At 43.5% G+C, this 56,144-nt stretch overlaps 1 protein-coding gene across 2 annotated transcripts; it reads right to left on the bottom strand.

Annotated features, from left to right (window-relative positions):
- Nucleotides 1-21,728: 21,728 nt before the first annotated feature.
- IFNAR1 (interferon alpha and beta receptor subunit 1) lies at nt 21,729-49,249 on the bottom strand. Of its 2 annotated transcripts, XM_082654541.1 has the most exons (11): nt 48,875-49,249; nt 43,493-43,616; nt 37,858-38,039; nt 34,381-34,538; nt 34,126-34,267; nt 33,123-33,237; nt 29,722-29,921; nt 29,455-29,612; nt 26,849-26,999; nt 26,212-26,357; nt 21,729-24,984 (listed from the first exon to the last, which is right to left on the bottom strand). In XM_082654541.1, exons 1-11 carry the CDS (start codon nt 48,945-48,947, stop codon nt 24,748-24,750), a joined length of 1,686 nt encoding a protein of 561 aa, XP_082510667.1. In that variant the 5' UTR covers nt 48,948-49,249; the 3' UTR covers nt 21,729-24,747. The 2 variants fall into 2 exon arrangements, with proteins under 2 accessions (XP_082510667.1, XP_082510668.1); XM_082654542.1 differs by lacking the exon at nt 48,875-49,249 and having other exon boundaries at nt 37,858-38,034; nt 43,493-43,578.
- Between the last annotated feature and the right edge of the window lie 6,895 nt (nt 49,250-56,144).

The following is a 56,144-nucleotide window of genomic DNA, read 5'->3' as shown; positions in this document are numbered from 1 at the left end:
GCCGCAACGAAGATCCTGCGTGCCACAACTAAGACCTGGTGCAGCCAAAAATAAATAAATAAATAACATTTAAAAAAAGAAAAGAAAAATGGAGAAAGTCAATGAACCCAAAAGTTGGTTCTTTGAGAGATCAATTAGAAAACAAAAACCAAAGAAACAGCTAAAAAAAAAAAACCCAAAGTGTGCACGTTACAACGTGGATTAGCTATGAAAACCTTGTGCCAAATGAGAGGAACCAGTCAGAGGTCACATGTATGATTCTCTTTATATGAAATGTACAAGATAAGGAAATCCATGGACAGAATATAGATTAACGGATGCCAGGGGATGGGAGGAGGGGGATGGGGAGGGACAGTTGCAGGGTACAGAAGGTCAACTCGGGGGGTCACACATTCTACCAGTGTGCCTCCCAGAGTCATGCTGTGTAACCTCTGCGGGGCCCATTATCCATGGGCTCTGTTTATGCTTCAAGACCAGCGCTTTGTGAAGGAGTCTCTGACGCATGGAGGTGATGGGGAGGGAGGACAACACAGCCCAGATGCTCTCGACGCTCTCAGTCTCTTTTGCTCAAATGTGGGTTTTCTGTGTCACAGAGCTGAGTTTTGCCCTGAAGTTGTGGTTTCCTGTCTCTTGCCAAGCTTCTGTTTGCCATCCTTTCGTGTGAGTTAGAACAAGTCATAACTGGGGGTGTGGGAGGCCAAGAGACGGCCCAGCTCAGTGCTCTCAGTTCTGGCTGCACTTTAGAAATACCTGGGTCTGTGTAAACACTAGCAACGCCCAGGATTGTACCCAAAGTCTCTTGAGTCAGTTGCGGTGGGTGGTGAACACCCACACCTTGACTGTACAGCCAGGATGAGAACCCCTCTTCTGCAGAAAATATTACAGAATAGATCAAAGTGCATGCAGGCAAAACAGAGTGAGAAAGTATTCCAGAGATGTCTCAGGCAGTGAATTAATACAAATACTGTGTTATTTTCCTAGGTTTTGTGATGTCCAAGATATTTGATTCCTTTTTGAGATTTGTAAATTGTCATTTTATTTTCTCATTCTACACAGCTGTTCACTTTTGCACCAAATTTTGTATTCTTTTTCTCAAAAAGGGACTCCCAAGATTCTATGAGTTTTATGCCCCAAAACATTTGGGGTCTGCTTCTCGTCTAAAGGCTCACTTAGGTTCAAGTTTAACATTTTGGCAAGAATATTTCACACATATATCACATTAGTGCTCCCATAATGTCTGTGTGTCTCAATTTTAATGACCACTCAGTTAAGGCATGACAAGCCAGATCTGTCCACTGTAAAGACCCATTTGTGCCGTTGCAATTAGCAAGCAGTCAGTGGAGGAGTATGTTGTCACTGTGCAAATATTCCACTCCCCAACTTTTCACTGAATGGTTTTAACAAGCATTGGTGTTCCTTTCTTGAGTCAGTTACACCACTGGGAGTTGCAAAATGCTAATTGTATGATTCTTTCACTCATTTTGCCTTTATTGTCTGGAATTCTCCTATGAAGAAAGCTTTCCCTTGTTGTTTCACAGATGACTTTTTTTTTTTTTTTTTGCGGTACGCGGGCCTCTCACTGTTGTGGCCTCTGCTGCCGCGGGGCACAGGCTCCGGACGCGCAGGCTCAGCGGCCATGGCTGACGGGGCCCAGCCGCTCCGCGGCATGTGGGATCTTCCCGGACCGGGGCACGAACCCGCGTCCCCTGCATCGGCAGGCGGACTCTCAACCACTGCGTCACCAGGGAAGCCCTCACAGATGATTTTGATGTCAACCAACCGTCGTTTAGAAGCAGCGATTCAGTCCAATAGCCGCATTTACAGAGAAGAAATACCGAGGTTCAGGTAGGTATAAAGATTTGCTCAAAATCACACAGTAACTGGCAATCAAAGGCTCCTTTTTTTTTTATATACCAAAAGAAAAACCTTTCCCTTGAAACAATTCCAAAACACCAGAGCAGTGCGTACCAAACTGTTGTTCTTTTAGAACTCCTGTCAACATGTCCCAGAACAGGACCTGGCTTGGAAAATACTACCAGCTTTTGGGAAACATTAGGAGGCTTTTCATTTCATCCAGGAATGGAATTAGCTCCCCACTCTCTCATGGCCATTATTTATCATGGTTCTGAAGGTTCTGGCTAAGAAAGTAAGATAAAAACTAAAAAAGACGTATAATTGCTAGAAATAAGAATACAAAATCACCACTATTTGCGTGTAGTATAATACTTTTTCTAGAACAGCAGTTCTCCTTTTGGCCTCAGAACCCCTTTACCTTCTTAACATTTACCCTCTTAAAAATTACAAAATGGCTTTTGAAAAATGTGATATATATATATATTTACCATATTAGAAATTAAGACTGAGAAAAAACCTTTAAAATATTTACTTATCCATTCAGAAGTAAAAAAAACCAATTACGTGTTAATGCAACGAATTCTTAAGAAGAATGATTATATTTTCCCAAACAAAAAGCATCTGGTAAGAAGAGTGCTACTCTTTTGTAGAGTCACAGATCTCTTTAACCTCAGGCCTGCTGGAAGGCAGCTGGGTCCTTATGTCTGCTCTGCACTCAGTAGGTGCACTGTCATGCGTAATGCAGTCAGTGGGAAATTCCACTTCACACCCATGAGAGAATGAGTGAAAAAAGCAAATAACCTCTTGGTTATTATTATGAAAATAGTTTTGACCTTGCGGACCTCCTGAAAGTGTTTCTGGGACTATACTTTGAGAACAGCTGTTCTGGAACACTCAAGAGACTCAGTTAAAAGCTTTACTAGTATCTATTAGCTTGCTGAAGTGGCTGGATAAATGATAAATATATGAAGACAAATCACTTTCCCATATACCAGCATCTCTGGAATGTCCCAGGCTCAACACAGTGTGTGTTGTGTGTGTGTGTGTGTCCATTGTGTCACCTTTATAGCAAATCTGGAATCTTAACAATCCATGGCTCATGTTGCTGGGAGTCTAGGCTTTTCAAGTGTTCCTTTTCCCTAGCCATTCCTTCTAGGGCTCCTGGATGGGGCAAAAAGGGCAGACAAGATGCGGAGGCAGAGAGTGAGGGCTCACATATATCATCAGAGCTGTGCCTGCTGTGAGGAGCCCTACTGTGTGCTGTTGGCCCTCCCTCCAAGTCCTCCCCCACACTGTACTGCTGACATCCGCCGGCCAGGCCTTGCAGAGAGGATCCCATGCTTCTCTTGGTGCTGCCTTGATCTTCCCATGGCTCCTGGGCACTGAGGGGAGCAGGTGATTGAGAGGTTGGCCCAAGGAGTGGTCAGGAAGGCACCTCACAATCTCTGGGATCTGCCACCCTCTCTGGCACTCTGGCCCACCAGCCAGACCTCTGCATTCATGGAGCATGTCTCAAAGGGGCAGTGCTTTCTCTTCCTCCAGTTCATCTCCCTTCCAGGAGCTGCCATCTGGGAGTGAAGTTTGTACAGGTGGGTCCCTGAGCCTCATGTGAATCAGTAGGTGTGACTGGGTATCTGTGTCTGTGTCCTCACATAGTCCAGGGCCCCTCAGAAGGTCAGTTGAGCAGGCAGTGGCCTTGGTCAATTGAGTCTCATTTGACACATGTCAAAAGGCTGGGAAGACACAGTCGTGCCGTGAGGGTGGGAAATTTCAGTAGGATGGAAAAAAAAAAAAGAAAGAAAACAAGGGGCCAGGTGAGCAATAGTGTCCGAGTCTTCTGGAAGGTTTTGCCAGAGGAGACAGGAAGGAAGCTCCTTCCTCCAGACACTGCTGGGAGCCCAGTGTGAATGTCCTTCTAGCATGAAGGGAGACCCAACCTCTTCCAGGAGACCCATGACTTCTTTGTGGTTAAATCCAAAAGATGCTTTTTAGTCCCCTTATCCCAAAGCAGTGGACATTTTCAGTGTCATACAAATTTATAACAAAAAAAACTTGTTTCCTTTGTAAACAGAAAAATACTTTTTTTTTAAATGATTATTTTCTATGCCTGTCAGAATTTTCTTCATGGTACTATATTTCAAGTGTCCCCAGACTTTATCTTAATTATGTTGAAATACTATGGAATCTAGTTTTGTTGCAGCCTTGGAATTCTCTTGTTTGGATGTTTTCTCATGAAATAGAAATGCTTTATGACTAACAGTTCATTTATTGCCCAGTTAATTTTTAAAAAAATAGGTTTTAAGGTATAATTTATATGCCATAAAACATCCATCTTAAGTGTATAATTCAATAATTCTTAGTAATTATATAGAGTTGTACAACCACTACTGCAGTCCAGAATATTTGCTCATTTTTGTTTAACTCTTAAAAACACCTTAAGTACAATTAGTGTTAGAGAAAATATGGATATCTATTTTTTAAAAACCCAGAAATTTGAAAGTCTTTTAAAGTAGTGTTTTTGCTTTCAGTGACAATAGCTTAAACTAAGCCAACTGAACTCATTTTAATGAATCAATCAACTATTCAAAATTTTATCAAGCATAACATAGTGGCTCATTCTATGGGTCAACCTGGCTTGGCTATGACACCCAGATATCTGGTCAAACATTATTCTAGATGTTTCTGTGAAGATAGTTTTTAGATGTGTCCTAATCTCTTCTTCTCATAAATACAGCAGTCCTATGGGATTAAGGTCTACCCTAATGACCTTATTTTACCAGAATTACCTCTTCAAAGGCTCTGTCTCCAAATACAGTCACATTCTGAGGTACTTGGTGTTAGGGCCTCAACATCTAAATTTTTAGGGGACGGAGAGAGACACAATTCAGCCCGTAGCAGATAAAAAGCTAGGCTACTTGGCTAAGTTCCTTTGAATTTCTTTTATCATTTTTCCTCTTGAGACATTCACTTGAAAAAAAGAGTTTCACCCAGTGTCTTAGTCAGTTTGGGCTGATATACCCAAAACACCATAGACTGGGTAGCTTATAAACAGAAATTTATTTCTCACAGTTCTGGAGGCTGGAAGTCTGAGATCAGGATGTAAGCAGGGTTGAGTTTTGGTGGAAGCCCTCTTCCGGGTCGCACACTGCCGACTTCTTCTTGTGTCCTTACCCGGAGGAGAGCAAAGAGGGGAAGCAAGCTCTCTGGTGACCTTTATAGGGGCACCAATCCCATTCGTGAGAGCTCCACCCTCGTGACCTCATCTAATCCTAATCACCTCCCCAAACATCCACCTCCTAATACCATCCTGAGGGGTAAGGTTTCAATGCATGAATTTTGGGGAGACACAAATACTCAGTCCACAGCACCCAGATTGGAAAGTCAAATTTTAATTTTTAATCATGTGAGCTCATTAAGGGTTTGACTTAACATTGTCAAAGTGATGATGTCTGGAGAATGACTGTGGCCATGGCTGCCTGTGTTTGCTTGAGTTTTCAAAGGCGTGGAGTAAACTGAAATCTCTGTAAAGAAGATTTTATTTCTCCCTGTCTGATTTCCCCTCCTACGCGTCCCTCCAAGTAAAGTCAACAAATAGGGCTTAACACTTTTAGCTTCTCTTAACACTTTGTAATTTAGTGAATAGATCATTCATCTGTTCATTCATCACTTAACCATAAATTATTAGTAAGCATCCACTGTGTAGATGTGCCAGGTAATTTCTAAGATCGGGGATACAACAGTGATCAAAAGAGAGTAAAAGAAAAAACCCAAAATTCTATCCCACTTACATTCTAGTGGGGGAGACAGAAAATATTTAAGAGATATAAGATAATTTTTTTTTTCCTAAAGAGAAAAATAAATCAGGGAAGGGGGTTAGGAAATGTGTGTGTGTGTGGGCGGGGGTGCAATTTAAAGTAGATGGAGCAGAACAGGCCTCCCTGAAAAAATAACATTTAAGTCAGAACCTGAAGTGAAGGGCTTCCCTGGTGGCACAGTACTTAAGAATCCGCCTGCCAACGCAGGGGACACAGGTTCAAGCCCTGGTCCGGGAAGATCCCACATGCCACGGAGCAACTAAGCCCATGTGCCACAACTCCTGAGCCTGCGGGCCACAACTACTGAAGCCCGTGCGCCTAGAGCCCGTGCTCTGCAAAAGGAGAAGCCACCACAATGAGAAGCCCGGGCACTGCAATGAAGAGTAGCCCTCCGCTCGCTGCAACTAGAGAAGGCTGGTGCGCAGCAATGAAGACCCAATGCAGCCAAAAGTCAAAAAATAAATAAATAAAATTTATTTTTTTAAAAAAAAAGCCTGAAGTGAACGTGTGAGCCATGGGGATAAGCATGGGAGAAGTGCACGCTAGGCAGAGCAATTGGCAAGTGCAAAGGTCCTGAGGCAGGAACATGCCCAGTGTGCCTGAGGAGCAGTGGAGGCCAATGTGGCTGGAGAGAAGGGAGCAAAGGGGGAGATGAAGCCACAGGGGTGATGAGGTGCCCCATAGATCACTGGAAGGATTTGGGACTTTGCTTTAAGAAGGGAGCCATGGGAGGGTTTGGAGTCCATGGGTAGTGTGGTTGGCTTACAATGCTGAATGGTCACCTAAAATCATTGAATAGGGGAAAGGGCTGAAGGAGGAAGGAAGGTCAACTAGGAAGCAATGCAATTATCTACCAGGAGATAATGGTGGCTTAGACCAGGTGGTAGCCGCGGAGTGGGTAAAAGTAGTCAGACTGAGATGTTTTGGTGGGATTTCCCAACAGATAGAATGTGAGACAGGAGTCAAGAGTGGCACAAGCTTTTTGGCTTCAAAAAAATGAAAGAAGGGAGTTGCCATTTACTGTGAAGGGGAAGACTGAGGGGGCAGGAAGTCTGATTTGGTTTCAAATCAGCATAAGCATATCTTATTTTATAACAAGACTTTTTAATTTTTTTTGGCAGCATCGTGTGGCATGTGGGATCTTAGCTCCCTGACCGGGGATCGAACCCGAGCCCCCCTGCAGCGGAAGCATGGAGTCTTAACCCCTGGACTGCCGGAGAATTCCCAGAAGACTTTTTAAGAAAGAGATACTGTGTCTGAGGCACATGATTCCAGGATCTTCTAGATGATCCTGCAACCCATAAATTGTCCTAAAAACTGTACATTAGCTCAGTAACTGCTTATCTTAGCACATCCATGTGACATGGTGTCACCTGCCAAGTTTCTGTTTATTACTGTCTGATGTGTTATGTTACACCTGTGTTGTAATTAACGATCGCTCATACATACTGAGCACTTCTGGTGTTTCAGGCAGAGGTGAAGCTGTTTGCCCAAGTTCATCCAGCCAGTAGGTGGGATCTGAACCAGTTTGCTGAACCCTGAAGCTCTTATCCGTCTGACACACAATTTGGTGCCTAATTGCAAAACTGAATGTTGTGCCCCGTCGGAAAGAAGTGCTTGAGAGTAATTCTGAATTATCCATTCCCACGCTCGAGAACAGCGAACTCAGTAAGTTATTTGTTCTTAGGGCATTTGAGTTTTTGCCTGAGATCCACACTTGAAAAAATAAGCTTCCCTGCGTTAGAGGAAGTGTAGCTAGATAACTGCATGCTTAGTCAAGGGGAAATTTTCAAAATAAAAGACAGTATACATTTGAGGAAGTGGGTTAACAGGCCATTGCCCAAGAGGCCAAAAAAGAATCAGAGAAATTCACACTTCTCCATAATAATTGTTTAAAACTGAATGGACAACTCCAAAGCAGTATACATCTTAATTTGTAATCAGTCTAAGTCGATGATCCCTGAACATGGTAATGAAGAGACCTGCACGGTGAGGGGGCATACAGTACACAATCGAGGTTTGTGGGATGAATGAATGTTCTTGGCTTTCTTTTTTTTCAACTTCCTTTCCCTGAAATGACAGACAGCAACAGAACTAGGAAGACCCAGTCTTCAGCTGACGTATTTATTCTTTTTTTTTTTTCTTTTTGCGGTACGTGGGCCTCTCACCGTTGTGGCCTCTCTCGTTGCAGAGCACAGGCTCTGGATGCGCAGGCTCAGCGGCCATGGCTCACGGGCCCAGCCGCCCCGCGGCATGTGGGATCTTCCCGGACCGGGACACGAACCTGTGTCCCCTGTATCGGCAGGCAGACTCTCAACCACTGCGCCACCAGGGAAGCCCAGCTGACGTATTTATTCTTGATGGTTATCGTCATCAAGATGTAAGTTACAGGAGGCAGATACCAGCTAGTACAGGGCCAGTTACAGAAGAAAGCTTTTGGGTACACCCTCAGTATAGTTTCCAAGGAAAACAAATATGCAAGATAAATGCTTCATCTTACCAAATCCTCTTTCTTAAAAAAAAAAAAATCAAAATACATCTATTATTTTCCATATGGTTATGATTTTAATAAAATCAAATGAACACGTCTCATTCAGGGTAAATATGTACTCAAATCCTTTAAGTCATTGGTCATTTAAGATGAATTCTCCCAATGTCTAAGCCTGCAGGTTTGTTGACCACAGCAAGTAGGCATGGCCAAGTGCTCTGCTCAACATATAATAAGGTAGAAATCAAGGTGTTGGCTGGACTGAGTTCTCGTCTGGAGGCTCTGGGGGAGAAAACCCTCCGTGAAGCCTGTTCTTCTTGTTGGCAGAATTCCAGTCCTCGAGCTGTAGGACTGAGAACTTGGACCGTATTTCCATGCTGACTGCCAGCCAATGGCTACAGGCCCCCTGTATTCCTTGCCATGGGGCTCTTTCCCTCCAGCAACAGGGTGTTGAATCTCTGTGCTTCAAATTTCTGACTTCCTCTTCTGCTATGATGAGCCAGAGAAAACGCTCTGCTTTTAAAGGTCTCATAAGTCACGCCCACCAGGATAATCTCCCTATCTCAATGTCAACTGTGCTCTATAATACAACCTAACCATAGGAGTAAAATCCATTATCCTCACAGGGCTGGGGATCATACAGGGTGTTTACACCAGGTGTGGGGATCTTGGGAACGATCTCTGAATTCTGCCCACCCCATCCAGCTTCAGGAAATCATGGCCAAAGTTGTTTCCTCTTGTTGCAGAATCAGCTCCCTGGGAAGCAGGTGCTGGCTGAGATGAAGGTTAGCTTGCAGGAGGCTTAGTGAGAGCGCTCTCAGGATCAGCGCTATGCAAGGGAGGAGACTGAGATAGGGCTGCGAAGAGGGAGGCAGAAGCTGGGATGGTCCTTCAGAGGTGTCTCAAGGTGAGGCAGCCCTGCATGGGCAAGACCCTAGATGTGGGCTGCCCCAGGCAGGGGTTGTCTGAGGGCAAGGCAGCAGTCCGCAGCAAGGTTCTCCCTGAAAATGCTGACAGTAGGAGGTAAGGGAATAAACTTTTCATTTCTGATTGATACATTACAGTGATTGCATTGCACTGCCTTTCTACTCCCCTCTCACTCCCATTCATCCAGTAATATTTTGAATTAAATCCAAGATATCATATAACTTCATCTATAAACATTTCAGTCTGTCTTCGAAATACAGGAAACCATGATATCCTTATCTCATCCAAACTAAATTAGTAATTCATATTATAAAAATGCAGTTAGTGCTAATTTTTTATTTAAATTGTCTCATAAGTGTCATGATTCTCCCCCCCGCCATTTCTCTCAAGTTTGCTTGTTTAAGTCAAAATTGAAAATAGATGAACTCTCTCTTTTTCCTTGCACTTGATTTATTAATGACACCAGACAACTTGTCTTGGAGATTTGATCAGAGTCTGGGGTTTGCTAATTGCATCTGTATATAGGAAGTTTCTTTGTCCCCTATACTTCCTATAAGTTAGTAATTGGACCTAAGGCTGGATTAGATGAAGATTTATTTTTTTGGCTAGAGTAGTCCACAGATAGTCACGTGCTCCTCCAGCAGGAGGTGCATCATATGTAAATATTCAATACATTTTCTTTATCCATCCATTCATCAATGGACATCTGGGTTGCTTCTGTCTCTTGGCTGTTGTGAATAATGCTGCAGTGAACATGGTTGTGCTAATCTCTCTCCAAGATCCTGCTTTCAGTTCTTCTGGATATATACACAGAAGTGGGATTATTGGATCATATGGTAGTTCTATTTTTTATTTTTTGAGGAACATCCATACTGTTTTCCATAGCAGCTGCACCAATTTACATTCCCAAAAATAGTGCACAGATTTCCAATTTCTCCACGTTCTCACCAACGCTTGCTATTTTCTGGTTTTGTTTGTTTCTTGTTGCTTTTTCATAGTGGCCATCCTAATGGCTGTGAGGTGATATCACGTTGTGGGTTTTTTAAAAATTTATTTATTTTATTGATTTATTTTTTTGGCTGTGTTGGGTCTTCGTTGCTGTGCACGGGCTTTCTCTAGTTGCGGTGAATGGGGCTACTCCTCGTTGCGGTGCTCGGGCTTCTCATTGCGGTGGATTCTCTTGTTGCAGAGTACGGGCTCTAGGTGCGCAGGCTTCAGTAGTTGCGGCACACAGGCTCAGTAGTTGTGGCGCACGGGTTTAGTTGCTGTGCGGCATGTGAGATCTTCCCAGACCAGGGCTCAAACCCCTATCCCCTGCATTGACAGGTGGATTCTTAACCACTGCGCCACCAGGGAAGCCCTCACATTGTGGTTTTGATTTGCATTTCCCTAATGATCGGTGATGTTGTGCACCTTTCTTTTTTTTAATTAATTAATTTATTTATTTTTGGCTTTGTTGCTGTACACAGGCTTTTTCTAGTTGCAGCAAGCGGGGGCTACTCTTTGTTGCAGTATGCAGGCTTCTCATTGCGGTGGCTTCTCTTGTTGTGGAGCACGGGCTCTAGGTGTGTGGCCTTCAGTAGTTGTGGTGCACGGACTTAGTTGCTCCACAGCATGTGGGATCTTCTTGGACCAGGGCTCAAACCTGTGTCCCCTGCATTGGCAGGCAGATTCTTAACCACTGCACCACCAGGGAAGCCCTGCACATCTTTCATATGCTTATTGGTCATTTGTACATCTTTGTTGAAGTATCTAATACTTTGTCTTATTTATTTTTAATTTTATTTTATTTTTGACCATGCTGTGTGGCATGCAGAATCTTAGTTCCCCAGCTGTTGCAGGAAGGGGGACCCCTTCAGGACCTGAGAGTGGGCTCTTGTCTAACACTCAGAAATTAATTGTCCGAAGAGACACACGTGCTGACAAAGCAGGAGATTTTACTGGGAAGGGGCCCCCGGGTGGAGAGCAGCAGGGTAAGGGAGCCCAGAACTGCTCTGCCACGTGGCTCGCAGTCTCAGGTTTTACAGTAACAGGGTTAGTTTCCAGGTTGTCTCTGGCCAATCATTCTGACTCAGGATCCTTCCTGGTGGCGTGCGCATCACTCAGCCAAGATGGATTCCAGTGAGAAGAATTCTGGGAGGTTGGCGGGACATATGGACTGGCGTCTCCTCTATCTTTTTGACCTTTCCTGAATTCTTCCAGTTGGTAGTAGCTTGTTAGTTCTGCATTCCTTACCAGGACCTCCTGTTGTAAGAACTCATGCAAGTGGTTACTATCTTGCCTGGCCAGAGCAGGGGGTTTCAGTCAGCGGTTCCCCTAACACAACCAGGGATTGGACCCATGCCGCCTGCAGTGGAAGTGTGGAGTCTTAACCACTGAACCACCAGGGAAGTCCCTTCTTTGTCCATTTTAAATCAGGTTATTTGATTTTTTTGTTGTTGAGTTGTAGGAGTTCCTTATATGTTCTGGACATTAGCCCCTTAACAGATATGTGATTTGCAAATATTTTCTTCTTTCTGTAGGCTGCCTTTTCACTCTGTTAATTTTCTTCTTTAATATGCAGCCATTTTAAAGTTTTACGTTACCTGCGTTGTCTATTTTTGTTTTGGTTGCTTGTGCTTTTGGTGTCACATCCACCCCCCCAAAAAAAGAAATCATTGACAAATTCAATGTCATGAAGCTTTTCCCTTATGTTTTCTTCTAGGAGTTTTATAGTTTTAGGTCTTACAATTAGGTCTTTAATATATTTTGAGTTAGTAGAGAGTATAAGGTAAGTGTCCAACTTCATTTGTTTGCATGTGGATATCCAATTTTCCCAATACCATTTGTTGAAGAGGCTGCTGTCCTTTCCCCATTGCATGGTCTTGGTACCCTTGTCAAAGATCATTTGAGCATATGTATACTCAAAATTTTTATTGGGTTCAGTAGACAAAGAAGGAAGGAGTGATACCAAACTCTGTCCCCAAACTGCACTCTACCCATAACCTCAAAGTTGTACCTGGCATGGTCTGGCCTCTCCCTGGGGTGATGGGGCAGGAGAAGCAACAGTGTTAGCTATCTGTCTTGGGTAATAGCTCCAACTGTTCTGTACCACCCCTGTCTTCAGTAGCTTGTTCAAGAGGTGAAAGAGGATGAGTCAGAATCAACTCAGTCAGAAGAGTGTGCAGGAGGGGCCAGGGCCATCTCCTTTCAGGTCCAACTCAGCTTTGAAGCAGGGCCTACTTCTTCCCATCCTCTCTAAGGGTATTTCTACGGATGTGGGGCTTCCTTCTCAATGATTCATTTACTACAAAGTCCTACTTATTAAAAGGCAAAGGTGGTTGTAGTAAGGGAGGTGGTGGCTACGTACTTGCTCAATTGCTTTATCTTGCTTAGTAAAACCAACAACCAAACCATTTCTGGGGCAAGTTGTGGTGACCAGCACAAGATTCTTACTTTTTCTTTCCTTTCCTCCTTGTTCAAGATGAGGCATTCACAAATAGAAGAACTTCACAAAGCTCCCTGTGTAACCATACTTTGAGGAACTATCTTCTGAGGGTAATAGTGCCAAAGGATTCCCATGAAGCCCTTTAGAAAGGATTGAGGCACACCATTTAAGAAAAGTTTTAAGCCAGTGTTTTTTAAATTACAGGTTTATTTGTAGGGTATCCTAGTTCGCTTCCAGAAATTTAAGAATTTGCCTTCACTTTGGTGGTAATCTTTAAAAAACCAATATAAGCATATTCTGGAATCATCAGAATAAACCTATTGTTTAGGGTCTCCTTGAGATGTACGAGCACTATTTTGATCATTTCCAGATAATGGGACCTAAACAGAGACAGACTTAATATGTTCTATTCCAGCCAAATGTAATCAAATGGTATTAACCATACTGTACAATCAGAGAGTCATGGTAGTTTGATCTTAAAAAAAAGCAATGGCTAAATTGGTTAATTATAGGGTGCATGGGAGACAAGCCATGCTGAACTCAGAAGAACCTTCTCTCTGACCAGATTCATTCTGACAGTGGCAATTTAACTTGATCAAAATAACATTATTTTAAATACTGAATTAATGTTTTTCCTTTACCTTTATTGTTTTTCAGTTTTGATTAGAATTCATTTATAAATTTGATTTGGTTTTGTGGTTGTATGAGAGCTATAAACTGAAGATTATATTTGGTTTTAAATTCACACATATTTAAGGAATATTATAATTTAAAAATTGTCAATATTAGGAGATGCCAAAGAAGGCAATTACAATCCAACTTCCCACAAAGAAAAGCTCAAATCAGCATGGTTTCACTGTTGAATTTTGCAAAACATTTAAAGAAAAATGAACACTAATCCTTCATAAGCTCTTCCAAAAAATAGAAGAGAAGGAAACCTTTCCCAACTCATTCCATGAGGCCAGCATTACCCTGATACCAAAACCAGACAATGGCATCAGAAGAAAACTACAAGTCAATATCCTTTATGAATATAAATGCAAAAATCCTCAACAAAATACTAGCAAACTGAATCCAGCAACATGTAAAAAGGATTATACACCACGATCAAGTGAGATTTATCCCAGGATTGCAGGTTGGTTTAACACAAAAAAACTTATCAATGTGATGTGCCATTTTAACAGTATAAAGGAAAAAAAAAAAGATGATCTCAGCAGACACAGAAGAAGCATTTGACAAAAACGTAACACCTGTTCATGATAAAAACACAAAGCAAACTAGGAATAGAAGGGAACTTCTTCAATCTGATAAAGGGCATCTATAAAAAACCCCACAGCTAACATCATAGTTAATGGTAAAAGACCATAAGCTTTCTCACTAAGGTCAGGAACAGGACATTCTTTCACTTCTATTCAACATTGTATTAGAGGTTCTAGTTGGGGCAATTAGGCAAGAAAAACAAATAAAAGGCATCCAGATTAGAAAGGAAGAAGTAAAACTATCTCTATTTACAGATGATGTAATCTTGAATATAGAAAATCCTAAGGAATCCACAAAAAAACCCCACCCATCCAAACAAACGAAAAACTTGCTGAACAAAGAGCTAATAAATTCAGTGAAGTTACAGGATACAAGATAAATATAAAAATAATTTTGTTTCTATACACTAGCAATGAACAATTTGACAATTAAATTAAGAAAACAATTCAATTTACAATAGCATCAAAAAGAATAAAACAATTAGGAATAAATGTAACCAAAGAAGTACAAGGCTTTCACACTGAAAACTAAAAAATATTAAAAGAAATTAAAAGTGACTTAAATAAACAGAAAACTATCCCATATTCATGGATTGGAAGATTTAATATTGTCAATATGGCACTATTCCCCTAAACTGGTCTAGAGACTCAATGCAATTCCTATCAAATTCAGCTGGCTGTTTTGCAGAAATTGAAAAGCTGATCCCAAAATTTATTCTTCACTGTCCTGTGCATTGTAGGATATTTAGCAGCATCTCTGGCCTCTGCCTGCTTGATGTCAACTCTCATCAATCCTCAGGTAAAATGTGCTTTGGAAGTTCCCTCAGGCTTGGAAACATTAAATGCAAAGGAGATATGGGGAGGCACCAGTAGCATCTGCTATAATTAACCCTTATACCATCAGAACAATTTTTGCCCCACATTAACTCACTTCATACTGTAACTGGTTCTTCCAGGTGATGGCTGGTCACGATTAAAAAAGAATTTTAAAAATCATCATAATAGGGAGATTAGAGGGACAGCTACAGTCCCTATTTCTGAAGATGTTCTTAAGGCCATAATAGACACTATCTTCTCCCTCTTCTCCCACCGATTTGAGATTCTCCTCACTCTAAGCCAGCACTTCTGATCTGGGTTGCTTGCCTGATGTGATGACCCAGACCTTTATCCCTGAGTGATCTGTACCCCCATGACTGTGCCCTTATCAGGCCATTACTTTAATTGTCCATTCCCAGTCATGACTTGGCATGGAAGCATGAAGACATGCCTCAGGGAATTCCCTGTGTTTCAGAACCACTCCTTCTTGTCCCATTATGTAGTTTTATCACCTCATAATAATTGGGGTGAATTACGCTTGCCTTTACAGCATCTCCTTTTTCTGTCTTCTGGTCTATTGGCATGAGGAGCTCAAAATAACTAAGTTTTAGCCACAGACTCAGGTTTAGTGGAGTCCTATGTCCTTTTGCAAAACACCCCCTTACCCCCATCAGGAAACTGAGACCTCTAGTCCAGCCAAACCTAAAGTGCAGATTCCCCAGGGGAACCCTGGGAGTGATGGTGAGAGATGCCACTAGACTTCCATCCCTTGGTTCCCAGACCTTTGAATTCTACCTATCAGAAACCAAACCCTCAATCCCTCAGCAATCACCTGCCAGCTGGTGCCTTAGCTGTGGTGTTTCAGACCATCCCAACATTTTATCAGACTCGTAGCTTCTAGGTGATGTTCCATACAGTAGGATCACTGGATTCCAGGATCATGTGCCCATTGTTGTACATGCTTTGAAATAAAATGGAACCCTTGGTCTGAGGCAATGTGTCAGGATTCAACCAGAGAAGCAGAACCACCCTGAATGACGTGGAATATCGTATTGTTGTAGGCAGAATAATGCCCCCCACAAAAGATGTCCATGTCCCAATTCCTGGAACCTGTGAATGCATTAGTTTAGGTGGCAAAGGGGGAATTAGGGTAGCAAATGGAATTGAGGTTGCTTATCAGCTGACCTTAAAATTGGATTATCTGGGTAGACCCAATGTAGTCACGAGGGTCCTTAAATGTGGAAGGGGGAGGCAGAAGAGGAGGTCAAGCAATGCCAAGTGAGAACTTGACCTGTTGTTACTGACTTTGAAGATGGAAGAAGGGACCACAAGCCAAGGAATATGGGTGACTTCTAGAAGCTGGAAAAGTCAAGGAAATGATTCTCCCTTACACCTTTCAGAAAGGAACACAGCTCTGGTGACACCTTGATTTCAGCCCAGTGAGACCCATTTTGGACTTCTGAGTCACAGAACTTACAAATCAGTCATGTAATAAATTTGGGCTCTTTTTTAAAAAATAAATTTATTGATTTATTTATATTTATTTTTTTCTGTGCTGGGTCTTCATTGCTGCACGCAGGCTTTCTGTAGTTGTGGCGAGGGAGGCTACTCTTTGTTGCGAAGCACGAGCTCTAGGCTCATGGGCTTCAGTAGTTGTGGCACATGGGCTCAGTAGTTGTGGCTCGTGGGCTCTAGAGCACAGGTTCAGTAGCTGTGGCGCATGGGCTTTGTTGCTCTGTGGCATGTGGGATCTTCCTGGACCAGGGATCAAACCCGTGTCCCCTGCATTGGCAGGCAGATTCTTAGCCACTGCGCCACCAGGGAAGTCCCTAAATTTGTGTTCTTTTCAGCCACTGTTTGTGGTAATTTGTTAGAGTAGCAACGGACAACTAATACTGATATTTATTATAGGGATTAGACCCTTGGCAGTTATGCTGTCAGGAAGGAAAGCTGAACGTGAACTGACCAGCTGCTGTCCCACACCAGCAAGGCAAGCAAGCGAGTCAGCAACCATCTGCCCAGCTGCCCAATGCCATGATGGATGCTTGCCTCTGTCTTAAACATCTTCGGCAAATTGCTTCCCAGGGGGCTCCTAACCTGCAACAATACAGAGAAGGAAATTCTGGGAAATGTAGCTTCTGCATAGCTATTTTGACACTAAAATGCCACCCAGTCTTTTGACCTTTGGATGGTGATGGGGACTAAGGCATTGCCGGGCATGTAAGAAATAGCATTAATCCCAGTAAAGTGAATTGCTAGCCCTCCAGGTGGAAGTGGTCAGATGCTTGGAGCGTGGGTGGATGAAGGCTATGACTGTGTAGGATTCAGCATCCCTCTAGGCTGATGTGGGGTTGAACGACCAGCCTTGGTGACAGGGAGCCCAGGCTGTTGGGCCCGTGCATAGCTTCTTTCATGGCTGCTCTAGTCCTGGGCACACTGTGTGAACACCATGGGGGCTGAAGATGGAGACTGGTTGACCTCTATAGGATGAGTGGGCCTCTCCACCCAGTGGCCCAGGGCTCCCCCATGGTGGAAGCTCTCTGGTGAGCACTGGTAACAGACACCCAGACCTGCCCCTTCCCCAGACCTGTTTGTCCATGATTTTCTAATTTCTTTTATTCCAGGCCATTTGGTCGATTCATGAGTACAAGTAAAGGCATGTAATTTATTCGCTCATTTAAAAACATGTATTAAGCTCCACCCTGTACCAGGTGTGATGCTGAGCACTGGGGTCACCGTAGTGAGCAAGTGTCACTGTCCCCGCCTCCAGGGAGCTGGCAGTCTAATAGGGGAAAGGTCATTATACGAGTTCTTTCTAGGGTGATGTGGAAGTACGGAGTGCTGAGGGGCCTGTAACAGAAGGACATAGCCTAGTCAGAGGGTAACAGCTCAAGGAACAAGAGTAAGGCCGGGAAGGTCGGGCTGGAAAAAGGAGCCACATTAGGCGAGGAAAGGATTCAGGGCTTAACCTAAGAGCAATGGGAAAGCATCTGATAGGTCCCAAATATTGTCTTTAAAGGGCCACTCTCTCCTGTGAGGAGAATGACTTGGAGAAGGACAAGAGAGGAGCAGGACCGGTTAGGAGGTGGTGTGTGGGGACCAGATGGTGGCGTAGACTAGGGCAGGGGTGACGGACACAGAAGCGGAAGGATTCAAGAGCAGCTGAGAAGGTGGAAGGAATGGGACTTGGGGAAGGATTGGATAAGGAGTGAGGAGGAAGGAAGGGTCAAGGACACCTTGTGGGTTTCCAGTCTGAGCAAAAGGATGGATCCATTTCCTGAGCGGGCACAGAGTGCATTGGAGGGGAGCCTGGAGGTTCATTTCTTCATCTACGTTTACTGATTCCTTAGGAAGAGGTCAGTACATGGAGGTGCTGAAAAGAGTAGAGTAAAAGGCTGTCCCTGCCCTGAAGGAAGGCAGTCTAGTGGGCAAGAAAGAAAGGCAGACCAATACATGGAAGGTAGTAATTCAGCTGGCAAAAATATTCTTTTATTTTTTTTTTTTTGCTACGCTGTGTGGCATGTGGGATCTTAGTTCCCCGACCAGGGATCGAACCCATGCCCCCTACATTGGTAGGGTGGAGTCTTTTTTTTTTTTTTAACATCTTTATTGGAGTATAATTGCTTTACAATGGTGTGTTAGTTTCTGCTGTATAACAAAGTGAATCAGCTATACGTATACATATATCCCCATATCCCCTCCCTCTCGCCTCCCTCCCACCCTCCCTATCCCACCCCTCTAGGTGGTCACAAAGCACCGCGCTGATCTCCCTGTGCTATGTGGCTGCTTCCCACTAGCTATCTATTTTGCATCTGGTAGTGTATATATGTCCATGCCACTCTCTCACTTCGTCCCAGCTTAGGTAGGGTGGAGTCTTGACCGCTGGACAACCAGGGAAGTCCTATTCTGGCTTTTTGACCAAGTAATCCTACTCTTGGAGAGTGATATGAAAGAAATAACTCTAAATGAAACAGTGAATTCATTTCAATTCAACAGATCCCTTTTTTGAGCAACTACTCACGGTATGTTGGGCACTATTTGGCCTGAGGAATCAAAGACAAATGAATATAGCCCTTCACCTCATGTTGCTCACAGTCCGGCAGGAAAGACAAGCATGTGAGTAACTGTGATGTGAAAGAACATGTGAACAGAGCCAGCTGAGAAGTGAGTGGAAGGTGGTAGCTGGCCAGATTCTTCAGGAGGTCCCCACCCCACAGAGCTGCCTCCCTCAACGCCTTCATATTGGGACAGAATTAGATTAGCATTCATTTTTCCGGCTTGCAATGCTTGCAATGTTGACTGTCTTAAACATTGTTTATTTATTTAGGCTGCGTTTGGTTTTTGTTGCTGCGTGCTGATTTTCTCTAGTTGCAGCTAGTGGGGGCTACTCTTCGTTGCAGTGTGCGGGCTTCTCATTGTGGTGGCTTCTCTTGTTGCAGAGCACGGGCTCTAGGCGCGCAGGCTTCAGTAGCTGCTACACGCGGGCTCAGTAGTCGTGGCTCGCAGGCTCCAGAGCGCAGGCTCGGTAGTTGTGGCACACGGACTTAGTTGCTCCACAGCATGTGGGATCTTCCTGGACCAGGGATCGAACCCATGTCCCCTGCATTGGCATGCAGATTCATAACCACTGTGCCACCAGGGAAGTCCCTTAAACATTGTTTTAAATTGTGAATAAAACATGTTATGCGTGATGAAGCTAGTATACATTTCTGTATGAAACATTTATATTGGTTTGGGAGGTGTTGGAAGGGCTAGTAGTATTTTTGAAACTTAACATCCTCAGCATTGCCCGATAAAGCTACACAATTAAAATTATGCTTTCACATAAGCAGATGAATAATGTTTTAGTGTATGTCCCAAATATTGCATGGGACATTACTAAAAAAATTTTGTTGTTGTACAATGCTTTGAATACTCTAGCATTTTACATAGAGATGATTATGAATTTTTTAGTATAAAACAAGTTTTGAAATCTTCTAAATGAATTCTGTCACATAGACATGTAGAAGTCATCTTTGTGGCCCATCTGTAATTTCAGACAAATAACAAAAAACTTTTCAGTTTATGTTCCATGCAATATTGGGGACAGACTTATACTAAAAAATTATGTATTGTTTACCTGAAATTAAAATTCAATTTAAATTTAACTGGGTGTCCTGTATTTTTGTTAAATCTAGCAACTCTAAACGGTATACACCGTCTTCAGCAACACATTGCTTTCTTTGTGTTTCCTCATGACACAGCGGTTTAGGAATCTAAACCGCTAGCTGTGAACCTAAATAGGATGACTTATCTTCCCCTAGTGGCGAGTCCAGTCAATGTATGTAATTCAATGCCCACTTAATCACTTACTAAACACTTACCAAGTGTCAGCTACAAAGTTAAAAAAAAAATAAAGCTAGTCCTTGCTTTCATGGAGCGTGTTATCTAGCAGAAGGGGATACATATGTTGGCAAGTGCTATAAAGTCTCTCCTAGGGCAATGTCTCTGCTGGACAGACATGAAGGTAAGATGGGCACAAAGGCGACTTCTACATGTGTACATGGTGGAGGTCTTCTAGGAAGATTTCAGAGTGGATGGTGCACTTTTATTCTGAAACACTCATAATCATCTTTTTTTAAAAAAATTTTACTTTCTTTACTTATTTATTTTTGGCTGCATCGGGTCTTTGTTGCTGCGTGCAGGCTTTCTCTAGTTGTGGTGAGCGGGGGCTACTCTTCGTTGCGGTGCGCGGGCTTCTCACTGCAGTGGCTTCTCTTGTTGTGGAGCACGGGCTCTAGGCGCGTGGGCTTCAGTAGTTATGGCACGCGGGCTCAGTAGTTGTGGTTTGCGGGCTGCAGAGCGCAGGCTCAGTAGTAGTGCACAGGCTTAGTTGCTCCGTGGCATGTGGGATCTTCCCGGACCAGGGCTCGAACCCATGTCCCCTGCACTGGCAGGCGGATTCTTAACCACTGGGCCACCAGGGAAGCCCAATCATCATTTTTTTTTTTTTTTTCCAGCCGTGCTGTTCGGCTTGCGGGATCTTGGTTCTCCGACCAGGCTTCGAACCCTGCCCACTGCAGTCAAAGAGCCAAGTTCTAACCACTGGACCGCCAGGGAATTCGCCAGCTCTTTTTAAAAGTTAAATTCCAGGGTATTAAAGCCTTATAAAATCTGGGAACAGACAATAGTACACAAAATGCACTCTGCTATCTGTTATGCAGTTAAGGACTAATTCCAGTCTTTTGGAAAAAATGGACCATCTTTCTACTGGAGAGATAGGAAAATGCTTTTCTTCTTCAGTCATTCCCTTTCCCCTCAACTCCTCCTCTCTGATGGATGCAGGAACTTTGGGGATGGAGGACCAGGAGTGGCCAGTCACCGTGAGGAGAAATGTTTAATTTCAACCTGCTCCTGAGAGAATTTTTCCATTTCCTCCCTCTTCCCAAGACCTTTTTCTAAGCCAGCATATCGACTCTGCCCACTTTTTCTTTTCTTGGTCTGCATCAATTACTACTTCTTCGCCCAGAAGGTATCTTCTGCTACAACATGAGTTCTAGTGGGGACAGAACGTGGGAAGGGAAGGTATATCCTTTCCATGAAAGACGTATCAAATTCTCTCTTCTTGCCTTTTTTTCACTCAGGTGAAAAAACTGGATGTTACTGGTATTTGTCATTACTGTTAAGTAACAAGGCGTTTCCCGGGCGTCAGAGATGAATTTACTCACATTTACTTCCCTCTACAGTTTGAAAAAAATTTGCGGAAGCTTACTAAAAACACACGAAGGGTTCCCAGCCTGAATGTCAGTGGTGTTTAACTTCAGATTCAAACGTGTCTAGAAGGCAGATCAATTTACATGTGGGACTAGGGAGTCTCCTTAAAGAGCTTATCCTGAGAAGAAATGTTGGTAAAAGGAAGCAGTGTAGTTCGACGGAGCAGAGTCTGCACCACACTGCAGACTCACTGGGTCAAGGGTGTGCTCCGGCCAAGTCTAAAGTTGAGGCTGTGAAAATGCAAAGGGCAAGCAAGAGAGCTCCCTGTCCAGGAGCTCCGTGGGGCGGTGACGGCAGTGGGGCCCCCCTCAGGATACCAACGCCGGGCATGCGCACACCGGGTACAGGGACCAGCCCCCTCGGTTGTGAATACCTTGTGAAGACAGCAGTTGCCACTCCTGTGATGCATGTTTAATCAGTTCAAGCAGAACCACCATAAAACCCAAGACTTTTGGCCTCAGTGCTTATTACAGAAAACTGTTTAACAAACTGTTTAAAAAACAGCAATGGGGGTTAAGACAAAGTACAAATGAAATAAGATACAAAGCTCACTGCATGGAAACATTGGAGACATGGTTGTGTCCTTCCACAACTCAACAAGACACACAAACAGTGTCAGAAACACCCATTTGGTTCAAATTTTAGATTTCAGTCATTTGACAATTATTTCCTGCGCACTTTTTCCGTGTGAGGCACCGCACTGTGGTAGGTGCTGGGGATACAGTAATAAGTGAAAGTAAATTCCTGCTCTCACAGAGCTTCCGGTTCCCTGGGGGGCAGACAGACACCACGAAACAAACATGTCAGGTAGTCAAAGGGTTACGGGGAGGAGCGGGCAGGTAGGCAAAGTTTCTGTACACTCTCCAAATTCTTAGGAGCCATCAGAGGCTGCTTTGAAGGTCACAGGTTGGGGAAAAGATACAAACTCTCAATTATATTTTCGAAATAACTTTTTTATAGGTTGCAAATTTCTGGTCAGACTGTTTAGTTCATGGTTCTCGAGCAGCATTTATACTTTTCTAACTAGAAGCTATGCTAAGTCTTTATGGCTGTACTACCGGAGTATGGCCCACATCATGCATGTGCACGTGTAGTATGCACGTATGTTTACAGACGTGTGTCACCACTTACGTATATGTTAATCTACATTACGTATGAATACATTATTTCTGGCTGTAATGATACAAATCTTTTACATAAATGCATAGGTTGTATCCAGCTTCTCCAAGAACTATCGATATTGTATTTCTGAGGCAATTTATTGGTGCTCCCAAGTATATGGTATTTCCAAGTAAACTATGCTTCAGAGAAAATACTTGTCACTTTACAAGCACATCCTGATGAAGCAACATGTGGACCACAAAGAAGAAGGGGATGGAATTGCATTTTTAGGTCAGAAGACAAGGCAAAAATCGAGGGTTTTTTGTTCGCTGCTGCTCAGATGCTTGTTCGCTGAAAACCACAGGGGGTCCTAAACCCCAAAGACACACAGACTCCCACATCCAGGGACCTGGCGACTTGTGTGGTGTCTTTTCATCCTAATGCCCGAGTTTTCCCTCTTCCACATCCCATGAAGGAAGTGCTGCTTCCCTTTGGGATGTCCATTCTGAAGCAGCCTTCTTCCTGTGGTAAACCCCGGGCCCGCGTGCTGACCAGGCCCGTCGCGCTGACACAGCGTGGAAGCCCGGGCTGACAGGGTCCTGGCATGTTCCTCACTTCCTCGCTACAGAGGCAAATTCCCACTGACAGGGCCTTTACAAGCGAAGGGCCAACCCAGATTTGCTTTGAACCAAAGGCCTCCGGTCGGCAGGATCAAAGGTGTGCGTGGGTCCCCGTAGGGATTCTGCAGCAGAGAACTGCCTCGGCGGGGATCCCTGGCCCATACTGTATGCTCCCCTAGGAGCCGGACCGAGGTCCAGGGAAGCACACGGTGTGCTCTGCAGAGGACGTGCTGAGCGTCACGGCCCTTCCCAGGGCAGCTGCTTTCAACCTTTTCTTCCACCCAGAAGACCACAGCGGACCACTGTGTAAATAAGACTGGCCTGCCGTGATGCTCTGGGTAGCTCCATCTCCCTTCCCTTTCACTGGTCCTTCTGCAACGACTGAAGCTGAGAACCCGGCCTCAGAGGCCACCAGAATTCCTCCACTTCCCTCCTCTGCAGGATCTCCATGAATAATCCCAAATAGCGAATCATTTAAAAATAAGCTATAGATGCCTTTGAAAGGCATTACATATTTTAAAAATTGTTTTCTTCCCAGGTACATTTCCTCCCACACCTTGATAATAAACAATTTGCATTTTCTTGAGTGCATGCAGGCTGAGCAGAAGGGGTACCTGAATACTTCCGGACGGCGTAGAGAAGCTGGCCTGGCGTTAGAAACGATGCAGATACGCCACAAAAACAAACCACCCTCAGGAAGTTAGTCATCAACAGTTGATTACACACATTATTCTTGTTTTTCGCTAAAGTCACCTGCTTCTTTCCTACTGAATGACTCTACTTCTTACTCTGTCTCTTCTCTCAGTACCACTTTCTGGTCCCAAGACTTCTTACATCCGCTGTGACTAATGTCACATACTCCCATATCTTAAAAGATAATAGTAAGCTATCTACTCAGATAGTTTCCCATTTCTCTGTCATTTTAGTGATTATGCACTGTAATCAGAAGCTATTGTTTCAATGTTCTGAATCAGGAAGACTTCATGGACATATAGCAAAAGATTATCTGGTTTTAATCCTAAACCGCAGAAGGGATAGGTAACTGTGATGTAGAAGCCAATGTAATTGGTAAAACGGATAGAATGCCCCTGGAAAATCTGTAAGGACCATACCATGTTTCTGGCATCTGCAGCTGTTTTCCAGAGTAAGCTACCTTTTCAGAAAACCAAGTGATGGTGGTATTCAGGCTTTTCTAAAGACATTTCCAAAGGGCCTACTTTCGTGTCCAAAGAAAAGACCATATGTTCTAAATGTGTCCTGAAAAATAATGGACTGTAATACTGGGAAGGAGAAGGGACAGATGGTATATGCAGCAGCAGTGGCAGCACGGCGACAGGATCAGCCGATGGGAACACAAGCGCCGCCCTTACCACACGTCGGCGCGGTGGAGCTTAGGGAATCATTAGGAAGACAGAGGGCATCTTCTGGATTTAACTTCTCACATCCAGGGCGGTCCCATGACAGGTCTTTCAAGACCTTACACGTGGAAAAGAATGTAGAAAACTCTTCTCCAAATTCCTTTCAAATACTTAAGTGCTTGCCTGTATTTTTAGGACCTACGATCTGAAGATGATCTTTCTTCCCCCACAAGCAAATATTCTCTTGCTAGTTACTGAGAGGAGTGAGGAGCCCAGGCTCCCACTGCAACTCCCGCAAGACTCCCTAGTATTTTCGAGTTCATTCCTGGTCACACAGTTTCCTGTTCCAGAAGTTCTTCACTTATTTTACTTTCACTGTTTTCGTCTTCATTAGAATAGTTTCCTGAGTCTTGACTAGTTTGGGAATTGTACTTTTTGTGATCTTCAATTGGATTAGTCTCTTCTATGACAGTAATAGTGTTTGCATTTTCAATTATAGAACATCTTTCCGTTTGTTCCTCAGAAGTGGAAAGGAGTAGATTCCTTACTGGCCGTTCAGAGAAATACTAATTCAAAAGGGAAAGAACAGAAACAGATTATTTAAAATCACAAAAATTAGTTTTCTAGTTCTAATAAGCTGTGGTTTCTTCAGTTTTCTAGAAACCCTATCTTTTGACATGCATATTAAAAAGCAAGCTAAGAGCACATCGATTGCACTATAACGTTTAGAGTAAGACCATCGCTAGTGAGGTCACGTACATGTTGGTATTGTTTTTGGGAATTATATGAAGAGTTCCTAAGAAAGGTCCACTGTGCTATCAAGGGGTGGGGAGTGGAAGAGTGTGGGCGAGGAAGGAAAGGGAGAACACTGGGATTTGGGACATTTTATTTTGACATAATAAAAATTTTGGTATCTAATCCACAAATACCCAGAGAAAGCACAGGGAGAAATTAATTTTTCCCTGTCCCACTAAGAATAAAGAGCTATTGTAACTTGATAGTTTTAAGTTCTTTAAATAACAGCTCTGAATAGAAGAGTATATAGAAATGATATTTAAAAACTCAGGCATAAAAGAGTAAAACGGTTCATATTTATGGAACGTTTGTACAGTGTTAGGCCCTTCTGGTTTATCTCCTGCGGTCCTCCCAATTCTGCAGGATGGTACTACTGGCTCTGTTTTACAGTCTACGGGCACTTGCTCAAGTACCCTTAAGAGAGCTGCTCAAGTTCACAGAGCCAGTAAGTGCAAATACGCGACAGCCCATCAACAATTCACCTTCAGGTCTCTCACCTTCAGCGGCTCCAAAGCCTGGAGAACCTGAAACAGGGCAGGCAGCGTGGAAGCTGCCCCAGTGAACACACCACCCCCAGGCTGGTGTCCTCACTCAGTTCCTTCACTAACTCTGCCAACTAAAACACCGGGTGCTGTGAAAGGAAACTCATGTTTTGCTCCTTCGTTTTCTGTGATTTTATCCACAGAATACAGTTTTTGCACTGATGAGAATGTTTCAATCTTTTTGTGAATATAGACTTTCAACAGTAAAACAAGTGCCACAGTAACCAAGCTGCCAAAAAATAGGAGATTAAGGACACACCTTACTATTCCATGTTATATTCTATTAAATGACCGTTTCTAAAGTTAATTTCCTGAAACTCTGAAGAAAAAAACCCCAAATCAGTCTGTATTATTTTCTGAATATCAAGAAAACATTTACATTCTGTTGAAATCAAATATATTTCCCATTCATTTTAAGAAAAATCCAGTTAACTGTTGAAAAGAAAAGTAACATACCTCATCTACAGTGGAAGGAGGTTTACTTGATGGAAAGAACACATAATTGATACACCTCAAGAGGACTTTCACAACATAAATGATAACGATGATAGAAAATAGCGCAGTGCAAATTCCAGCTATCAGCCAGGTTTTGGAAGTATTTCCTAGAAACAAATAAATGGTGTTTAGCATCTATATAGGTTTTGACACACAAATACATTAAGACTGCTGACAGTTTGTGTGAAACAAATACAGCCACGTGAAAGGAAATATACATTCTATTAAATAATACCAACAATAACATAAAAAAATTCACAACTGAACTAATTAAGGGATTGCCACATAATAATTATATTAAGGATTATATAAAAAATTAAAATAGTCTCGTTAAATTCTAAGAGTAATCATAAAAGGAAATTAATTATGCAGAGATGCATGAAATAGAAAGCATACAAAAACCACTGAACTAAGCTGAGTATTAAAAATATTTTCTAAAACTGGAAGGCTCGGCGTGAAGTACTCACACAGTTCATGAAGAAAATATTCTCTATATTTTTGTGGTAGAAAGGAAATATTTTACAACTTTCAATGAATTGGTTATTTTTATTAAGTCTTGTTACATTAAAAAAGAAAAGATGCAATCAAAGGTTCTGACCTGGTTTTGTTTTCTCACACACAGTAGCGCTAAAAACACTGCTTTTATTCCACTTGCCATTCTCAGTGAATGCTCTGGCTTTCACACAGTATACAGTCAGCGGTTTCAAGTTAGGAAAGGTAACATCCGTTCTTTTCTCTACAACTTTCCTCTATAAAAAATAAGTAAATTGTTGATAAAATTTAGAACCCCAAGAACTCATACAGGGAATATCTATTTTCTGAATTCCTTAAATAGTCAAGCTAAGACTGGCCTCTCCCAAACACTTAGTTGGTATATGTGTGAGAAATATAAATTTGTTTTGGACAACACGTTATAACCAAACTCAAAAGTTAAACATGGCTGCTGCCAAAAAAAAAAAAAATGTTCCTGAGACGACTCTAATTTATTTTATAAGTACATGCTGATTTGGTTTAATCACCATCACGTTATCTCTGTTTAGTGGCAGAACAATTAAGTGCAGAGGTTCTGGCCTCAAACTGCCTGTAGCAAGATATCACTCACAGCTACGTGGCCTTAGGCAAGTTATTTAAGTTCCCTGGGCCCTACTCCCAGATCTGTAAAGTGAGGACAATTATTACTCCTATTTGTATTAGTCGGCTATTGCCACAATAATGTATAACAAAACATTACAAGGCCAACAAAATAATGTTGTGCAATGCTGTGTAACAAAACAGCCTGTGGCTCAAAAGATGTTTTTCTTACTCGTGAGTGTCCCAGAGTGCTGGGGGAACGCTCACTGAGGCCGTGGATCAGGTTTAGGTCTGCTCCACAGTCTCCCATCTGCCTGGGGCCAGAGACCACAGGGAGCTTGCTTTCCTCTTGACAAACGGGAGAAGCACGCATGCGCACTTAAGGCCTCTGCTCATACCACATCCACTCCCGTTCCACTGGTTACAGCCTAGTATCAATGAGGCAGTAATGAATATTCCATCCCAAGTATTTGCTGAATAGTAATTTAATCAAACTGTCTGGCAGGGTTGAAGAATGATTGAGACGATTCATGTAAAATACTTGGCCCAGTACCTGATACATAATGAGTATTCAATAAATTTGAGTTGTTATTACGATTGTAATTATTGATGAGTTACCCAGCATAGGATGGCCAAAGGGAAAAAAAAAGTTATTGAATCTACTATTTGTCAAGCAATGTGGTATGTATTTTCATATATTTTACCTCATTTTAAACCTTATAAACATCCTTTCAAAAAAAATTAAGTTACAATGTAATATGTATAAAATGGATAACTAATGAGACAACCTGCTGTATAGCACAGGGAACTCCACTTCGCTGTACAGTGGAAACTAACACAACAGTGTAAAACAACTATACCCCAATTAAAAAAAAAAATTAAGTTACTATGACCACCAGCACTTTAGAGGAGAGGAAACGAAGTTTTAGCAGTTAACCACCTTGCCTAAGGTTACACAATTTGGGGGCTTGAGACACAAATTTAGATCTTTCTGATCTAGGGATGACTGAGAACTAACCATAGTGCTCAGTAGGGCTAAATTCTGCTATGGTTACAGTGTTTAGATAGTTAAAATGAAACTAGCCAAGTTGCTGGAATTTTCTTAGATTTTCAACAGAAAATGAAGTTACAGAGTTTACCAACTTATGCGCACAAGATTTTTAAAGGTTGATTCCTTGATAGCAATTCCACAGGGAAAAGTGATCTAGGAATAATGTGGATTATCTGATGTATATTAGCTTTGTCAGTGGTTTTTGAATTTTAGGGTTTAAACAAGTGTTTCTCAACCCTTTTGTCATGACTACTCCCCTAAGGAGCCTTTTTAGACTATTTTTTCCTAATCCCTCCCCCTTTACAAAGTTGCATAAGATTTTGCTGGGCGAAGTTGAACACTCGAGGCAGGTTTTCCTCCTGGAGGGTCACGAACCACTGTAACAGCTAAGATTCTTTTGCGCCCTAAAAACCAATTTTTGCCCTCTTGGAGGTGCCCCACCCCCAGGTGATATGTGGCAATATCTGGAGGTATTTTGGGTTGTCAGAACTGGGACGGAGCGCTACAGGCATCTAGTGGGTAGTGGCCAATGGTATTGCTAGCTATCCTATAATGCACAAGGAAGCTCCCGCAACAAAGAATCAGCCAACCCAAATGTCAAGAGTGCTGAGAAACCCTGGTTCGTGAACACCTGAGAATCCTGTTAAAAATCCAAATTCCTGAGTTCTACCCCCAGAGATTCTGACTGAGAGGGAATAAGCTCAGGATCTGAATTTTAAAAACTAACTTGCGGGGTTGGGGGGGGACTTCCCTGGCAGTCTAGTGGTTAGGACTCCGTGCTTCCACTGCAGGGGGCACGGGTTCCATCCCTGGTCGGGGAACTAAGATCCTGCATGCCACGTGGCGTGGCCAAAGAGACAACAATAACAACAACAACAATTAACTGGGGCCCAGATGCAGGTGATCGTAACTCTTACTGTGTAAAACATGGGAAATGCTCATTGCTTCCTATTGTAAATATCTGAGTTAATCACATAGTCTTAAAGTTTAAAAATTTCCCTAGAATTTTAACTTCAAGCTTTGTTTAACCAAACCACCGTTATAACTCTAAATTATAAACCTATACCACATAGCCTTTTTACCTCAGCGTTTGAAGTGTTTTCCCAAAAAATAACTTCATAAATTAGTGGGTAAGGCTGGTTCACAGACTTGTTTTCAGACTCTTTTGGAGCACCGATAGAGACGTGCAGTGAGTCATCATTAACGGATTTCATGCTAATGACTGGAGGAAATATGACAGCTAGAAAAAATGTGTAAAGACACAAAGTTCAAATTAGACTCAAAAAACAATTTTAAGAGTTCGCACCAAATTGGAGCATTACAATGTAAAGTAAAAACTATCAGCTTACTTTTCATTTCAGTATTAAATATTTTCTCTTCAGACCAAAAAGATGTGTTATTTCCATTAGATGCTTGTACACGGATACGGTGAATTCCTTCTGGGAAAGCATTTTGAGGAATCACACAGCGGGTAGTTTTGACATCTTCACAGTTTGGTATTTGTTTCCATTTGTCTGAATGACTCCCAGGAATCCTTTTTAAAAACTCACTTTTAAGACAAAAAAATGTTTTTTATTCCAAACACATTAATTTAGTAAACATTTACTGAATACCTATAATACACTAGACACTCCGTTAGGGGCTAAGGTTACAGAGATAAACGGTCCTCACCCTCGGGAAACTCACAGGATGGTGGAAGAGACATGTTCACAAAAGAAAACCAAAGATCTTGCTCCAGAGTGTGATAAGGTAGTGGTGTGCTAGGGTTGGCTCGTACTGGTGCACAGAAACAACTGCTAAATTTTCAGGAATGCTGCCAGCTAGTTGTTAAATACAGCCATTTTTAAAAGTTAAGTTACATAAACTTACAAATAAATAAATTATATTAAAAACAAAAGTAATAAATACTCATCTTGTCCTAATTATTTTCCTACATTTTATTATCTATGCTCAAGGCTAGTTACGTCTATCGTGTCTATGCGGCGGAAACGCTGTATGACTGAGGGCTTACTGTGCATCTTCCCAAATGCATGTTCAGTGACCTGTTGGGAGCTTGACAGGGGCCATAATAGGAGTAGTTATATTATAAAAACTGGCAAATGCTACAGATAAGGCTTTTCCCTTCTGGAAAGCCAGCTGCTAAACGTACCAGCACACCTGTGGGTAAGTGCTGTATCAGAGATACACACCAGTGTCCTAAGAGCAAGTCTGCACAGAGCAAGACTGGGCCTGGAGAGGTTAAGTAAGCTGCTCAGAAACCAACAGCTCCAAGCATCTCAGTTCAAGCCTGGAACTGTAACAGCCTCCTGACTTGCCCCCTTGTCTGTCCTGTCTCCTTAGTCCCGCTGCACCACACACAATGTGGCCACCTTCACCCTCCTCAAACACAGGCCTCACGTTACCCGTTCCTCAACACAAAATTCCCAATGGCACTCAAATGCCTACAGGGCAGTCAGAGGCTAAGTCTAAGCTTACGCCATCCTATTAATTCAATGTTCTCTCTCATTGCTCTCCCAGGCCCAAATGTTCTGCTACTCTCAAAGCAGGTCCTCCCTTCTTGTCGGCAAAATTCCAAACGGGCCCCCCAAATTCCTACCTGCTGGTGCACAAGCCCTACATAATCCCCTCCGCCTCAGTGTGGGCAGGATCCATGAACTCTTGATTAGGTTACATTATTTGGCAAAGGTGAAGGGATCTTACAAATGAAATCAAGGTCCCAAACCAGTTGACTTTGAGTTTATCAAATGAGAGCCTATCCTGGGTGGGCCTGACCTGATCGGATAAGCCCTTTAAAAGAGGGTCTAGAGGTTCTAGAGGACAGAGATTCTCTCTCTTGATGGCCTCCAAGAAGCAGGTCACCATGAGTTCTGCAGCTGCAAGAAATGGATTCTGCCAACCACCACATGAGCTAAGGAGACAGCACGAGACAGCTTGTACGAGACAGCAGCCCAGCTGACACCTGAACTGCAGCCTTGCAAGACCCTGAGCAGAGAACCCAGCTAAGCCACACCTGGACTCCTGACCCAAAGTCACGGACAGATAATAAGCAGTGTGGTTTTTTTTTTTTTTTTTTTTTTTGCGGTACGTGGCCTCTCACTGTTGTGGCCTCTCCCACTGCAGAGCACAGACTCCAGACGCACAGGCTCAGCGGTCATGGCTCACGGGCCCAGCCGCTCTGCGGCATGTGGGATCTTCCCAGACCGGGGCACGAACCCGTGTCCCCTGCATCGGCAGGTGGACTCTCAACCACTGCGCCACCAGGGAAGCCCAACGGTGTGTTTTAAGCTGCTAAGTTTGTGGTAGTTTGTTATAGAGCAATGCAAAATGAACACCTCCTCGTTACCCCAACCTAATTTTGTCTCTTCATATCCTGAGCTTCCCCCTGTGTGTAGCCCCTGCCTGGAATGCCCTCTCTTGTCATTTAAAAACATGTGACTTAGCAATCAAGGCCTGGTTCACACTGCATCTCCTTCCAGAGGGCTTCTTCGGTCTCTCCAGCCCCATCCACCTTTACGCTTCTGACTCTGTAACCCTGATAGTCGGTACTCCACTCCTCAGTCCTAAATCACATTTTGCTATGCGAAGGCAGATAACTGCTTTGGATTTCTAGTGCCGTGTGTTTTATTCTGCTGTACGTTTACGATTCCTTCAGTGCTTTGTACAGCGTGCTAAGGACCCAGAAGAAACGTAGAGACCAGCCATCAGAAATCCCCATCCCTGTCTAGTCTGTGGCCCTACTGGTTAACATGCTTTTGAAAGTGAAGAATACATAAAAGACTCCTCCTGTACAGTTTCCTGATCAGTGTGTGTGTGTCTGTGTGTGTGTGTGTGTGTGTGTGTGTATCCGTAAGGGCGTGTATGACATGAATGCGTTTATTATGCAAACTGTTACTGCTTCGAAACTAACACCAAAGGGTCGAAAGCAATCAATCGCAGCAGTACTGACTTCCCTTTTCCCTCGTTTTTTCTGTGTCTTTCTAATCTCTTGCCTCTCACTCCTCCCTTCCTGCTTTACCTACACTTGCCTTTGGCCCCTCTATTCCTCAGTCCTCAGTATCTCTTTCTTTCCCATAGTCCACTTCACCTTCCACTTGATTACCCTCTTCTCTCCTCCCTCTCTACTTATCCCCTACAGTTTTCCAACTAGTATAAACTTATGTAGTCCTCTTCCACTCACGTGGTGCTAAGCTTCACTCATATTTGACTGGTCTCTACTCAATCACGTAGAGCCCAGCTCTCTCCAACTTTCTTAATTTCCCACCAAAGCAATCACTAAAAACTCTGCCAAAGCCACTAAAATAATCAAGACAATGGGAAGGCTAACTTGAATTGAACACGACAGAGTGACTGGACTCAGATCATTTCAAGGACTCATGGAAGAAGTGGGTTCTGAAGAAAAGATCACGGCCATGTGTCAAGTATTCCAGATTGAGGAAATAGCACATGCAACTAGAATCACACCTTCAAAAAAAAAAAAAAAAAAAAAAAGAGAGCCGGTAAGAACACTAGATATTATTAGAATACACCCATTTTACAACAAGTGAAGAAACTGAGGCCCAAAGAAGTTAAGTGATTAGCTCAATGACATCCTGGGACTAGAATTAAACACTCCAGTTCCAGTATATCACAACCACCTTTCCCTCAGGCCACACGTGTGCACGGAGCAGCAGGTGGCTGAAGCCGAGTGAAAAGAAACCTAACAAACTGGGCAAAATGAACTGCAAAAGGACATTTATGGAATAGAACTTACTGGGACCACTGAGCTCGAAAAGTCATGTTTTCACGTGCGTAATCCCATTGAAGGACATAGACCTGATTTTTAGCATCGATTCGTATATTTTCTGGTGAAGGCACTTTGTGTTTCTCTAGAAGACAAAGAGCACAAAACACACACACATTTTCTCCAGTAAGATGGTAGGTGGCTAGAACTCCTAACAGCATGAGCGAGAAGATAAAAGGCTTGCGTCTTATCATAATGACGTAACAGCGAAGTAAGTTATGGTGTGTATTCACACAGGGGAATACTACACAGCCATTTAAAAGAATGTGATAGATCTATATGTGCCGACATAAAAAGAGAGCCTCAATATATTGGGTTAAACAAGCAAGTTTAAAATATATCTGGCAGGACCTTAGTTTTTAATTTAAAAGACAAAAACTCCAAAACTGTAAGTCCAAGTATATACTTACGTAAGCCCTGAAAAAAGTATGAAAGGTTGTACACAGACTGCTGGTGATACTCATCTCTGGTAAATGGAATTGGGGGTCAGGAGGCAGGAGAGGAAACCTTTAAACCCTTCTATACTGTTTGATTTTAAAAACAAAGCATATTAAACTTATAATTAAAATAATAAATCCAAGCTCCTGCCCTTAAACCTTAATCGTTGGCAAGATGTCACTGATTAAATGTACCAGGATGCTTTCATATTTTAACATTTCATCTATAAAGGTAAACTTTTTGGAAGACTAACTGTTCTTCTACCAACTACCTCCCTTTCTTGTGGAATCTGAATAAAAACAATTTTTTTCATTAGAAAATACTTGGATTTTATGCAAAATTTTCATTACTATTTACTCGAGACAAAAATCCCAAATAACATTTGTTGCTTACGTGAATGCTGTTAGAATGCCTTTGCTTTAATGTCTATTAAACCATCACATAAGCTTTAGCAACTATTGGAAAAATGCCCAGATTAATAGGTTGCCAATTTATATACATGGTTATTGAATCTGAAGCAAGACTTCCTCCTTACCTGTGGTGTTTATACAATACACTGGACTATAGAAACCAACTCTTCTTGGTGAACGTAGTTCTGCTTTAACTTTTAAACAATAAGTAGTCTCTGGTGAGAGGTTATAGATTTTATCTCTGGAATAAACAGTTTCAGTCCTTTTCTATAATTAAAAAGAAAAAGAAGTCTGTTCTTTAAAAAAGTAAAAAGTCAAGTTTTAGAATGAATTCATGTCATTCTTCTCTCACATCAAACAAAGATAAAGATAATGCTTACCTCTAGACGTGAAGAGTTTTTCCAGATAACTAAGCTATATATAAAGCTGGAACGGTCCATAGCCCACATGATACTGTCTTTTGTCCCAGGAGGAGAGATGTTTATTATTATTGCCTTATCTTCAGCTTCTAAATGTACATCTAGAGGACCAATCTGAGCTGTAAAAATAAAAACATTTACTATGTACGTTCACGAATACAAGCCCAAACGTTCATACAACAAACAATTCTAAGCACTTAATATGTGCCTGGCATCTACAACGGAGAAAATCCCTCATGGAGCTCACACTTTAGTGAGGGATGTGGCCAAAAATCCCAAATACACAAGTGCATGTAATGTTATCAGGTCATGGGTGCTATAAGAAAAAATGAAGTAACATAAAGGGACAGAGAATGTCAGCAAGAGCTGTTTTAGGTAAGTTAGTGAGGAGAAGGCTCCCCGAGACGTCTGAGCTGAAACCTGAACAAGGTGAGGGAGTCAGTCGTGCAGGTCTCGAGGGGAGAAGCATCCCCAGCTGAGGGGGGCACCAAGGGCAGAGCCCCTGAGATGGGAACGTGCTCACCATTTTCAAGAGACAGTAGGGGGCGCTCGAATGGCTGAGTGGTAGAAAATGAGATCAGAGAGGCAGCTAGAAGCCAGGTAACAGGCAGAACTCTGTAGTCTGAGTCTGCAGTCTCTGGAGGACTGCTGAGACCTGATTCACATCCGGGAAAGATCACCCTGGTTGATGTGTGAGGAAGCAGGGAAGCTACTGAAGCAGTTTGAGTGACAAATGGAAGTAGCCTGGCGAAGGCTGGTAGCAGGAGTGGAAGCGAGAAGGGATCCGATTCAGGATATACGCTGAGGGTTGATCACTCAGCATTTGTTGATGGACTGGATGTTGCATGAGAGAAAGAGATGTCAAAGGTGATGCCAGGGCTCTTGGCCTGAGCAAATAAATAGGTGACGTCATTAACCGAGATGAAAAACACTGCAAGAAGAGCAGGTCTGGAGGGGGAAAATCAAGAGCTCTGTTTGACATTTTAAATTTGAGACGACTTGTAGACCTCTAAGTAGAGATGCTTAACAGAGAGCTGGTGGTATGAGTCTAAGGTAAGGGGAAGGAATGCGGCTGGAGTGATATAATTTGGGGAGTCAAGAGCACAGATGATGTTGAAAGCCATACGATTCCTGGTGGAGGGGGCGTAGGGGAAGAGGTTCAACGACCAAGCCCTGCAGACTGAGCCCTGCAGCTGTCCAACATTTAAAGGTCTGGGGGATGAGAAGAAGCTGACAAAGGAGCAACCGAAGAGCAGCAGGAGAGGCAGGAAAGGGCAGCGCCCTAGAGATCAGAGATGGAAGGGTTTCAGGAAGAAGGGAGTGATGAACGTGCCGAAACCACAGGGGAACTGGGCCAGAAGCGGACAGGGAACCCACTAGGCGCTGCGGAGGTCACGGTAACCTCGGCAAGAGTGGTTTCAGGGCAGTGATGGGGAACAAGGCTCAGAGGGAGAGGGCTGGAGAGGGTGTAGGAGGAAGAGTGTACAGAGGGGGGTACAGATCATTCTCGTGTGAGTTTTGGTATAGGGCAGTGGTTCTCAAACTGTTTGGTCTTGGGACCCCTTTACACTCTTAGAGAAACTGAGGGTCCTAAAGAGCTTTTGTTTACATGGGCTACGTCATTGAATATGTAGCATATTAAACATTAAAATTGATAAAAATTTAAAATATCTACCAATTCATTAAAAAATAGTAATGATAAAACCCACTATGTGATAAAAATGACTATATTTCCCAAAACAAACAAGCCAAAAAGCTTAATGAGGAAAGTGGTGCTATTTCACATTCTGTTCAAATCCCTTTAATGTCTGGCTTAATAAAGAAGGCAGCTGTGTCTCACACCTACTTCTGCATTCAGTCAGTCACCATTTCACATCAAACAGCCTCTAGAAAACTCCAGAGTACACTCACGAGAGAATCAAAATGAAAAAGACAAGTAAGTCTTAGAATTACTAAGAAAATAGTTTGGACTTTATAGACCGCCTGAAAGGGTCTTGGAGACCACACTTTGAGACAACCACTATAGCAGCGGTCCCCAACCTTTTTGGCACCAGGGACCAGTTTTGTGGAAGACAATATTTCCACAGATTGGTGGGGGCGGCAGTGATGGGAGGAGATGGTTCAGGCGGTAATGCAAGCGGTGGGGAGAGATGAAGAGCGGTGAGGAGTGGTGGGGAGTGGTGAAGAGCGGTGGGGAGCAGTGGGGAGCGGTGAGGAGCGGTGGGGAGCGGTGGGGAGAGATGAAGAGTGGTGGGGAGCAGTGAAGAGTGGTGGGGAGCGGTGGGGAGCGGTGGGGAGAGATGAAGAGTGGTGGGGAGCAGTGAAGAGCGGTGGGGAGCGGTGGGGAGAGATGAAGAGTGGTGGGGAGCAGTGGGGAGCGGTGAGGAGCGGTGGGGAGCGGTGGGGAGAGATGAAGAGTGGTGGGGAGCAGTGAAGAGTGGTGGGGAGAGATGAAGAGTGGTGGGGAGTGGTGAAGAGTGGTGGGGAGCAGTGGGGAGCGGTGGGGAGAGATGAAGAGTGGTGGGGAGTGGTGGGGAGTGGTGGGGAGAGATGAAGAGTGGTGGGGAGCAGTGAAGAGTGGTGGGGAGCGGTGGGGAGCGGTGGGGAGAGATGAAGAGTGGTGGGGAGCAGTGAAGAGTGGTGGGGAGCAGTGGGGAGCAGTGGGGAGCGGTGAGGAGCGGTGGGGAGCGGTGGGGAGAGATGAAGAGTGGTGGGGAGTGGTGAAGAGTGGTGGGGAGCGGTGGGGAGCGGTGGGGAGAGATGAAGAGTGGTGGGGAGCAGTGAAGAGTGGTGGGGAGCGGTGGGGAGCGGTGGGGAGAGATGAAGAGCGGTGGGGAGCAGTGAAGAGTGGTGGGGAGCGGTGGGGAGCGGTGGGGAGCGGTGGGGAGCGGTGGGGAGAGATGAAGAGTGGTGGGGAGCAGTGAAGAGTGGTGGGGAGCAGTGGGGAGCGGTGGGGAGCGGTGGGGAGAGATGAAGAGTGGTGGGGAGTGGTGAGGAGCGGTGGGGAGCGGTGGGGAGAGATGAAGAGTGGTGGGGAGCGGTGGGGAGAGATGAAGAGTGGTGGGGAGCGGTGGGGAGCGGTGAGGAGCGGTGGGGAGTGGTGGGGAGCGGTGGGGAGCGGTGGGGAGCGGTGGGGAGCGGTGGGGAGCGGTGGGGAGCGGCAGATGAAGCTTCGCTCGCTCGCCCGACACGCACGACACTCACCTCCTGCTGCGCAGCCCGGGGTGGAAGGGGTGGTTTGGGGTCCCCTGCACCGTAGGGAAAGCAGGAAAATGATGCCATAGCAGGAAGGAGATACCGGTTTAAGGGAATCCTTGTTTGTTTGTTTGTTTTTAAAGATGGGAGACTTTATATCATGTAAATGAATGGGCCTGGGAAGAGGCTGTTCTGGTAATATTTAATAAAGAATACAGTGTAATTCAGCCGGCAACTTCTTACCTTCTTGAAATGGTATAAATGGCTTAACCTCATGCCATTGAGAAGTGCTGTTTCCTTCTTCTGCTCTTATGCGCAATTCAATTTTTTCATAAACATTTTTAAGCTTGACTGAAGAAAAGTTGCATTCGGTACTAGTAATATGCTGACACCCAGGCAATTTCTTCCAATTATCCATCCCTGGTCTTCAAGATAAAAAAGCAAATGAATGAATGAACATTATAAATACAAGAGTGACAAACATGTTTTCTATTTACATTAACATTATAAAGTGTAAGTAGTTATTTCTTCTACTTGAGTTAATGTCCTGACAATATTTTTGTGTGTAACGTTCTACTCTTTTTCAATACCTATATACCAAGTTATTATTTATACAATGGAATAATTCTGACATATAGTTAACTTTTTAATGTAAAAAATCCTAATGCATTAGGATTTCAAAGAAGCAGAGAAAGAAAGAACCCGTAAGATAAAAGTGCACTTACTGTTGGCTTTGTTAAAGACAGTTGTGTGACTTTTGGCCAACTACTTTGTATTTTGGATCCTCTCTTCCTTACTGAAAATTTCGGAAGTGGATTTGATGATTCCCTTCTGACCTCTTCCTATGAAGAGACTTACTAACCCTAAGGAAGACCTCAGAATCGGTATGGTTTGAGAATTTCCTCTGCTCTTCTCAAAACCAAACCATTCCTTCTGCATACTGATCTCTAGAATTCCTTTGTTACATGACTAGAAACAAAGAACTTAAAATGTTAACATAAACTAACAAACTTCTCAATGTGGATTTAGTCCCTTAAAAAGTTTGGGTGATATTAGATTTTTTTAAAGCATGTGAAGAAACTAAGTTGGCACAGAGTGCCTTAAACAGAAAGGACATGTTGCTACAAAGGGGACAGGAGGCTGAAGTGAAGGTGAGGGACAGAAAACAAACATTAGATTTCAAAATTTTTGCCTGTGGTAAGCCCTGTCTGCCTTAAACCAAAGAGAGAAACTATCCTCTGAGAAGGCATTTTTGTCAAGCCTAATTCATAGTTCTAGCACTAGCTGATTTTTATTTTTTGGGGTAATATTGTAGACCTCATTTTAAAGATGCTAAAGCATGTTTATTTTTTTTTTAATTAATTTATTTTTAAAAATATTTATTTATTTGGCTGCACCGGGTCTTAGTTGTGGCACTGGGGATCTTCATTGCAGCATGCGGGATCTTTTTTTTGTTTTTAGTTGCAGCGTGTGGGCTCTTAGTTGCGGCATGTGTGTGGGATCTAGTTCCCTGACCAGGGATCGAACCCAGGCCCCCTGCACTGGGAGCATGTAGTCTTAACTACTGGACCATCAGGGAAGTCCCTAAAGCATCTTTAATAAAAAGCTAAGGATGCTCTTTATTAAAAGCTAATAGAAATTAGGGATGATATCTAAATAATGTTTGTGCTGACTCCAATTCAAGTCTACCTTATTTTTCAAAAAAGAAACATCTTTAAAATGTTACTGGGACTTCCCTGGTGGCACAGTGGTTAAGAATCCGCCTGCCCATGCAAGGGACGAGGGTTCTATCCCTGGTCTGGGAAGATCCCACATGCTGTGGAGCAACTAATCCCGCGAGCCACAACTGCTGAGCCTGCGTGCTGCAACTACTGAAGCCCGCGCACCTAGAGCCTGTGCTCCGCGACAAGAGAAGCCACCGCAATGAGAAGCCCGCGCACTGCAATGAAGAATAGCCCACGCTCGCTGCAACTGGAGAAAGCCCGCGTGGAACAACAAAGACCCAACACAGCCAAAAGAAAAAAAGTTACCAATAATATACACTACCATATACACTTCATTCCTGGCGAGTTTCCCCTTCTTTACCTATCTGAGATTTACCTATTTGAGATTAGAGTTGGCATTGATAATACCTTGATTTAAATGCAAATCTTCCTGAGAAACTCCTCCACAACAGAATCTATTTTTTTAAAATCCAGACTTTAAAAATCTAAACCAAAAATTCAGATTGTTTTTCCCCTCAAATGTCATTTATTAGAAAATATAATTCCAGAGAAATTAGGAGATTAAGGAAGTTTGGGAAGTGGGTACAGTACACAGACCTCTTTAAATCAGGTGCATAGAGGGTCAAATAAAATGAGCTCCAGGCAAAAGGTCAGTAAAGCATTTCTGGTCCATTTATATGGAGAACTTTTATTATACTCAACAGAAAACCTTATAAAAAATTTAAAACTAAGCCTTGATATGGTTTTAACCCACGCTCACTCTTTACATCTGTCTTTCCTGCTCCAGGAGATGCAGCTGCCCACTCTATTACAACTGCTTTTGCATGTAAGGGAGCTACTACAGTAGTAGCTACTTTTATATTTTCTTAAAAAAAAAAACAAACTTTATCATATACAGTGTTTAGATCACAACAGAAATATAACTTGAAAATAAATGTGTAACCAATAGAAAATTCATTTCATAAAACCAGTTTCATAATAAAACTTCATGCCATCTTTGTCTCTCCTATTCACTAACGTATTCCAAGTACCCAGAAGAGTGTTTGGCATAAAAGGCATTCAATGTTTGTTGAATGAAGACTGCACACTACATACGTCATAATACACTTTATTTATTTTAAATAAATAAATAAATTCATTTATTTAGTTAATTAATTTATTTTTATTTTTGGCTGTGTTGGGTCTTCGTTGCTGCGCGTGGGCTTTCTCTAGTTGCGGCGAGCGGGGGCTACTCTTCATTGTGGTGCACGGGCTTCCCACTGCGGTGGCTTCTCTTGTTGCAGAGCATGGGCTCTAGGCGCACGGGCTTCAGTAGTTGTGGCACGGGGGCTCAGTAGTTGTGGCTCGTGGGCTCTAGAGAGCAGGCTCAGTCGTTGTGGCCCACGGGCTTAGTTGCTCTGTGGCATGTGGGATCTTCCGGACCAGGGTTCAAACCTGTGTCCCCTACACTGGCAGGTGGATTCTTAACCCACTGTGCCACCAGGGAAGTCCCCATAATACATTTTAGATATAAGTCACAAACACTGACGTCTTAGATAAGCATATGTTCTACAGGCACTGGTATCCCAGCAGCTTATTTATGTGTCTGTGTATCATTTATCACCAGTGATATGTCTAATGTTCTGAGAAACACTATATTGAAAAAAATATCTGTCTGCTGCTGACATTAACTACACTTTGGTTGACCACGTTCTCTGCACCACTGTTATGCGCACTTGATACACAATTGTGCAACACTCACAATAGCCTTCCGAGTTACATGCTTCATCACTGGGGTGTCCCAGGCCAGTCTGCCTGGGACTGTCCTGGTTTAACCTTATTGTTCCAGCTTATCTAAAATCAAGTGCTTCTGTTCACTCTCACAAGTACCCTGGTTTGAATGATAAATTACATATGATCATACTAATTTTTTATCTTTACTTAACAGATAAGGAAACTGTGACAGAGAGAATAAGTAGCAGAGGATAGATTTAAACCCAAGCAGCCTGGCTCAAGTTCATATAACGCTACATCACACTAACCGCTAAACTGGCTCCCCGAACTTGTGACCTGGCATGTTCTTACAAGGCAATTGTTTATAAAGCTAGCAGAACAGAATAGAGAAAGAACACACTGAAATAGTGCATTGGATACTAAAGTCAGAACCAACAGATTATCATGAACTGGAGAATTTAGTAGAAGTGACAGAACGTGTGAAAGAACAAGAACACGAGAGCACTGTCTATGGCTCTGTTCTTTATTACAAGGGTAATTTTATTTTATTATTTTATTTTTATTTATTTAGTTTTTAATTTAATTTTTTTGTGTGTGTGTGGCTATGTTGGGTCTTCGTTGCTGCACGCAGGCTTTCTCTAGTTGCGGTGAGCGGGGGCTACTCTTTGTTGCGGTGCGCGGGCTTCTCATTGTGGTGGCTTCTCTTGTTGCGGAGCACAGGCTCTAGGCACGCGGGCTTCAGTAGTTGTGGTGCACGGGCTCAGTTGCTCCGCGGCATGTGGGATCTTCCCGGACCAGGGCTCGAACCCATGTCCCCTGCATTGGCAGGCAGATTCTTAACCACTGCGCCACCAGGGAAGCCCCTACGAGGGTAATTTTAAATAAAGGAATCTGAAATAATCTCTATTATACCTAAAACAGTTGTTTCATAACAACATTCTGAACTAAGGCAAAGAACAAATTTGGTAACAAAACTCAAAGTTCAATTTCAAGAAAATCTCTAAAGATGAAAACTGTTAAATTATCAGCTCTGAGAAAAACCATGTGTGTGTGTGTGTGTGTGTGTATACATATATATGGTTGACCCTTGAGCAACACAGGTTTGAACTGTGTGAGCCCACTTACACGCAGATTTCTTTCAATAAATACACGTTACAGCACCACACGATCTAGGGTTGGTTGAATCCACAGATGCGTAACCGCAGATATGGACGGCCTACTGTAAAGTTATACTCAGATTTCCGACTGCACGGGATGGGGGTTGGGTGGGGTGACCATCCCTAACCCCCGCCATTGTTCAAGGGTCAACTGTATATACACACAGACACAAATTACTAACCATCAACTGGAGAACAACCGGGCTGAAGTGGCGGAATCCTGGTTCTAGAGGTCCTACACCCTGTTTCCTCACTGCCTGATTCCCTGCCTGCTCTTTCTTGGAGAGGGATCATGGTTAGCAGACAGGGTCCCAGAACCCAAAGCAAAGTACTGTACTTTCTGAGTGGTATTTCCTTCTGTAATCCCTTCATCCACAACTCCCTGTCTGCCTATCCTCTTGGCAATCATTAAGTAGAAAGTTAGCACTAGGGAAGAGGCAGAAACACCAGAAACACTGAGTCTGTGGGAAGGCAGGGTCCAATATACTGATGTTTATAAAGTGTATCTAGAATTAAAACTTCGTGTATGATGGAGACAAGAGGAAAGCCTGACCACAGAAGCCTATTGCAAGACCGTGGCTAGACCTTTAGGGGCACTCTTCCATATCCTCAAGGTATGCTCTAGGTCAGCCCCTAATTTATATTTAAAGAAGTTGGAGGGCTTCCTTGGTGGCGCAGTGGTTGAGAGTCTGCCTGCCAATGCAGCGGACACGGGTTCAAGCCCTGGTCCGGGAAGATCCCACATGCCACGGAGCAACTGGGCCCGTGAGCCACAACTACTGAGCCTGCACGTCTGGAGCCTGTGCTCCGCAGCAAGAGAGGCCATGACAGTGAGAGGCCCGCGCACTGCGATGAAGAGTGGCCCCCGTTTGCCACAACTAGAGAAAGCCCTCGCACAGAAACGAAGACCCAAGACAGCCAAAAATAAATAAATAAATAAATAAATTTAAAGAAGTTGGAGCATACAGAACAGAGAAGGTATGGCTGTGGACTACAGAAGTTGTCTGCTAGCCTCGTCCCCCAAATCTCTTGCTTCAATACCCAAAGATGAATTTGACTGTGTCTCTATTTGTAGAAATGAAGTTATAAATATTATGCAAAATAGGCATTTTCTTTAAAAAATGGAAAAACCAAATGTTTCCTAAATCTGAAAAAAAAATTTATGGTGTTAAAATGTGGAAGAGTTTGAGAAATAGGTGTGAAACAGAATAAAGGAAACATCATTTAAAATGAAGTTAAAAGTGGTAAAAATTATTCAGCAAATCAATAAGTAGAGTAACGTACATTTTATACTCTGCTGAAAAAGTCACATTCCTGACAGACTCACGGCTGCTGTTCCACTGCAGGATAAAGTTGTCATCAATGATGCAGACCCTGCCATTTTCAGGAGATTTTAGATTTGTTCCCCCTGTCAAGGCAGTAAGAAAGAAGACAGTTATACATACACACATATATACATACTATAGATATTTTATATATTTTTAAATGCTATTCTTCACATCACTGATTGAAGAATGAATACATTTAAATATAAAATATAAAAGTTAAGTATATAAAGGAATCTAAAAAACCTAGTGCTTGCTCTCAGGATAGGGAGGCTGCTAATTATTTCTATCTCTGTATTCGAGAGAGTTGGTTGAGTTTTTAAAATCTACAAAAAGCAAACATTATATATCAATTATATCTCAATAAAGGTAGAAAAAATAAATCATAAAAAGGTAAGCATTGTCTTTTAACTGGAAAAAAAAAGTCTCTGTATAAAAATCGTATTTTTCTTTGGTCTTAGAAGTGATACTGACGTAAAGGATACAGGGTTGCACAGTTTAATAGCCTCAATTTGGTTTCGCATACTATGTTCAGAGAGGGATAGACTCTGATAGAGAGCTGAACAGATGTGGTTTCAGAGCTGACAACTATTCATAGGAACCAAACATTCACATAAGAAAATCGATAGAGATATAAAAGTTTATCACGTCACCCAAGCCCTACAGGAACCTGAAAGGGTCTTGACCACTGAATGTATCGTCTAAACCCTTCTGTTTTATTTTTTTCCGGTACGCGGGCCTCTCACTGCTGTGGCCTCTCCCCCTGCGGAGCACAGGCTCCGAACGCGCAGGCTCAGCGGCCATGACTCACGGGCCCAGCCGCTCTGCGGCATGTGGGATCTTCCCGGACCAGGGCTCGAACCTGCATTTCCTGCATCGGCAGGCGGACTCCCAACCACTACGCCACCAGGGAAGCCCCTTCTGTTTATTTTTAAGGACTTCCACCTAGAGACCTATTTTATTTCTTATGCTTTTTTTTTTTTTTTTTTTTTTTTGCGGTACACGGGCCTCTCACTGCTGTGGCCTCTCCCGTTGCGGAGCGCAGGCTCCGGACGCGCAGGCTCAGCGGCCATGGCTCACGGGCCCAGCCGCTCCGCGACATGTGGGATCTTCCCGGACCGGGGCACGAACCCGTGTCCCCTGCATCGGCAGACAGACTCTCAACCACTGCGCCACCAGGGAAGCCCTCTTATGCTATTTTAAAAAACTGAAGTGTAGTTGATTTACAATATTGTGTTAGCTTCAGGTGTACAGCAAAGTGATTGAGTTTTATATATACATGTTGCAGATTATTTTCCGTTTTAGGTTATCACAAGATACTGAATATAGTTCCCTGTGTTATACAGTAAATCCTTGTTGCTTATTTATTTTATGTATAGTAGTTTGTATCAGTTACTCCCATACTCCTAATTTATAACCCCCCACCCCTTGCCATTTCTTTTTTTTTCCCCCCTCTTTATTTCTTATACTTCTAGTACAAATCTTCCACCAGTTGGATGCCCTCTCTTCTGCTTTTTCCTTTTTGGCCTCTCCAAATAGCGTTTCTCTTCCTCTCTGACCGCCCAAATCCTCCAAGACCCAGCTCAAGTTTGCCCCCTAATAGAAAACCTTCCTCAAATACTGCAGCTCATGCCAACCTTGCTCTTTCTTTACATGCTGCATCATGAATCTGCACCATTCAATTTCACACTAAAGTAGATGTACTCAGCACAGTACCCGACATCTAACAGGCTCTCAAAACTTGCTGATTGAAGACGTCTTTTTAAAAATTGCTTCTTTGGGACTTCCCTGGTGGCGCAGTGGTTAAGAATCTGCCTGCCAATGCAGGGGACACGGGTTTGAGCCCTGGTCCGGGAATATCCCACATGCTGCGGAGCAACTAAGCCCGTGCACCACAACTACTGAGCCTGAGCTCTAGAGCTCGCGAGCCACAACTACTGAGCCCGCATGCCACGACTACCGAAGCCTACACGCCTAGAGCCCGTGCTCCGCAACAGGGGAAGCCACCACAGTGAGAAGCCTGCGCACCGCAATGAAGAGTAGCCCCTGCTTGCCGCAACTAGAGAAAGCCCGTGCGCAGCAACGAAGATGCGACGCAGCCAAAAATAAATAAATAAAATAAATACATTTATTTAGAAAAATTGCTTCTTTATGTTAAACATAACCTCCAACCATACTAGAAGTTCCTTAAGGCAAGGTATACATAGCTTCATACTTAACCTGCATTTTACAGAGTCCTCAGACTAATGCTGAGTTCACAGGAACTTTTTCCATATCACAAAGGACGATCTTTCATGATGATAAATTACAATTTTTAAAAGACCAGCTTTTAAGTTTACTCTTTTCCCTGCACTATTTCTAGCCTTTACTTCTGCTTCAGGGCAAGGATGTTATCTCCTCGCAGACTTTCTACTACAGAGGTCCTCGTATAGAACTTTTATTTATTGGGATTGCTGCCTCTACTTTCCGGTTAGAGATATTATGGTACGGAGTCCAAAGGGGAGACAGCTGAGGAAACATTTTCTGATTTTTCTTTTTAATTTGGGGGGTACTCATTGAGTCTCCCCACCCACATTTTCTATTTTACACTCCTATTCTCCGAGACATCATCACCGAATAGAATTACTCCCTCGTATCCCACTCTAAACTTAATCCCCATCCCAGCTGTTGGAATTTTAGAGATTGTATGCAGCCAAAGGACAGTGACTGGGTTTATGGGGTTAACGAAAGGTCTGATGGCATTTGCAGTCTCCAGCCCAGAATACTCTAATTCTAGTAATTCTGGGCCCTGAGACAGGACGCAGCGATTTGATACCTGGGGTAGAGCCAGCTATTTCCTCAGAGACGAAATCCTTCTGCTACTAAGGGAAGGAAACCCTGGAGTTAGAGGCATCTTGGCATTTGGGAGACAAACAAATAATTGATAAATGGAGAGGGACTTGGAAATAGTTATTAAATAGGATTTTAGAGTTCATAGATTTTATTCTATTAGTATTAGCAATATCCCTTTGATAATAGTTTATTTCAACCTTTAGCATGTAAAATATACAAAAGGGTACTTAATCCAATATTTCTATTTATACAATTGGTTGCTTCAACCCTTCACATTCATATTGATGACTAGAAATGGTTTATTATATATATACATTTTTAGTATTTATTTATTTATTTGGTTGTGCTGGGTCTTAGTTGTGGCAGGTGGGCTCCTTAGTTGTGGCTCATGGGCTCCTTAGTTGCGGCTCGCCAGCTCCTTAGTTGCAGCACATGGACTCCTTAGTTGCGGCACACGGGCTCCTTAGTTGTGGTATGCAAACTCTTAGTTGCGGCATGCATGTGGGATCTAGTTCCCTGACCAGGGATCGAACCCGGGCCCCCTGCACTAGGAGTGCGGAGTCTTATCCACTGCGCCACCAGGGAAGTCCCATGGTTTACTATATTTTTAAGTCTGACATAAATCCAGACACATACATCTATACAGATATAAATTTCCTCCCATATTTTGGATAGTTTTCTTAGACTAGGATCCCAGAGTTGCATTTACTAGGTTTGAAAGTATGAACAGTTTGATGATTTTGAAACATAGAGCAACATTATGATCTCAAGTTAGGGTTAACATTTCATTTAGTTTTCAACATTGCTATTCCTTTGAGAAAAAAGTAGATTAGTTAACTGAAAGATAACTAAGCCCTTAACATATAGGTGGATAATCAAGAACTAAATTGTGTGACCTTTAGAAAAAGTCTAGCCTTAGGCCCCAGGGCTTTGAGGCCAGATTCTCAGGGTTTGATTTCCTCCTAAAGCACTGGCTAGCTATATGGCCTCAGTCCACTCCTCTGTAAAATGAGGATAACAGTGCCTAGCTTTGTTCTGAAAGCTCAATGAGTTCATCCCTTTAAAACACTAAGAGTAGTGCCTGGTACACAGTTAGGCGGCCAATAGATGCCAGGTGTATGTGAAGTTTATTTTAGCTCTCCTCTAATCCAGATTAAAATTGTGATCTTAATGAACGCCCTCCTGGAATGTTAATTTTACATGAAAATTCTGGGGAAAGTCTTTTTATACGAAAGCAAACATGAGTTTAAGGCAAAATTTTCATGAACAAAAGACTCCAAAGAAATTACCAGGGGTTACATCAGGACCCTAGTACCCATATACTATATACCATGTATGTGGAAGGGTTTGAGAAATAGGTGTGAAACAGAATAAAGGAAACATCATTTAAAATGAAGTCAGGAGGCCAGAAGCTGGAGCCTTCATGCACTTTCACTCACCATCAATTCCAGACCCCAGGAGGAAGAATTCTCCTCTACCAGCAACAAGCCCAGCCAATGGGAAAAGCAGCACCATCCTGAACTCTTGCTTTCCTCCAATGGACTTTCTCTCAAAACAGCCCCACCCAACTTCCTCCTTTTTCTCTATCAAGTCACCTTCTTCTCTTTTTGTTGTTGGACTTGCCTAAGGTTTTTGACCTAACTTGCTTGTCCCAAATTGCAATTCCTCTGTTATTCTGGAAGAAACCCATTATGCTGGTAAAATAACCAACTGGCTGTTTTAATTTTTAGGACAAGATAGATAGGATACCATGTACCCCAGAAAATAAGGATATGCTTTTCTAAACAAACAGGTGCTTTAAGCCCTCTAGGCAGCCTCACCAACTCCTGGATTCCTGCTCTCAGCTGCTAGGTCCTGTTTGTCTCTGGGCCTACAAAGACGAAGGGGGACACCGAGTCCCCCTTCTCACTACAAAGTCAACCGTATGATAGCTGCCATTCCTCCATGCATCCCAGCTAAGTTAAGAAAGGCAGCAAATTAGCTTGGTGGCTCCCAGCCTTTGTATTTTGGCTTTGTATTTTTCTTTTATTATTATTACTTTTTTATTAGATTGTACGAATCCTGAGGGCAGAGAAATGCTTGCAAACCTTATCCCCCTCCCACATGGGACCAAGTGACTGTTTACTAAATTGAAGAAACAGCAGCACACAGCTCGTGGCTAAGGCCTTATTAAAAAGTCCAGTCGAGCTGCCAGATTTTTCGGACAGAAACAAACTCGACACCAAAGCTCTCCCACACCCCGCCCCGCGGGGTAGGAGCCCAGGGAACGGCACAGGGCGGAAGGGATGGCGAGGAGGGCGCCCCCAAGCAAGCGGTGTGGAAAGATCTTGAACATCACTTTCTCTCGTTTGATTTTCGAGCCCAAGTCGGTTTCAATGTGATCGCTGCGACCACGGACAACCAGAGGTCTCCCAGAGAGGACCTCTGTCCCTCCCGGGTCCGAGGTTTCCCACGCTGCCGCTGTCCAGCCTCGCGCCCAGCCCCCGCCCCAGGGAACGCCATCTCTCACCTGAGGCTGCGGGCAACACCCACGGCGCCCCAGCGACCAGCATGAAGGTCGTCGCGCCCAGGAGCGCAAGCATAGTCCGCGGGCCGCCGGCAGCCCTCCAGTCACATCTTCTGCCACCGCAGGTAGGACGAGGCGGCACGAAGGAAGGTTGGGCGCACTGGCTGTCCCCGGGCCTGCGCCCCAAGCTCACCAAGCCCACCTCCGCGTCGCCCCGCCCCTCTGCCCACCGACTCCCGTGCACGCGCCGTCCTTTCTGCGCGCGTGCCACCGTCCGCGCACGCGCGTGGGACACCGGTGGGCAGCGCAGCCTCCGCTGCCCTCCCCCGCGACCCCTCTTTCCGGCCCGAGACCGCACACTCGCGGTACACTCTCGGGTTCCGGGAAGACCGCGTCTAAGCGGAGGCCTTGCCCCCGGCAGGAACGCGGAACTTTGCCAGTGCGTCTGCGCAAGCCTCGCGGCCTGGCGTCCGCTCCCCCGTCCCCCCTGCCCCCTCGCTTCCCGCTACTAGCAGCCGGAGGCCACTGTCGGGCGCTCTCGTCCCTCGCCCTCCCCAGCCCGGGTAGCGGACAAGGGAGCCTGGGAAAGCGGTGTTGGGGAGGCTTGGGGATTAAGGGAGAAAGCAATGAGGACACTTCCGAGCGGGTCAGGCCGCGAAGGGTAGGCGTGTCCAGAGTTAAGCCTAGACACGTTGAGCTCCCATTTTCCGAGCGACCTGGCCCGGGGCAGCACGGGTCCCTTGAAGAGGGTCGTGACGGCGTCCGGGCCTTGGGGGTGGTGTCCGAAACAGAGGTCTCTAAGCTCTTTTGACCGTCTGCCCTTATCAGTAAATAATTTGAGGCCATTATTCAATGGTTATTTAAGTACGTTAGTAATAGATTATGTACATTATAAAAATACACAAAAGGGAAAATGTAAAGGACGAATGATGAAATAAGTAGTCAAAGGCGTAGCTGTTAATTATAAGAACCAGACAATTTAATGCTCGATTATAAAGTAAAATGAGTTTTGGTAAAGAACTATGCGCTTGAATATTGCCTTGTAAACAACTGAGGTATAATTTGAATACCATGAAATTCACCCATTTCAAGTGAACAATGATTTTTAGTAAATCTGTCCAGTTGTTAGCCCTCATTTTTAAAAACCTTGGATTATTACTTTGTGATTCATAAAATTTTAGGTTTGGTTCTGAGTATGTGAGTGTCTTGCTTCCATTGAGGTCATAGATGGAAAAATACTAGATGAGAATATGTGGCTCTAAATGGAAGAAGGAAGTTCCTGATTGAACTTATTAAATCATACTCTCATTAAAAGCCTTGACAACGACTTATGGTTTTCATTAAAGTTTTTATTTCCTGCCGTCCAAAAGTTGTTCTTGCAAACTAGTTGGAATAGAACAATGCGCCCAAAGTATTTCATAGACTGAAACATTTCATTCGAAATATTTTAAAATATGTTGAAAAATTTCCCTCCACTTTGGTGGGCAGCTCGAGATGCACATAGCATTTTTAGCAACAAAAATCACATTCAAATGGAAATATTTCCAAATATATTTTATTTCATTAAAATTTATTTATTTATTTTTGACTGCATTGGGGCTTCGTTGCTGCGTGTGGGCTTTCTCTAGTTGCAGCGAGGGGGGGACTACTCTTCGTTGGGGTGTGTGGGCTTCTCATCGCGGTGGCTTCTCTTGTTGGGGAGCATGGGCTCTAGCCATGCGGGCTTCAGTAGTTTTGGCATGCGGGCTCAGTAGTTGTGGCTCGTGGGCTCTAGAGCACAGGCTCAGTAGTTGTGGAGCACAGGCTTAGTTGCTCCGCAGCATGTGGGATCTTCCCGGACCAGGGCTCGAACCCGTGTCCCCTGCATTGGCAGGTGGATTCTTAACCACTGTGCCACCAGGGGAGTCCCCCAAATCTATTTTAAAATGCAAGAATTATATATAGTGAATACCTGTATAGTTTCTTTTGATTTTCATTTGTTCACAATAAAACCAATTTTAATGGATTTAATGCTTTGTTTTGTTTTTCAGTATTGCTACATGACATGCTAATGTTTTACACTTATTAAAGAAAAGGTCAGTAAATATATTTTGTAAAACCAGTTGAATGGCACAGAAGACTTTCATGGTTTTTCCCATCTTAATACAATAATTGTAAAGATTGGATTGTATCTTAATAAAATTGGATTGAATTTTTAAAAATTACCACAGGCGTGACACCCTGTAGTATTTTGTGCACTTCAGTTTCAACTTGTTTGCTGTGATAGTTTGTCTCTGGATGAAACATGAATTAATTTCCTGTGTGGTGCTAGCTCTGTAACCTTAACCTAGAACTTCCCCCTCACCCCCTTTATTCAAGTCAAAATGATCCATCAGAGGTTATGTAACTGAGCAGGACCCTATCAGGCCTTCCCAGAATAGACCCTACTCCCACCCCTCCATGTCCTCCGCCTGCCTTTTGTCTGTAGAAAAACTTTAGTCAAAGAATAAATTTGGGGCTTCCCTGGTGGCGCAGTGGTTGAGAGTCCGCCTGCCGATGCAGGGAACGCGGGTTCGTGCTCCAGTCCGGGAAGATCCCACATGCCGCGGAGCGGCTGGGCCCGTGAGCCATGGCCGCTAAGCCTGCGCGTCCGGAGCCTGTGCTCCTCAATGGGAGAGGCCACAACAGTGAGAGGCCCTAGTACCGCCAAAAAAAAAAAAAAAAAAAAAGAATAAATTTGACCTGAGAAGTGAGAAAATGCAGAAAGAAAGGAAAACAGTCAAGCAAGGCAAAATAATAATAGTTTAGTCATTAGAGTCAAGGACCTTTAGTTCCTTCTCAAGGGCTATAGATAATATTCTGAGCCACATCCTTTGAGCTGTTTTGCAGATACTGAAACCCCCGCCAGGTGGAAGAAGTTAACTGTATGCTGCCCACAAGCACATAGATCCCAGACCGGTTGGAACCAGAAGGTTGATAATGCTGACTCCCAATTACCTCACCACCAACTAATCAGAAGAATGTCCACAAGCTGATCACACCCTGCTCCTGGAACACTGTAAGACTCTTCACTACCCACTGCAGGGCGGGACACACAGGCTTGAGGGCTTTAGCCCACTGTGGCCCCCTTTGCCAGGCAAAGCAATAAAGCTATTTCTTTCTTCTTCACCCAAAACCCTGTCTCCAAGATTTCATCCAGCACCAGCGTGCAGAGGCTGAAATTCGTCATCAGTTACGCTTGCAGTTTTTCCATAAAACATGTTCTTTTAAACTTTTTATTCTGAAATAATTTCAAACTTACAGAAAAGTTGCAAACATAGTAAGAGAACTCCTGCATACCCTTTGCCCAGAGTCACCAAGTCTATACTTCGTCATATTTGTCATCTCTGTCTACACATACAAGTATGCGTGCAAACTTCTTTTTCCCTGAACTTGTTTTTCCCTGAACTTCTTTAGCTTTCTTTAATCTGGAGCAGTTACTTGGCCTTGGTCTTTCACAACACCGACTTTTTTTTTTTTTTATACAGGCTAATTATTTTACAGAATGCTTTTCAATTTGGGCTTGTCTGATGTTTCTTCATGATTGGAATCAGGGGTCTAGAGCGCAGGCTCAGTAGTTGTGGCGCACGGGCTTAGTTGCTCCAAGGCATGTGGCATCTTCCTGGACCAGGGCTCAAACCCGTGTCCCCTGCATTGGCAGGTGGATTCTTAACCACTAAGCCACCGGGGAAGTCCCAATCCTTATTTATTTAAAAACTTTTTAAATTAATAGACTTCACTTTTTAGAGCAGTTTTAGATTTATAGAAAAATTGAGCAGAAAGTATAGACAGTTCCCATATATTCCCTTCATTCCCCCCCTCCCGTTTCCCCTGTTGTTAATATCTTGCAATGGTATGGTACACTTGTTACAATTAATGATTCTATACTGATACATTATTATTAACTAAAGTGCATAGTTTGCATTAGGGTTCTCTCTTTGTGTTGTATAGTTCTATGGGTTTTGCCAAATGGTTAATGTCATTAATCTACCACTACAGTATCATACAGAATAGTTTTACTGCTCCAGTGGTTAAGAATCCTCCTGCCAATGCAGGGGACACGGGTTCGAGCCCTGGTCTGGGAAGATTCCACATGGTGCGGAGCAACTAAGCCCATGTACCACAACTACTGACCCCACGTGCCACAACTACTGAAGCCCGCACACCTAGAGCCTGTGCTCCACAACAAGAGAAGCCACTGCAATGAGAAGGCCGTGCACCACAATGAAGAGTAGCTCCCGCTCGCCGCAACTAGAGAAAGCCCACACGCAGCAACGAAGACCCAATGCGGCCAAAAATAAATAAATAATTAAATTCATTTTAAAAAAAAAGAAGAGTTTTACTGCTCCCCAAATCCCCCTTTTTATTTTAGTGCTCAAATTGTCCCAGTCTTGGCCAGGGGGAACCATTTCAGGCTGGCTCCTGTTTCTTTTGATACATCCTATCTTTTGTTTTGTTTTTTTTTTTTGAGCACTTCTTTACCTTTGGGCATAAAATGTTCTAGGCTCATTTTATACTTTTCCTGCCCCAGCCCTGAAATCAACCATTTCTCCAAGGGGCCCAGGCTTCTTTTAGTGGGAAATAGTATTTAGAAACCAAGATGGGGGCACTAAAACTTTTGTTTTAATTAAAGAAGTGCAAATCAAAAAGTCAAAAGAAAAGGAGCTACGGGAAGTTCCTTTGGCTCAATGCCTAATCCATCTCATAATTGTCTGGTACCATTTTGGGTTTTTTTTTCAGATTGTGGGACATTTGCCTGATAATTATTATCAGTCAGGGATGAAGGCAGGTTTAAAAACTGGCTGGAGGGCTTCCCTGGTGGCGCAGTGGTTGAGAGTCCGCCTGCCGATGCAGGGAACACGGGTTCGTGCCCCGGTCCGGGAAGATCCCACGTGCCGCGGAGCGGCTGGGCCCGTGAGCCATGGCCGCTGAGCCTGCGCGTCCGGAGCCTGTGCTCCGCAGCGGGAGAGGCCACAGCAGTGAGAGGAAAAACTGGCTGGAGAAAGGATAAGGGGGTCCGTTTTGCTCTGCCAGCCCTATTGTTCCCTAGAGATATAGAATCTGTCTTCTCAGTATGGGCTGAACAGTGAACAATAGCAGTTTTAGAAGGGAGGTGGATAGCTTGTAATAGGGCAGCAATTATACGCCCATTAGCAATAGGAGTCCCTGCAGAGGTTAAGAATCCACGGGATTTCCAAATTGAGCCAACAGCACGGCAGACTCCAAAAGAGAGGTGGTTTTCCCTTTTTCTAATGTACACACTCTAGTAAAAGCTACAAGCTCAGCAGCTTGGGCTGGTTTGACAGTGGTCAAAGATTATGCTTCAGGTGTTTCATGTGGGGAACCCATGGCATAACTAGTTATTACTTTTCTCTCGAAATTTCATTTATGAGCCATCACAAAATACAAGTTAGTCTTGGTTGTCTGAAGGGATGTCTGAGAGATCTTCTTGTGGCTTTGAGACCATTTTTGTAGTGTCAAGGCAATCATGTGGAATGGAATCAGGCTGTCCATCATCAGGGAGGGGGCATGAAGTAGCTGGATTTAGAGTATTACAACGATGGAAGATGACGGAGGGTTAATTAAAAGAACCTGGGTGGTGCTTTGCAATGACCTAGATGGGAGAGATAGGGAGGGTGGGAGGGAGGCTCAAGAGGGAGGGGATATGGGGACATGTGTATGCATATGGCTGATTCACTTCGTTGTGCAACAGAAGCTAACACAGCATTGTGAAGTAATTGTACTCCAAAAAAGATCTATTAAAAAAAAAAAGAGCCTGGGGACTTCCCTGGTGGTCCAGTGGTTAGGACTCCATGCTTCCACTGCAGGGGGTGTGGGTTCGATCCCTGGTCTGGGAACTAAGATCTCGCATGCCGTGCAGTGTGGCAAATAAATAAGTAAATAAATAAATAAATAAGCGAGCCTGCTCATAGGTGGTTTGTTGCCCATGTAGGGAGATGCTGCATCCTATGAACTTGCAAGATAGCAGACACAGCATGGGGAACAGAAAGTTGCATGGGAGACCCTATTGTTAGAGTACTGGCTTTGTCAATCAAGGTGGCAGCTGTGGCCACCACATGTAAGTGTGGGGCCTTACCTAATGCTACAGTGTCTAACTGGCATGAGAAATATGCTATAGGACTCACCTGAGAGGCAAAAGACTGTCCTATAATACCTGCAGCAATTCCATTATTTTCATGGCAATATGGATGAAAAGGTTGGTCAAAATGAGGTAAGCCAAGAGCTGGAGGTGTAGCCAGAGCTAATTTTAAGGCTGCAAAGGAGGTAGCAAAAGGCTTGCTGGTGAGGAGTTTGAAACTAGAAAAGCATGACAGGTGTTAAGAGGCCCTAAAGATATTAGGGTGGGCTGAGACATGGGCAATGAGGTAGGCTGCCTAGAGACTCCAGCTGCTTGAAAAGACTCAGAGGTGACAGGTAGAGATAAATCCTCTGAGCAGACGGTAGAGAAAATCTCACCAGTGTCAATTAAGAAATCCAGTTTGGAACCTCTGTTTTAAGTTTAATGGTAGGCTTTTGGGGTTGAACTGAGGATCCGCTGACACTGTCATTTGAGGGGGAATTGTCTGTCAGGAGGAGAAACATGAACCTGGGAGTAATGGGACCTAGAGAGGTTGTTTCTTAAATTTTCCTTTCTCTTAAGTGCAGGACAGTTTTTCCTCCAATGTCTGGATTTCTTACAGTATCTGCAATTGTCTGGAGGCAAATAGGAAGAGCTCTGAGTGGGTGTGGAGGTGCTCTTAGAATCATGCTTTTGTTTTTCTAAAGATTCCAGCTGCAAAGCAAGAACTCTTCCTGCAAACTATTTTCAAAGAATTGAACTACAGCTTCCATTATTAGCTTAGCGGTTGCCCAGACCAACTGACCACACTATTTTGAATCTGTTTTTAATAACAGGGAGAAAATTTCCCACTAAAGCAGATATGAAGAGATTCCTGTGTTCTTGGGGCTTCTGGGTTCAGTGCGGTGTGTCTTTGAAAAGTTTGTATAACACGTTCAACAAAGGCTTTTGGATGTTCCCCATTCTTCTGAGTGTATAATTTGACCTTAGACCAATTAATCTGGGGGGGGGAAGACTTCTACTATTGCTTGAACAGCAGGCTTATAGGGCCTACGCATGTGTTCTGCCCTATAGTTCTTCCTCCTTCTGATAAATAACACAACAGATAGAAACAAAGAAAAACAGTGACCATCTGGGAGGACAGAATCAATAAAAAGCAAGAGTACTCATTTACCA

This window comes from Grampus griseus, assembly GCF_964374135.1.
Source record: "Grampus griseus genome assembly, chromosome: 5".
NCBI classification, from domain to species: domain Eukaryota; kingdom Metazoa; phylum Chordata; class Mammalia; order Artiodactyla; family Delphinidae; genus Grampus; species Grampus griseus.
This window is presented reverse-complemented; position numbering and strand designations above follow the sequence as displayed.

Excerpts from the sequence above, each read along its gene's own strand:
- IFNAR1 (XM_082654541.1), bottom strand. The coding sequence starts at position 48,947 with ATGCTTGCGCTCCTGGGCGCGACGACCTTCATGCTGGTCGCTGGGGCG. Across the intron at positions 43,617-48,874 it reads GGTGTTGCCCGCAGCCTCAG|GGGGAACAAATCTAAAATCT; the intron begins GTGAGAGATGGC and ends CTGCCTTGACAG. Across the intron at positions 33,238-34,125 it reads GTATTGTATAAACACCACAG|AGAAACACAAAGTGCCTTCA; the intron begins GTAAGGAGGAAG and ends TTTGTCTTCTAG.